Source organism: Brassica napus, chromosome C6, assembly GCF_020379485.1.
Source record: "Brassica napus cultivar Da-Ae chromosome C6, Da-Ae, whole genome shotgun sequence".
Classification (NCBI taxonomy): Eukaryota; Viridiplantae; Streptophyta; class Magnoliopsida; order Brassicales; family Brassicaceae; genus Brassica; species Brassica napus.
Window position 1 is genome coordinate 26,922,700 of NC_063449.1, and position 71,197 is coordinate 26,993,896.

The 71,197-nt window shown below is 35.2% G+C and overlaps 6 protein-coding genes, 2 long non-coding RNA genes and 2 pseudogenes across 16 annotated transcripts; 8 read left to right on the plus strand and 2 right to left on the minus strand.

Moving 5' to 3' along the window:
* Nucleotides 1–781: 781 nt before the first annotated feature.
* On the plus strand, nt 782–1,450 carry LOC125588448 (secreted RxLR effector protein 161-like). The gene has a single exon (XM_048759788.1). It carries the CDS (start codon nt 782–784, stop codon nt 1,448–1,450), a length of 669 nt encoding a protein of 222 aa, XP_048615745.1.
* A 5,712-nt stretch (nt 1,451–7,162) lies between these two features.
* LOC106410376 (protein FATTY ACID EXPORT 1, chloroplastic) lies at nt 7,163–8,820 on the plus strand. Of its 2 annotated transcripts, none has more exons than XM_013850866.3 (6): nt 7,163–7,425; nt 7,601–7,835; nt 7,906–8,088; nt 8,306–8,352; nt 8,435–8,475; nt 8,572–8,820. In XM_013850866.3, the coding sequence occupies exons 1-6, from the start codon at nt 7,324–7,326 to the stop codon at nt 8,663–8,665; spliced, it is 702 nt and encodes a 233-aa protein (XP_013706320.1). In that variant the 5' UTR covers nt 7,163–7,323; the 3' UTR covers nt 8,666–8,820. The 2 variants fall into 2 exon arrangements, with proteins under 2 accessions (XP_013706320.1, XP_013706321.1); XM_013850867.3 differs by having other exon boundaries at nt 7,172–7,425; nt 7,921–8,088.
* A 464-nt stretch (nt 8,821–9,284) lies between these two features.
* On the plus strand, nt 9,285–10,131 carry BNACNNG07480D. Its single transcript, XM_013850868.3, has 4 exons — nt 9,285–9,499; nt 9,647–9,692; nt 9,758–9,849; nt 9,928–10,131. Exons 1-4 carry the CDS (start codon nt 9,434–9,436, stop codon nt 10,030–10,032), a joined length of 309 nt encoding a protein of 102 aa, XP_013706322.1. The 5' UTR covers nt 9,285–9,433; the 3' UTR covers nt 10,033–10,131.
* A 674-nt stretch (nt 10,132–10,805) lies between these two features.
* Nucleotides 10,806–16,202, minus strand: LOC106410375 (putative calcium-transporting ATPase 11, plasma membrane-type). Of its 2 annotated transcripts, none has more exons than XM_048760876.1 (6): nt 15,841–16,202; nt 14,107–14,161; nt 11,932–14,012; nt 11,679–11,850; nt 11,305–11,603; nt 10,806–11,240 (listed from the first exon to the last, which is right to left on the minus strand). In XM_048760876.1, the coding sequence occupies exons 1-6, from the start codon at nt 16,009–16,011 to the stop codon at nt 10,941–10,943; spliced, it is 3,078 nt and encodes a 1,025-aa protein (XP_048616833.1). In that variant the 5' UTR covers nt 16,012–16,202; the 3' UTR covers nt 10,806–10,940. The 2 variants fall into 2 exon arrangements, with proteins under 2 accessions (XP_048616833.1, XP_048616834.1); XM_048760877.1 differs by lacking the exon at nt 15,841–16,202 and adding an exon at nt 14,262–15,697.
* A 5,358-nt stretch (nt 16,203–21,560) lies between these two features.
* On the minus strand, nt 21,561–24,359 carry LOC125588923 (annotated as a pseudogene).
* Nucleotides 24,360–26,647: 2,288 nt separating this feature from the next.
* On the plus strand, nt 26,648–27,245 carry LOC125588924. The gene is made up of 2 exons (XR_007325111.1): nt 26,648–26,974; nt 27,123–27,245. It is a non-coding gene; the product is annotated as an uncharacterized LOC125588924 (long non-coding RNA).
* Nucleotides 27,246–33,280: 6,035 nt separating this feature from the next.
* Nucleotides 33,281–40,637, plus strand: LOC106409394. Of its 6 annotated transcripts, none has more exons than XR_001282046.3 (11): nt 33,283–33,691; nt 34,056–34,121; nt 34,203–34,268; nt 34,366–38,904; nt 39,012–39,073; nt 39,234–39,478; nt 39,555–39,645; nt 39,766–39,849; nt 39,971–40,039; nt 40,136–40,200; nt 40,313–40,637. It is a non-coding gene; the product is annotated as an uncharacterized LOC106409394 (long non-coding RNA). The 6 variants fall into 6 exon arrangements; XR_007325113.1 differs by having other exon boundaries at nt 34,366–34,375; nt 34,672–38,904; nt 40,136–40,637; XR_001282045.3 differs by having other exon boundaries at nt 33,284–33,691; nt 40,296–40,637.
* A 5,083-nt stretch (nt 40,638–45,720) lies between these two features.
* Nucleotides 45,721–47,977, plus strand: LOC106409338 (agamous-like MADS-box protein AGL18). Of its 2 annotated transcripts, none has more exons than XM_013849981.3 (9): nt 45,721–45,819; nt 46,032–46,240; nt 46,676–46,787; nt 46,873–46,928; nt 47,012–47,111; nt 47,199–47,240; nt 47,337–47,378; nt 47,460–47,611; nt 47,721–47,977. In XM_013849981.3, exons 2-9 carry the CDS (start codon nt 46,059–46,061, stop codon nt 47,809–47,811), a joined length of 777 nt encoding a protein of 258 aa, XP_013705435.1. In that variant the 5' UTR covers nt 45,721–45,819; nt 46,032–46,058; the 3' UTR covers nt 47,812–47,977. The 2 variants fall into 2 exon arrangements, with proteins under 2 accessions (XP_013705435.1, XP_013705436.1); XM_013849982.3 differs by having other exon boundaries at nt 45,751–45,894.
* Nucleotides 47,978–57,747: 9,770 nt separating this feature from the next.
* Nucleotides 57,748–58,242, plus strand: LOC106407913. The gene has a single exon (XM_013848759.1). The coding sequence runs from the start codon at nt 57,748–57,750 to the stop codon at nt 58,240–58,242; it is 495 nt and encodes a 164-aa protein (XP_013704213.1).
* Nucleotides 58,243–64,883: 6,641 nt separating this feature from the next.
* Nucleotides 64,884–66,510, plus strand: LOC106409013 (annotated as a pseudogene).
* Nucleotides 66,511–71,197: the final 4,687 nt, after the last annotated feature.

The window sequence follows — 71,197 nt, forward strand, 5'->3', positions numbered from 1 at the left end:
ATTGATAGACCAGCCAAGGCAAAGCTAGTTGGATGCAGATGGCTCTTTAAGCTCAAGCCTGGCATCCCAGGCGTCGAAGATGAACGTCATAAGGGCAGGCTAGTTGCTAAAGGGTATTCTCAGAGAGAAGGGGTCGACTACAACGAGATCTTTTCTCCAGTTGTGAAGCATGTCTCTATCAGACTTATGCTCAGTACTGTGGTAAACCTAGACTTAGAACTAGAGCAGATGGCTGTTAAAACTGCATTCTTACATGGAAGTTTAGAAGAAAGAATCCTAATGGAACAGTCTGAGGGGTTTATAAAACCAGGGACAGAGAACAAAGTGTGCCTGTTAAGGAAGTCTCTGTATGGTTTGAAGAAATATCCAAGGAAATGGAACCACCAGTTCAACAGTTACATGAAGGATCAGTTGTTTGAGCGCTGCAGTAAGGACCTGTGTGTCTACATGAGGGATGTTCAAACCGACAAAGCCATCTATCTACTCCTATATGTTGATGACATGTTGATCGCCTCAGGAAACAAGAAGGTCATTAAGGATCTAAAGGAAAAGCTGAGTGGGAAATTTGAGATGAAAGATATGGGAAAAGCCTCCAGAATCTTAGGCATGGACATCATACGAGATCGAGAAAAAGGAACATTGATCCTATCTCAGAGGATATATTGAGAAAGTACTAAAGACCTTTGAAATGCAGGATGCCAAGGCCGTGATCACTCCCACTGCATCTCACTTCAAGCTGAGAAGTCCAACAGATGATGAGTGAAAGGAGGAGGCACCCCACATGGGAAGAGTTCCCTATGCTAGCGCCGTAGGAAGCCTAATGTATGCTATGGTGGGCTCTAGACCTGACCTAGGTTTTGCAGTAGGCTACGTCTGTCGCTTCATGAGCAAACCAGGAAGGGAACACTGGAAAGCAGTCCAGTGGGTCCTAAGGTACCTAAAGAGAGCTATGGATTCCAGTCTAACATTCAAGAAGCATTCGACTTTACTAGTACAAGGCTTTTCAGATTCAGACTACGCTAAAGACATGGACAGACGACTCTCAGTTACAGATTATGCATTCAAGTTCGGAAGCAATACAGTTTCATGGAAATCATGCCAACAATCAGTTGTGGCACTATCTACTACAGAAGCCGAGTACATGGCTATGAATGAGGCAGTTAAAGAAGCAATGTGGTTAAACGAAATATGCGCAGAGTTAGGGTTCAAGCAACAAGGTATCAGACTCTATTGTGATTCTCAAAGTGTTCTAGCCCTAGCAAGAAATCCAGCCAATCACGAGAAGACTAAGCATATAGCCACTAAATTCAATTTCATTCGAGACCTAGGGGAAGCAGGGGATATTCTCCTAAACAAGATTCACACTAATCTGAACCCTGCGGATTTTCTAACTAAAACAGTACCTGGTCAGAAGTTCCAGCTTTGCTGCGAGCTTTTGAACGTTCACTGATCGGACATAAAAAGTGTCAGGTGACTCCAATGTCATGATTCCATCCTCGCATTCCACAACCAGCAAACTCAGTTAGTGGGTATGTAAAAGAGAATCAAAGGACAACATGAAGAACCGTGAAGAAGGAAAGAAGGAGTTACCTGGAGCAGAAACATAATCGAGAAGAGATCTCGGTTCAGGTGGAGGATATGCTAACATCAAACAGTCATGGGTTTGATGCAAGCGGAGACTAGAGACATGGTTGAGTAACATCAAATGTCCGAGCAATCATATCAACATCAGACACCACAACAACAGTAAAACCTACAACAAGCGAGAAGAGATATATGTGAGTAACGATCTTGAGAACGTTATGAGGCAAAAGGGTATTTCTTACAGCTTACCAAAGATCAATGAAGTATGTGATAGCGTGCACAACTATAATCAGCTGTCATATCAAGGGAAGGTCTCGGTGTACAAGTACGAAACCAGTTGACTCGTGACAGAGTTGAATCGGCTCCTACAACATCAAAAGGAGTCAGGTCAATGAAGATTAAAAAGGCAGTGGTCTAGGAAAGGTTCTTACTTGGGCTCACGGAAGTGGTGGGGCGTGATGATAAAGCTCACAGAGGAGCTACAAGCATACTGGAGTAGGTGAAACGTTCACCGTAGAAGACATGCTACAAAGAGTAAAGGAGATTAGCGAAGCGCTAAGTTTAACATCTTCTCTTCCATGCAGATGACCCTAGTCTCTCAGAGTATAAGAGAGATTAGATGTACCTGAGGTTGTACAAGAAGGAGGAGCGACACCGTCTTGGTGAAGCTAATCAGATCTCTCGCGGTGGAGCTCGATGGAGCTTCAAGTACTCACGTAGGCAAGGGCTCGAGAGGAAACTACGGGAGAGAGAGAGACGCTAGATAGAGAGTGAGGAAGACAAAATGGTTTTCCCATTTTCGGACAAAGAGACAGCTAGGGTTGCCGACAAACAAGTCATGGGCTGGGTCTTGGGCTTCATCCAAAACGGTGGAGATTTGTTGAGTTTTGGGCTTCAGCAGATTCATATGGCCCAGCCGCAACACCTATCAGATGGGCCAAGTCTTGCGCAGGCCCACTCCAGCTCTTGTACCTCGTCACACACACAATATATATAATGTATGATTAGTGTGTTGATTAGGTTAAGCAGCAATAAGGAAACAAAGAGAACATTTACGGCAAGAAGGATCAGTTTAATCAGTCAATAAGCAAAGAGGAAGGAGACAACAATACAAGATATCTTGCTTAGGCTTAAGTCTAGTATCTAAGGACTTTGTTGTATCCTCTAGCTTGGAGCAGTTGATTATTTGTAAAAAAACTATCTAGTGCACCAATTGGTGTTGGTAGTGTCTCTTTGATCTAGTGGATTTTAGGAGCAGGAGTTCTCCCACGAGACGTACCAGTTAGAGGCTGGGAATTCGTTAAATTGATTTTGTCGTTACTTTCAGTTTAAACCTAGATCTAAGACTAACTTGAAATCTAAGTAACCTAAGCTAAATTCTTTAAGAATATATATATTGAGTAAATGCTTACAAGAGATCTTCAGCATGACGCAAGGAGTACCGTCTGGAATGGATCTGACTCAGGGTGATGCAGTCAGACGTGAATCCTCATAAAGCAGGTAAAATTGTCGGCTATAGTATCGTCTATGTAATGTTTCTCATAGTTTGTAATAGCATAATAACCAGACAAAAAAAATATTGTGGGGAAATATGCAAATATATATACCCAAATGGCATATGGATTTATACCGAAAGGAGTCCATTAAGGAAAACTGCGAGTTTGGTATCTCCTAAATCCTAATAGTTAATACAAATGGTATCAGCTATGGTCTCTAACACATAAGAGACTGTGAGGGAGACAATTGCCTCTTCATAAGTCCATTTGGTGAAACTTGCAAGTTAAGCAACAACTGGAATTTATTAGGGTTTAAGGCTGTTGAAACTGGAATTTATTTGGAAATAAGATCTCTAATTCAGAAAATGGAACTGAAACGAATAAAAGTATGCTGAAGCAGTCCAAGAGAAAAAAATCATACGTAAATGAGTTTAGTTTTTTTAACATGAGAAATACTACACCTAATCATCCTGTAACAATTGCTCAACCGATAAAAAAACATTCAAAACATGGTATCAAAAGAAAACTCTGGATTAAGCAAAAAAAAAGTCTAGATCTTATTTTGACATTATATACCAAAGAAACTAAAAAGTGAATCAAACCAGAAAAGTAAAAGACTAAAATAAAAGATAAATTTATTTGATTTTCTCTGAAGATAAATGATTTATGCTGAATTTTAATTTAGGTTGTTTTATAATAAAGTAAATACCATATAAAATATTTTAATCAATCTAATATATATTCCGTCATTCCGCAAATTTTAAATTTTTCGCAACTTAATTAATTTTTTCTGTAGCTTAATTAATTTTTCCGTGATTCCATGATTAAGTGATGTTTACCAATGGGAGCTATTGTTTTCGAGTGTGTGCATGTGGGAGTTTAAAAATGATGGACTAGAAAAGTCGAAAAGACTTGTTTTCGGTGAAGCTTGGACCGTACCGTAGTGTATTGCTGCTGTTTGTTGTTGAACATTAAAATGTGAGGAAAAGTCTTCCAGTTTTTTTGGCTCCGATAGTCACACCAATGACTGTGTGTTATGCTAAATTTCTCATTTATTTTAGTTTTATATCTAAGTTTTTATTTCATTATAACTGAAGTTCCAGATTTCAGAGCTTTTTTAAATGACTCGGAGGTTTTTAACCCGTATATTTTCACGGCGAAACATATATCTCGGGAAATTGGATTATATAATCAACAAAAATTTAATAATTTACCATCTATCTATTTTACCTAAATGGCTACACAGTGTTAATATATATAATCGCCTTTGTATCCTTAATATTCACTGATGCAACCGACACAAATTATCTTCTAATTTCAATTATATGTTGTCTTATTATAAATAGTACATCGTGATTTAAGCTTCTTCACATCTATAGGCGGAAGAGCCATCCAAAATGGCTGAAAAAAATGACAACGAATAAGACGAAGAAGGCGATGAAGTCAAAGCAACTCCAAAATCATAGAATCGCGGTCGACGAAGAGAAAAGAGACTATCGTATCAATGAAGATGAAGAGGAAACACAAGATAAGAAAGTTGTTATATTCAAATTTAGAGAGACCAACTCCTTTTGGGTGATGGGCGGTACAAAACAACGGTGCCTATGAATATGTATCGTGGTGTCGGAAAAGAGGATATGTAAGAGATTACTCGCCGTCTATACTATATTCGGCCAAAGGACATTATAGCATGTGCTTGCTAGTATAGATGTTTGTAATGGTACAATATTATTTAAGATATAGTATATATCTACTATAGTTATACTATATCCATAAAACAAAACAGTATGTGTTACCCTCAAATTCAACACTTTCTTATTCATCGTGTTAAGCTACAATGTAATATACTATTTATCATGTTTCGTTTTATTTGATGATTGAGAAATAGTATTTTTTTTTTTACCATTTTTATCCCTTCCGGCAGACCTATGGTTTTCTTAATTTATCGATCCACTATCGGTGAATGTCAGTATCTGACTTTGTGTATTCTCTTAAACAATGGTTGCACACATCGTACTACCAAATTAAATAGTTTCCAGTAGCTTCGTATCTTAATACTATTTGTTTAGAATGGAATAACCCACTTTTCTTATGTGCACATCTTATAGTTTGTAATTATGTGTACTAATCGTTATTTCATGTTTGTTAGTATTTGTGATTTGTAATGAAAGAAAGTTAAACATTATATTATATGGTTTATATTTGAATTTGGATCTAGTGATTAGGGTTTACAGTTTAGTGTTTAGGGGTTGGGTTTAGTATTTATAGGATGTCGGGGTGTGGGTGGGAGTCAATAAATGGAATATATAACAGTTTGAACCATGCTCAATTTGCAGTGGTAGACTATTATACTTTGTATATAAAAATGTAATATTAGTACTAATTTAATTTTATTAAAAAGAATAGAACAATATTTTCATATTAAAAAATAAAACAACAATTGCAACAACAACATAACTTATATAAGAATTTTTTTGGGAAAGAAATGTGTGACTTGGACTTCATTACATGATTTGATAGTAAATAGTAGTGAATCATTTTTGTCCATATGTACTATTTATTAAGAGTATATACTATTGTTTTGTACATGTAAAATAACATCGTCGGTGGCGTTTCCATCATTGTTTATTCTCCTCTGTAAATTGCGATTATATTTCATCCTTCTTGTACGCCGTCTTCTACCACAACTACCACAAAACCATATAATCAATGATCCAATACTCACTTTATCATCAAAGATATAAGTTAATTCTTTTTCTCATCCTCATGTCCTTCATCATCGATGTCATATGTTCTCTCTGTCACTGATTACCTGGAAAGTGAATGCTATAAGCAGCTCAAATGTGTGCTAAATTTTATTTAGTTAAAACATGGAAATCAGTAATATATTCTTTATTTCCCTTCCAAAATTGGTTACTCAGCTTTTAACTGGGGTTCTTAGTTTCGGTTAACAGATGGTTCTTAATTTCGGTTAAGAGATGATTCTTAGCTTTTCTTAGTTAATTAGATTTTAACTAAGAAAAGCTAAGAACTGTCTCTTAAATAAGAGATATAAGAGCTGTCTTTTAGCCGAAAAGTGTAAAACAAAATAACAAAAAAATGTCAAATCATGAGTTAAAAACTCCGGCAAAGACACTGGGGTTAATCATGCCCTCGGCAAATTAACACATTTAATTATTACTTGGAGCCCTTTCCAACGCAATTTGAACATGCGGCAATAGGTTTTTGACCTTTTGGTTTTATAACTTTAACCGCAAATAATATTGTTTTTGAAAGAAAAAAAAAAGCAAAAACAATTATTTTGGAAGTTACGATTTAAACTTGTTGGTGAGTTACAACTTTTGTTTTCCTTGTGATCTACTTGAATCTCTTGAACTCATTTCTGCTTATTGAAGCATTAGGTTTAAACAAGTAACATGTTAATGGGACTTAGTTTAATAAATTGTGTGTGTGTTTTCTTAAGCTAACTTGTGATAAATTTTTGATAGATCCAAATCATCCAATATAGACATCAAATGCTTATATTAAAATTAATAGTCCAAAGGACTAAGACGGTTACAACCGGAGAAATCTTCGACGATAGACTGATAAACAAAAATAACTAAAATATGACGAAGGAAAGATGTAGCTAAAGAGAGAAAATATCTATAGAGAAATTTCAGTTGTAGTCATAAAACCCGTGTTTAAAAGAACACAAAGAAGTTAAAGTCGACTTTGAAGAACCCAACCAATGGGTTTTGAGAATAAAATGTCTAAGATTCTCCGTAGAAAATAGCAGCTCCAATGAGAAAGTCGCAAAGGCAACTCTTCGAAGAACCGTCAATATTTGGATAGTGTAATGTGATGAAAACGTAGTGATAATAGCAAGTAGATCTAGCGAGTTCACACTTTTACACACTAGTTCTGACGAACTGAGATGCACACATTTGTAAAACAACCTCCAACGGCCCTCCATTATCATCTAACACACAAATGGGTTTGAAAACGGAATAAGCCTAACAAAGCGTTTTAGACTAATCCGACCCCACTTAAAAAACCAAACCGAAATCAAAGCCTGAGCCAACTAAAACGAATAACAATTCATATACGAGTCATTTTGACCGGTCAGATATTCAAAACCGAACGGACGGTCATCATCGTCTTCATTTTAGGAAGAGAAAAGATCCTTTAACGCCGGGCTGAATCAAAACCAAACCACTTACTCTCGTGCTGACCACGCTCCAAGAGTCTCAGATCTCGAAAGATGGCGACGAAAATCTCTCACCTTGCTTGTTTCTCCACCACCACCAATCGCCAATTCCGCTTCCAGACCCGATCGTTCCCATGCCTTAGGTATCGCCACTTGGTAAACTTCTCGAGTAACTCCTGAAAAGAACACGTAGCTTTCTTCATCTCGATTTGGTTACAGTGATGCCCCATGTCCAAAAAGTTACCAGCTTGCTTATTCCTATGTGCTTAGAATAACAGTTTGGGGGATTTTGATAGTGTCACTAGTGGCTAATTTGCTTGAAATGGTGCAGTCTTTTGTAGTTAGAAGCGTTGATGGGGATAGCTCAGAAACACCTGCTTCCCTGAGCTACACATCTGAGGTTTCTAAACCTTTTGTTGAGAAAACATCGAAGAAGCCGTATTCCTCAGTGGATGAAACTGCTACCATTAAGGAGATTATCACCGAGACAGTAGAGGAACATGTTGACACGGCACAGCCAAAAAGGGCGGCAAAGATCCACGACTTCTGTTTCGGCATTCCTTATGGTATACTTTCTCACTCTCTCTCGAAACTTAGTTTCAATAGGATTGCTGAGCTTCCTGTTGAAGTTATCAGAGGACACTTTGTCAGGTGGCCTCGTTATGAGTGGAGGGTTGCTTGGATTTGCGTTTTCACGGAACCTTACAAGTTTAAGTAATGGGGTCCTCTATGGTGGTGGCCTTCTTGCTCTTAGTACATTGAGCTTAAAGATTTGGCGTCAGGGAAAATCTAGTTTCCCTTATATACTTGGTCAAGCAGGTAACCTTTCACTTATTGTCTCCATGAACAGTTAATCAGTGTTTAGCAATCACTACTTTCATTCTGTAATGCATTAAGAAAATACTAGTATCTTACACATGAGAAGTGGATATATGAAAATCCATACAAGTATACTTTGTGATACTAAGAGGTGCTCATCTCTGAACCAGAAAATCATTATTTGCTTCCTCATTCATTTGAAACCCTAAATTTGCAGTGCTTTCAGCTGTCGTCTTCTGGAAGAACTTCACAGCTTATTCTATGGTAATTCCTCATCTTTGTGATCATGTTACTTGTTTAACTTTTGCTCGCTTGACTTGAACTGCGTAATGGTGTACTTATGCAGACTAAGAAGCTGTTTCCTGCTGGGATTTTTGCTGTCGTCAGGTGAGAATTCCTTTTGTGATCTATAACAGAGTCGGATGTATCTATCTTTTAGTGGCTTCATGTGACCTTGTGTTTATGCCTTTTTTTCCGTTGCAGTGCTGCCATGCTGTGTTTCTATTCGTATGTGGTTCTCTCTGGAGGAAACCCACCCCCAAAGAAATTGAAACCATCTACTAGCCCTTCACACTGAAGAAGCTTCACATAGGTTTAGGTTAAAAAGAATAGAGATCTCTTCTCTTTTGACGACTCTGGTGTGTTGGATTATTGGTGTAATTTTATATACGTTTGAGAGGCATTCTTTACAGTGTCGTAATTTAAAGTAATAAAAGTTTTGTTTACCGGTGACATGCTATGATTTTTATCTTAATCAAATTTGAAAAGCTCAAATGTATATCAGAAACTAATGTTGGCTTCATCACAAGTCAGAAACCTTCAAACGATTTGATTGGAAATAATCTGGTTAGAGAAACAAGAAGTATTAGTCGAAACATCACATAGAACTAACTTTTGCAAAGATGACCAAATGTGAGACATGTTATTGTAACCAAAGTAAAAGCAAGAAAACAATTGATTCCAGTGAAAAACAAAGCGAAGATTGTCAAGGGTTAAAGATAAGATTCCACAGCAAAATTGTGATTTATCTAGCTGCTAGGCCCTGTGAGTGTTCTAAAAGCTGAGTCACTAACTTGTAAGTTCGTCCTGACTCCTGATTAAGGCTTTGGTGTGGTTAATCAACTGCTCATGCCTGCATTACGTGTGAAACACGAGTTTAGATTGTAGAATGTTATGTTAATGACTTGCAATATTTCTAAGACATTTCGGTTATAGAAATGTAATCAACCACAATATTGATGTAACCAACCGCTGAACCAAGCTAAAGAAATCGAACCGAATAACCCAGGGGAAAGAAATGGTTTTAGTTTAAAAGAAAAAATGACCGGAGGAGGTGTGAGAAGTTATGGCGGCGGAGGATCAGCTACCGGAGACATTGAAACCCTTCTTTCACAGAGCCACCGAAGCTCAGGTTCTCTTTCTTTTTAAAAACCTAAAACCCTTTTATCGATTGATTAAAAGTTTTGAGTCTTTATGCTTCTCCCTTGTTCTTGGATTTGATCTCATCCAATCCTATGAGATGAACAAACAAATCCTGAACCTCAATTCCCATGTGTAGGAACGATTAGCTAGGCTTGAAGCTGCTCTTGCCTCCACCAAGACAGGTTCTTTCTTCATGCTAAGTTCTGAAATTTCAAGTGTTTGATCCGTTATTTGTTTTGTTTATCAGATGTTCCAGATGCGGAACTTGTGGAAAAGATCACTCAAATGCAGTCCAAACTCGAAGAAGCTAACAAGACGGTGAAGCAAGAAAAGGATAAGGTAAGCCATCTCTCCTCCTTACTGTTCATTACCTTGGTCCTTTCTTCTTGGAGTTTTGACTGTTGATTCTACTACTAGGTGGAGAAACTTACCTCTGAAAACGAGAAGCAACGGTACCGTATCTTGCATCTTGTCCGCGCACTCGAGCATGCTGATGAGAAGCTTGAGAAACTCTCTAAATGATTTGAACCTTTGTCTTTGATTGTAATGCGTTTCTTAAACATCTTTACCAAAGGTACTCATGATTCAATGGTATCAGAAATTATCGGTTTGGGAAATAAACTTTGGGTATATCTTGGCGTGTGTGTGTGAGAGAGAGTGTCATAAGAAACTCTGCAGTTTGATCGAAAGGAAGAGAACATAGTTAAACACTAGTGCTTACCACTCTGTAGAACCTGTTAATGAGGTTATAGCTAATGTTTCAGCCGGTTTGCTTAGCTATTTAACCAGATTCATCTTCTTCTTCTTCTTTTTTTTTTTAACTTTTCAGTGCTTTTGCATTGATTATTAAGTCAGTAGTTATCATATCATTGGGGGGTCACTGTATACCTGGCCACCATCTTGGTTGATGTTAGCGTCCACTGTCTACTTTCTACATGCATGAGTGGTGTTACTTTCTGTCTTTGGTTTATGATGAAACTGTGTTCATGCATAGGTTTCTGTTGCATCTTCTTAAATTGGAAATGGCATAGGGTTTTGCACACACATTAGATTTAACAAGGCCTTGCTTGGTTGCCTTTGGCTCCTTAAGCATCAGCTCCATGGCTAGGTAATGATAATAATGATAATCATGTTGTGACTGAGCTCCTTCAAGAAAATTATCCTCTGGCTTAAACCAAATAGGAGATGAAACTCTTCATGTCTTGCTCCTGACCTCGAATGATGATTTTAGAGCTTTACTGAATGTTACACAACAAGCTTTTCTTTTAGAAATCAAAAAGGAAAATCAATCCCAAAAAAAAAAAAAAAAAAACTTCTGGTAACGCTTGGCGTGTTAGATTTTATACATATTGAAATCAGATCACTAAAGTAGAAAACGAATCCGATATAGAGAATGGACGTAGCAATCGTACTAAGGAAGTGAGGTCAGATCAGGCAGAGTCAGATGGACCAGAAGGAAGCAGCTCATAGCCATCATGATGACTGTTGGACTCAACAGGTATGCATTTAAGACCAACGGCTAGAATCATGCTTATGGAACCAATCACAATGCAGAGAAGCCAATGTTGCCAGCTCAAAGGAACAGTGCTTGCAAATGCACCAAGCAACTCAACAATGATCAGTTGGAACCCAATTGTTGCAGTCATCACAGCAACAAACACCCAACTGCTGAACATTCCTGCAAACACGTTTATCTTCTCTATCTCTCGGCTGTTCACCTCGTTAAACACCTGTTTTGTCCAAAAGCATTTTAGTGTTGTCACTTGGTTACTACTATGGTTGAATGTTTGTTACCTGGCAAAAGACGAAGGAATTGAAGATGATGGTGTTGAGAACAGCTGTTGAATCCGGACCGTTGAGATCGAGTATTTGCTTCCCATAAGAGTTGAGAATGCCGAGGACGATTAGCTGGTAAATGCTTTGACCAATGATGTTTCTCCACATGGCTCTGGTGATGAAGCTTGCGGTTCTACCTATTGGTTGACGTTTCATTAAACCTTCGTTTGGAGGTTCGGTCGCTAGCGCCAATGCACCGAGTGTGTCCATGATCATGTTCACCCAAAGCAACTGCACCGCTGTGAGTGGTGCAGATCCTGAAAAGGGACCAAAACATTCATTGGTGGAAACTCAAACAATCATCGATGTGAGTGTGTTTTGATTTTACTTACCAGTGATGCAAGCAGATACAAAGTTGATGATCAGCGCAACGACATTAACAGTAAGCTGGAACTGAACAAACTTCTGGATGTTTATATACACAGCACGTCCCCATCTCGCCACGTTCACAATCGTTGCAAAGTTGTCGTCCATTATGATCACATCAGCATTCTCTTTCGCAACCTGTGTGGGAGTTTTAAACATAAAGACAGCATACAAACAAGTTTGTAGAACATCCAAAACAAACAAAGGCTAATAACGAACCTCAGTTCCAGCTATTCCCATGGCAAGTCCAATGTCAGACTCATGCAACGCAGGTGCATCATTGGTTCCATCTCCAGTCACCGCAACCACCTCTCCAATTTTCCTCAAATTGTTGACCAGTGTATGCTTATCCAACGGCAAAGACCGAGCCATCACCTGAATTTTGGGTAAAATGGCTCTCATTTCATGTGGAGGCAAGTTACGAAACTGTGAACCTTCTATAGCCACACCTCCTGCTGTAAGAATCCCACATTCCTTTGCAATAGCTTTAGCCGTGCTTATGTTATCACCAGTGACCATACGAACAGTGATTCCAGCGTTTTGGCAAGTTTGTACAGCTTCTCTAACACCTGGACGAACCGGATCCTTGATTCCAACAACCGCAACCAACGTGTAGCCACCATCAGGAAGATCACCACTAGGAGCTTCATCAAGATCTGTGTAAACCAAGCAGAGAGTCCTCAACGCCTCTGAAGCAAACCCCTCTATGACTTCAGAGACGACCGCAATCTTCTCTTCAGATAGAGGAACAGATTTGCCGCTTGAATCCACAACCTTTTCACACATTCTCAGGACAATCTCAGATGCACCTTTGCAGAAGGCGCGTACCTTGCCACCGGAGTGAGATGTAAGAACAGACATCTTCTTCTTGTTTGAGTTAAAAGGCTCTATCTTAAGTATCTTATGTTCTCTGCGTTGAGTCTCAACGTCACCGCCCAAAAGCAAACCAAACTCTAGTATAGCTCTTTCAGTAGGTGATCCAAGAATCTGAGTCTTTCCTTCCTTATCCTTCACAACCTCAGAACCAGTGTTCTGAAAAATGGCCTGTACAAGGATGTTCTTAACTTGTTCAGATAGGTTCAACTCAAAGTTCTCCTCCTGCCTTTCCTTGATATTTTCACATATCCAAACTTTATTGACAACCATGTGGTTAGTCGTTAACGTCCCGGTCTTATCAGTGCAAATGCAGGTAGAAGAGCCCATCGTCTCACAAGCAGCCAGATGCCTCACGAGCGCCCTGTCCTTCATCAACTGCTTCATAGCAAACGCCAGACTTAACGTCACAGCCAAAGGTAAACCTTCGGGTACAGCAACGACTATGATGGTTACAGCGATAGCAAAGTAGTCAAGCAGCGTCAATGCATCTTCAGAAGACCACTCACTGATCCCACCAGCAGCAGCTTTCCCTATCACAAACCTTACGCACAACACCACAAACGTCAGCACCGCAAACCCCAAACCAATCTTACCTATGATCGTAGCAACTCCGTTTAGCTTCACCTGAAGAGGAGTCTCATCCTCTCCACCTTCACTTAAAGTCTCCATCAACTTCCCCCACTCAGTCCTCATACCAACGGTCGTCACCAGCATCTTCGCAGACCCGTTTTGAACTTTGGTTCCTGAAAGCAAAAACGGCTTCTCTTTGTTGACATGTGATGGCTCACTCTCTCCGGATAAGCTTGACTCGTCAATCTCCAGATTGTATCCGGATATGAAAACCCCATCAGCTGGAACTCGATCACCAATAGATAGATGAACCACATCTCCAACAACCAAGTCATCGATAGAGACCTCTTGTCTATTCCCATCTCTTGTGACTTGAATATTGATTTTCTTCTTCTCTCTATCCAAATCTCTGAACTGGAGAGACTGTCTGTAGTCGCTGATAGCAGTGACCATAACCACCAAGATTATACTTAGCAAGATTCCTGTTCCATCGTACATTCCCTTTGGAAACCCCTCTGTGGCTACTCCCACTCCTATCGATACCACAGCGCAGACCATAAGGATGATGAGAGTCACGTCTTGAAGTGCTTCCCAAACGAATGTTAAGAATGATCTGGCTGGTTTCTCAGCGTATCGATTTGCTCCGTAGATTTTTTCTCTGATGTCTAGATCATTTGAACGGACACCTTCAGTGAGTGATACGGATAGTTTCTGAGCGATTCCTTCAGCTCCTCCGCTTTTAGTGAGGCTCCTTGTGTCGTGGTTTCGAACCATGGAAGCAAGTTCATCAGCTTCCACGTGAAATCCCGCTTGTCTGACCTCATCAGTGAGTTTATATTCACGACGTGTACCAGCTGAAAAAAAAATATATAAGATGAAAAGAAAAAAATGTTAAATTATAATAAACCCACCAAATTATGCAAATCTCTGTAACTCAACAAATCGTACCATCAATGAACTGAAGAGCTGCCTTTTGAACATAGAACGCAACCCGTATCTTTTCCTGTGTTATGACAAACAAGTAAAAGTGAGATAGTTGGTGGAAGAACACTACAACAACTGAATTGTTGATCACTACAAGAAAGAACAAAACAGACATCGACCTTCATGGAGGAATCAATATCTGAAGGCTAAGCATCAAAACACTCAAACCACCATAAAGATTGGTTGCTTATTTCGTTTGCATTACGCTTTCTTAGACAGAGAAAGGGTTATAATCTTTCAGCAACAGCATCTAAAGTGAGGACCGGTCCTACGCAAAACCAAATGAAACTTCCGCCTCTGTGGCCCCCAATTTTTTTTTGAAGAAAATAAAGCCATTAAATCTATAAAAAAAAAACTTTTTTATTGAAATCTCAGAGCCGGCACTTTCTAAAGTGTGGTTGTACGTCAAATTTTCAGTGATCCAACAAGATACAACCGGAGCTAACGCAACTAAAAATGTCTTTGCCACTGGATGAGTCAATTTACTTTGCTTTAATGGTTCAATTTGTCAGTTACAATAGTTAAACAGACTACTGTTTTGTTCAATGGTCGACTTAAGAAAACTTAAAAAATACGTTTCCAATTCAATAGGAAACTGAAAACGACCAAGACCGAGAAGAACAAGACAAAAAGACTCGGTTCCAAAGTTATTCGTTCTTTTTTTATCCACGCAAGTGGGACAAATAAAGATGGACGTCTGTTTCAGAACAGTATGGGATTCGCTCCTAACGAAATTTCCTACGAAACTTCCTAAAAGCTAGGGTTGGTAATTGCACATAAAGTCAAGAGAATGCAGTACCATAAAAAGTCCAGAGCTATATGAATAATATAGACCACAGAGTGGCACAGACCATATCTTAATGCAACGTCCAGAGAGTGAGTTATTATTAATTTAAAGAAACGCGTAACGATGGGGACGCTGCTTAAGATCAATTGGTTGATTAAATGTGAGACACAAAAGCATGACCTAGGTTTTATGTCATTCTCCAGTGTGTTGGCAAATTAAATCGCAGATTAACTCATCCGTTACATTTTTTATTAAAATCATAATCCCCATTTATTTTATTTTATTTTATTGAAAAAGGCTAATCCCCGTTTTATTGGGGAATGTTCATTATTATTATTTTTTTGATCAAAGTTCATTATTCCTAAACAATATCTAGTAAACAAAGGATCTATAGTGAAGTCTTTTTTTTTGATAAAAAAAAAAGAAAAGATGACTTCACTATGCAGAAAAATAAAGTAATCAACAATGCCTACAAAAACATTTTGAACGGATCATCAACTGCAAATAATTCTTCATGTAATAGCAATAAAAAGGCACAAAACCATTTTCAATTCACTTCTAAATATTTTTATAAAATAGAATAAAAAAATAAAAAGAAAAATATTCCTTGTATTTTTGAAACATTTTGTGTATGCCTTTTAAAAGCTCATTAAGATTTGATATTAACTATGCCTTCCGTTTTAGAAACCATATTTATTCTGCTATCTATTTTAATTTTGGTTGAATATTGGTTATGTGAAATGATATTCTGTTCAAAAATGTAAAAATTGTTTATAATTAATTTTCTTAAAATTTATAATTTATTGTTAACTAATAAAATGTACAAAAATATCTTTTAGACATTAATTTTCACTGAAATCACTAAACTACAATTTCCAAAATTTTCCAGAGAAGAAAGAAAACAAACCGACCTGGATCTGACATCTCTTCTTCTCATTCTCAGCGAGCTTCTCGAGATTGCTGATCATACGGAAACGACGAGCTCGATTTTTGACGATGGAGACTGATGATCTCCATCGCTGGCGAGCCTCCAACGACGGGTTCTTGGCCTCGACCTGAAAATCTTTGAGGAGATTAGACATTCTTTTCTCTATTTCTCTGCTTTTACTTTCTGAACAGAGAGAGAGCGCTGTTCAGAATTCTATACAGAGAATCCGTCAGAGGCGCGAAGGAAGGAGGTGACTGAAGCCTCCTCTCCTATTCTTTAGCTCTCTCTCTCTCTCTCTCTCTCTCTCTAGCAACGTGGGAGTTTGTTGCATTTTTATAAGTCTCCGGGTCGGGCCGCCATTTCGTATCCACTGGTTTGTTTGTTTTTATTTGACGCGATCCAACCTTTAAGAAAAAGCCTTGCGTCCTCTTTTCGTGGGCTTCGTAGTTTGTTCGTAATTGATAATCCTTCTGTACATTCTCTCTTTTGACCCCAAAAAAACACATTCTCCTTTTTTAAAATATATTAAGGGAGGGGTATTGGGAGATGAAGTTTGTAAATTTTAAGAGTTGATAAGTTTTAAAAAGTGACATAGATTGTAAAAATTTATATACATTGACTTATGAAATTTGATAACAACTTTTTAAATTAGTATAGATTTTCATGATTTTGTATTGCCTATTTTCTCTCATTTTTTTTGTAAAGTATCTGTTTCTGAATAAGTGTCACTATGACATTTTTCACACAGATTAAGAAAGTTGCTAAAATATATGTAAGTTGTTATTAATTACACCTCTTTGACCAATAGTATTTGAGATAAATAAAATTATTTATTAAATCAATGAAGTTTGCAGTTAATTTTCAGCTGGAAGTAAGTATAATCTGCATTGAAATATTAAAGTGACATTTTTTGTGTAACAAGAAAAAATGTTGGAATGACACTTATTATGAAACAGAGGTAGTATATAATTATTTTTTTTCTAAATCATATAGCATGACTATTTATTTTTTTTCTTTCAAATCTACATTATAATGAGCCAGTTTCATCACTCCTGATGCGACACGTCATCAGGTAAGTGGACTCCACTTTTAAAAAGTGTGGAAAAATATCAAGTCTGTGGCTCGAACCCGGGTTACTGTGATATTAACACCAACATTTATACCACTAAACTAAAGGATACTTTGTACATTGATTACCGAAATTAATATATATTTACGAATGTTTTCTTACAGTGGATCTCACACATAACTGTAATGTTTCAATACTCACGTGTAACTTTGATCATCGAAACCTATTTAGTAAAATCCGCATTCTGGCCCAATAAAACTTATAAGTGGGCTAAATCTCTTTTGTATGTATCTAGGATTTTTATAGTATTCTGTTTCCACCGATAAACCGAAGCGTTACCCTTTTAGCTTATTGAAACTTTTCGTCTTCACCTTTCTATATCTCCAACGATCAGTTATGGTACCGTTTCACCTCTGAAACGATCCGTCTCAGTATATATAATTCCTCAAACAAACCTTGAGACCCATATCTCTTATTAAATTACTCCTAAATTGAACTGTCGCAGCTTTTATCCAACCTTCGAAGATGTCAGCCTCCAGTGTTGTTGTTGTTTAATCGGTCGTTGTCCCCGCCACCTTTCTCCGCCTAGAACATAGTACCCATGAAAAAGTCGATGAGGAATGTGATGCAGTAGATCCTCCAGAGATTTCAGATGCTCAGAACAACCGGAAGCACTGCCGTCAGTGATTGGAAATATCTATTATATTTCTATCAGCCCTCAACGTCTTTTCTATGCATTTTTAAAAACTGCTATTATCTTTGTTTTCCATCATAAACTTTGGATATTTTTTCCCTTGCATGTTTTCTCTGTTCAGAGATTTTATTTCTATTTTGGATTATTAATGAAACGTCGACGGATTCTAACTCATACAAGATTTTTCAGTGGTGTATTTTTTTGGTTTACCTATTTCTGATATTTTTTTTGTCCACCATAAACTATTTTTAACAAAGTCGAGTAAAACTCTAAAAAAAAATAATTTTACAACCGTATAATTTTATAAATTTTTCTAGAGTTATTAATTTTTTTTAAAAAAATATTTTATTACAATTCTATATTTTTGAAATTAATTTAGGTAAAATAAGAAAATAATTTAATTTATTGTTCGATAAATTGTTTAATTTTTTGAATTCAAATTTTATATTTTGTTCCTTACGCTATTTGTATATACTAATAACTTCCTAAGTAAATACTAAACAACTTCATAAACTTTATCTTTCGAGCATGAAAGCGCTAATAACGCTAATGGTCGATCAAATCATTACGAAAATAATGCATATGAATTCGCCGGTCATTCTTATATCAACTTAATCAAACTGTGTGACTTCCAAATGTTATGTTCATCACCATTATATACAACACGGGAAAACAAAAGTGGAAAAAAATAAACGACAAAATTCCGTACACAAAACTACACAACGATCAATAACATATCCGGCTCCGCGCTTGCGCGGGGGCTATACTCCTAGTTAAAATAATAATACTATAATAGTGATACCCACAAAGCTGGGCAATTCTCTTAAATAGTTTCTTTTAAGTTGTCACAAAAGAGCATTCAAAGAAGAAAATGCCAAAAATGTTTCATTAAAAATATAAAAGACTATTTTACTCCTTGCTTTATAGATATATAAATAATAAAAAATATAATTATATTTTTTTAAGAAAATTCGAATTATATATTTTTAAATTTGAAATTTTTATAATTTTTAGTAATTTTTCAAAAACAAATTCAATTTTTTTGTCAAATTTTCTTTTTAAAATTCAAAAATGCTTTTTGACTTTTTGAAACTATTTTTTAAAAAATATTTTAAAATATTTTATAGTTATAAATATAATTATATATTCAAAACTGATAAAACAATATAAAAATAATTTGGATTTAAAGTGCAATAGATATTTGGTAAGTATAATTATTTTGTTTTCTAGTTTTTTTATCACATGGATTTTAAAAACCACATAGATACATATGATATTTTGAAAGTTGAGTCTTATAGAAATAAATAGAACTCATCTCCCAATAACACTAGTTTTAGTTAGAATTAAAAAATCAATAATAATTAAACTTTTTGAATAACAAGAGGTTTGAATAGGTTTCAAAAAATTTAAACCAATAACAATGTATTCTATTAAGATTTTTGAAATTAAAAAACCAATAACAATGGAATCTCAAAATTTTCAAAGTTCATGGAAATTGACTTACCAATAACCCTAAGTTTTATTTATCAACTCTACTCGGGAATCCAAATTTTATACATAATCGATTAACCCGTAAAACGTCTATTTCTAGATTACAAAATGCATAAGCTTAATCGACTACTAGATCTAAACAAACAGAAAAGGGAAACAGACATGGAAAAAAGACGGGGAATGTCCATTAGATCTGTGTCCAAAGCCAGCGTTCGCTCTGTCGCCAGTCAGTGGCGAAGCCAGCTCGGTTTTTTACAGGGGTCAAATGCATAATAAACATATGATATATGGGTTAATATGTTAAATTTTTAGTAATTATTAGTAAAATACAAGGAAAATTTTATTTTGATACAATTTCATATGGGCCATATGACCACCCTCACCAAGCTGTAGCTCCGCCACTGTCGCCAGTTACCATTAGATCAACCGCCCACAAAAATGTCATGTGGCCACAAACGTTGGATCTAATCGAAGACCAACACTAAAAACCTAAACATCGGGCACGCCCGGTCCGGGGCATAGACAAAGGAACCGGCCGCCTAGAACGTCCTGATTTTATACAACAATTTTAGTTGTTTGTACGTAGGACACTATAAAAAAATTCTATGAAGAATGAGAGCATAAATTTTTATTTGAGTGTATGCATTACATGTTTTAAAAAAAGTCAGATCGGCCCTGAGTCACCGAAAACTGCTCGAGACTCCACCGCCACAGCCCCTGAAATACTGCATGCAACCTCTCACTCAAGCGACGAAGAGAAGCGACTGACCAGAAAGAAGCAAACTTCTGGAAATCACCATCTCAAAAGGTAGATCCGGTGACACTATCACCCTCTTTAGCAATCGAACAAGCTTCGCCTCGATGACTAACACACAATCTCCGGTGAGCTTTCCATGTCGTCCTCGTAACAAAGAGCATCTTTTCGACTGACGAGCCACCAAAGCTAAAAGCTCTCCTAGGTAACCTCCACACCAGAGGTCACACGATCTGCAAGGAGAAGAGAAGAAGCACTTTCAATCAACATCGGCTCGCCATGGTCCACACCTCCACCCAAGCAAGCGACGATTCGGTTCTTTGGCAATGGCACGTCAGATTCAATCGCCTCTCAAAGGCTGTAAATTCGAGAGCTTATATACATTCTTTTTTATTATTATCATGTTGATTAATGTTTTACTATATACCGTAAATGATTTCATATCTATAAAAATCATTTCCATATTAATTTGTGTTCTCTTCATTTTCATGCAAATTTCACAAGAAACTTATAACATGTATAGAAAATGTAATAAATAAAACTATGAAGCTATTGGATATTGGTAGCTCAATCAATTTTTTTTCTTTTTGTTTGGCATAATGGTAGCTCAATCAATTCAACTCGAAACGTTTTGGTAGAAAGCCAAATTGTGAATTCAAAATCAAGTGGTTCAAAATAAAACTGAATATATTCTGATCTCTAATCCATGGATATTATTTTACAACCTTTTGATTAATAGTAAACACAAATACACGTAAAGTAAAGTAAATGGATTATAGCTTTGAAGGAGGTGCGTGGACATTAGAGCAGTTGCATCCAACTTGCTCTGCTTTTAAAAAAATCGTCGTCAGTTTATGAGGCTTCGCTGCTTTGGCCTGCATCTACCACCTTTTCAGTTCTTTTTTTTTACTGCTCCACCTTTTCAGTTCTTAAACCTTTAAAATTATTAAACCTTTCCGCACCAAAAATATTAAATACCTTTTGTTTCTTTGTACGAAGACCCATACAAATAAATTGACTACTTGCTACAATCAAACAAATACGAGGACTGAGAAGGCAACAAAACGTGATCCAGAGGCTTTTAATCTATTGGTTAATTTTTCGGATAGAGACTCGGAACAATCGAAAGCTTAGAATCTAGCATTCTGTAAAAATGCGTTTACACTCAAATTTGGCGCCTTTAAAGAATCCATATAAAACGACTAGATCTAACGTGAGACATGAATGAAAAGCGTAGGTCCAGTCTGAAAAACGCATTAATATTAATAATGGTAGTGCTTCATATCTGACCTCTAGCTCGCCACCCATGCAGCCATGCTTGACCCAGTTTCTCCAAACTTGCAAGACTTATTTTACAACCAAACATAATACCATAACAGTTTCAAGTCTACATTTAACCCAAAATATAGTAACAATATGTCTTTAAACTATACTTATTATATCTATCTATATATATAAAGTACCCGAAGACATGTGTCACCAGGTAATTAAATAGAAGCATCCGAAGGCGACAAATGTCACCAGGTAAATAATTTACGAGCTTTTATTCAGATAGTTTCTAACTAGGCTGAATATATGAGCTTGCTTTTAATTTTATATGGGTACCTTCGGTAGAGAAAGTCTTCCTCGTTTTTAGATTTAACTAGGTCTTTTCCCGGGCTACGCCCGGGTTCTGGACAAATATATTTGTATCTAATATATATATATATATATATATATAATGCATATATATTGCGGACATATAAATCCAAATATTATTTTATCTTATATATTATGCTTCTCATGAAAAGAAATGTTGAACAAATGATCAACCTTTGATTTTAATTTAGAGTTACTGAATTTTCTTACTAACAATCAAGTTCTTACTTAGAGTCTATATGACTTGATGCCGCTAAAAATGATGGCATGATAACTGATGTTCGTTAGAAACTCTTAGATGTATGTATTATTTTTTGGTTATAATACAGTTAAGTCTCTTCATAATTGAACGGTAAATTCGTTGTTTTAAGTTTCTCTGAAATCCGTATGATAAAGATCAAATTTATTGTACACTCATGCATAATTTCGTTGTCTTCAAACTCAACAATTTCTCTCTTGTTTCTTTTCTTTGCTACCTCATCTCTTCCGTGGACATTGCTCCTGCAAAGAGGATACAGTATATGCGTGTGTTATATTTGAAGTCATATTTTTTCTTTTATACTCCTATATTTTTGGGTTGATGTGTTTGTGTTTGCTTTGTTTTATACTTGAGTCATGTCATGAGTATTTGCTTGTAGATGTTTATATGTCTTATCTAGTTCCTCGGATTGAAAAAGCTGTGGCTGTAAGGTTCTAGTGTCAGTACTCAGTAGCAACCGTAATCCACCATAATGCATTCATTTGGTTGATTGTATATCCATCCGGTCCAAAAGCTATTCATATGCATCCATTACTTTGTATCCCACCATTGAAACCCATCTCTCTCTCTCTCTTTTGTGATTTTGTTAAGGGATATCTTCAACATGTTAATGGCAAGTAACTAAGCAAGTCTCAGCATCATTCATTCAATGTTACATTAAGAAAATAGCTTCTATACAAATATGAACATGTAACATTAGAGAAAAAAAAACACACAGCAATCTCACACAGGAATAAGCAACATTTTTGTCATCCAGAGAACTTCCATTGAGCAGAAAGGCATTTATGTCCGTATTTTCAGAAATATGTAATGATGGACAGCCTGAGCAACAATCAGATCAGCTGATATTCCCAAGTTGTTATCCCAAGATTCCTTCATGAATGGCGACCATTTACTATCTCTTAGTCCATATCCGTTCAACACAGTCCAAAGTCCTTGAACTGTATAGCTAGCGCAACTTTGGCGGAGTTTATTCTTTGACCTCTAAACAGATCCATATTGAAACCCTTTTCTTCACCAAGCATGACTCAAGATGAATCATCAGAATCTCCGCCCAGTAGGACGTGCAGGGCAACAGCTTCTGCTATTGCAGTCCCCTTCATGTGACCTTTATTGTTCTTCCATTTTATTTTGCTTCTTCTTTTTCAGCTCAGCCCAGATGGCTGCAGAAGTAGCAAGAGATTTCTCTAGATGTCTTTTTTCTTTTCTCGGCTCGTTTAACATGATCAAATTCATCTTTACCATGTTTATTATTCTCTTACCTAACGACTGGCTGAACTGGCTTGCACACCGTTTGTGCCATACTTGCTTGCTATATATTTTTGTGACTCTAACTAAAATAGCCGCACTAAAACTCTTTGCGGTCGAAAAGGATCTAAAGAACTACGACACCACTCAGGCATATAGAAACACCTCACGGGGCGGACAATACAATCTAAAAAGGAAACAACTGGGAACAACTGAAGGGATACATTGTAAGAATTTTCAGACTATCAAAATTCTGTTTGTGTTTGTTGCCTGTGTCCATTGGCATAGCACGACCATTGATCAAAATAACCAAAACATATATTCCATTGCCATAACTTAAGATTTTTCAACGGAGGCTTACGGTTTTTTATTGAAATTACGTTTAGGTTGCTGTTTAGCGATTTATAGAGTAGGATTAAGTGGAAGGTGGAAAGAAACCATAAAAAAAGAAGTAAAGAGCATAATTAATTGATCAGGAGTGGGTGAAGGTAACAGTGCTTGCAGAAAATGGAGACGTTGAAGACGAAGTAGAAGAGACGGATTGACGATTGATCGATGCATCTGAGATGAGGTTTTGGGAAGCTGGGCTTGACCAGGCCATGATTTATTTTTATGAAGATCGCACGGAAGGCATACTATTCTTTCACTGGTTGATTTTTTCATCCAAAGTGGATAGGATCTATTGAGCCTTAAATGTTAATCTACTAAACTTCCCTGGTTATTTGTGGTAGCTTGTTATTTTTTCATTCTTTTTGTAGTCGTTCGTTTTCTGTTTAGACAAAAGTTTGTCTAATTGAAGCTTCCACACATTCTTATATTTTGAGATCTATATCACTTCTGAGTATACACACATCTAATACATTGGTTCTTTGTTGTATTCTCTTATATATATGTATCTTCATTTTTTCCAAGATAAAATATTTCCTTAATTGTACTCGAATTGAAAGAAAAAAAAAACTGAATGGCCTTGTTTCTTTGATACCAAAGAAGATTCAGTTTGGTTCACAGTTTGTGTCTTGAAACCAAATTTGGATGCGGCAAATTTGCCATTGCATTGCTTTGGTGATGACACTGAGGAAGGGGTCCTGGTCTCTTGTAACTTTAGCTGTTTCTCAAACATCATCTGTACGTACTGCCCTGTTTTTCAAACTGTAATTGCAAGGACCATTGTATCTGGGGCATATAAATTAAACAACATCAGATTATAGGACTAATACTCTCTTTGGTTAGAAAGCAGACAAATGTTAATTTAAGCAGCTATGCAGGGGAAATCATTACCTCAAGATCTGCCATGGAAACGTTTTTAAGCTTCCATATGTAACATTGGATCTTATCTGATCTAAATCCTACTGGTAAAGAAAGAGTGAAAAAATAGAACATATAAGTAATACTATAACAATCAAACTCTGAACCAATACGAAAGAATAATTCCATGTTTGTTGTATAGTCAGAACAAAGAAATTTCTTACGCTTTAATGTCAATAAAATTGATATCTTTGATAGATGTCATCTTCTTCACTTAAGGTTCTCCTGTGAAAAAAAAAGAAAAAGAAATAGGTCTCTTTGTAAGCTGTTTGCCTTCGAAACTTTAGCCTTTCTAAAGAGTAAGTAACTCTCTAGAGACATGTGTGGTTTATAGCTCAGAAAAAAAAAATACAAAAGTATTATGTGAAAGTGTATACTGGTAGCCTCTGAAACACCTTGAGCATCCAGTAATCAGACTGTGCTGATGGTACGAAAAAATGGGACTGTGCCTTGTGAAGTCAAGTGGTTTGGGACGGGTGTGAAAGTATTTCTCCCATAGTTTCATGATAGCAGAAAGTAGCCCATTGTTCCTCCTTTTACAGATTAAGAAAAAAGGAAAAGAATGTTAGGAGCTGGAGGAAGAAAACCTCAAGCCAAATGCAGAAGAATCATAGCTGAGTTAATACCAAAGTAAAGAGAACAAAGATAGGTGAAAGAAACAGGCAGAAAATTTGAATACAAATATTGCAACTTGTACAAATCATGAGAACCATTTCATGATCTTATCTCTTCTCAATCTGTAAACCTACTCCCGAACTGTTTGATTTTTGTGAAACGAACTCGTCTAAGCAACTTACCTCACCCTCTCATGAATTCTTCAAGATGCTTATGCACAACTCTCCTGAAGCTTAACTATAGAGAAGAAACACAAAGTGGTGAGGAATATAGCTGAAAAAGGGGTACCGGTATGCAATTTATCAAGAATGAAATGAAATGGTAAAGCTTGATAAATGTTTCTCTAAGTAGGTAAGCTCTTCGTCACTCACCTTTCCTCACGTGTTTTGTTGGAAACGTCTAGATGGAGGTCCATATCCATCTAAATCAACGATCTTGAAAACTGAGAGACAAAAATGGTAAACAACTTGTAAACTCTGACGACATAATTAAAAAGGCCAATGCCAAAATCAGAAAACTTTATAAACCATAGTGTAGCCGCTTAACTATTGTATAGAAGAGTGGATTTCATCTTATTTGGAGAATAGTTTGAAAACCCGAAATCATATCCACATCTAACACAAAACTTGAAACTTAACTGAAATTTGATCAAATGAAACCGTAAACGACATACCAAAAGAAGTTGGATCAAAATCCTTTTTTGTCGCTGTTAATGTTGCTTCTCGTATTGTCTGCCCTCACAGAGGAATAGATTCTTCATCTCCTCCTTCTCGAAGATGGTCCTAATCGTCACTTTCTGAGCCTGTCATTTTCAATTGGAGAGAGAAACAGCTACATGAGTTTTTTCCGGTGGAGAAGGCAGACTTTCCAGTGATTTCATGGCGGTGGATGTAGTTGTTTCTACAGAGTTTCGATTAGGGTTGGAATGAAGATGAGATAGAGTGCTTTATATAGAAGGAGAAAGAGGGGGGAGGTGGAACGAAACCATTAAAGCAAAATTAAAGAGCATAATATATTGATGAAGATTTGGTTTTGGTAACGGCGGATGCTGAGAATTTGATCGTGAAAGCAAAGAGAAATAGTCGGGGAAGAACAAAACTTTACGCTTCAGACATTGAAGGCGAAATGGGCTTGTATTGGGCTGTTTAATAAATGCAAACACATCCTAAATGAAAAACTCGTTTCTGGACTGGAGCGTATGACGTGGCAAATTAACATATTATGACTGGTTGATTTTATTAAAGGACGTGGCATAGCTCAGAGGACTTCTTATTTCCCTTTTAGTATTGTGATTATGTTAAATTTTACCTAAAACTATTTAGAACTTATCAAAATGATTACTAATTTGTAAGTTATATTAAACATATATACAATTTAGTATTGAAAATTTACAAATGAAGAAAATTTAAATATGATAAATCTTATATAAAACTATTTAGAACTTAACCAAAAGATTCCTAATTCATATAGGAAACGTATCTCCAATAGTTAGATAGTATATCCAATCTTTGATAAAAAAAGACAAAAGATAGTATACCCAATCTGTCATTTATATAAGATTACTATCTTTTATATTTTGGTCAAATATTAGGTATACTATCTAACTATTGGAGATACGTTTCCTTTATGAATTAGGAATCTTTTGGATAAATTCTAACTAGTATAATATAATATATATCACAATTCATATATAAATAATACACTTACCAATGAAACAATCACTTTCTATACAAAAGAAAAATTCTCAAAGATATGGAGAACACAAAAATGGTCCTATTGGTAGCGATGATGTTAATAATTGGAAACCATCTAACTGAATCGGTGTACGCGTCTGATCCAATATCGCGTGCATTATGCTTTTTTAAATGTGATCAACTGTGTATTATTGATCCACGTAATCTTCTAAACTTTAAAAAATGTGACCTCAAATGTGCTAAGGAATGTGGTATGCCTGATTATGTAAAACAAGACACAATCAACCAAATTGACTATTTCTGCCAAGTGGGTTGTGTTAATTATCGTTGTGCTCTTACTGAAAATCAAAGTAAGTCTATCCTTACTTTTATTCTAGCTGATAATGAATTGGTTAATATATTCTTATGCGATATTATGATTATCCATTAATATTACAAAAACAATATATATATATATATATATATATATATGTTTTTGTGGTTGTGTTTTATGGACAGATATGGAGAAAGCTGCGGTCTGTGTGAATTCATGTTCAGAATTTTGTAATAAAAACAACTAAAACGATAGAATATGTTATATTATTAACAATTTAATGTTTAATGAATCAAATCAATTTAATATACAACTAGATTTTGATCCGCGCTTTCAAAACGTGGAAATATTTTTGTTAATAAAATTATTAACATGTTTGTTAATTCATAAAAGAAATAAAAAATCTATTTATTCAACCCGCTTCTACTTGATAAATATTTTGTATATTTGATAAAATAAACCGAATTTTTTTGTAAAAATGTCTACTTATTAATCATAGGTTTGTTTAGAAAAATCAATTTTATTTTAAGTTTTTAAATATTAATTTAAAGATAATTAGAAATTGTTAATTAGGATTTATGTGAAATGTTAGTTTTGTAAACACATATATTTAGGAAATTTATGTAACATCAATTTAAAATGGAAATAAATTTAATTTAAAAATATTTCAGATAAAACTTATTCTAGTATAACCACCAACGGTTAGAGTATTCGATATTTAAATTAAATAAAATATATAGATTGCATAGAAATTAGAATTATTATCATTTACAAAAATATGGAAAGATTAGTTACCATATATATAGCAAATATTCATTTGTCTATTTTAAATAAATAATATTCATAATAGAATTAAATGCAATGGCATACCATTGTAAATAAGTTGAAAATCAATGGTAGAATCCTAGTAGGGATTCTGTTTTAATAGTATAGATTGAAAGCCCGTTTTCTAAATCACGTGTTTTCTATATATGAAAATATGGCTAGTAACTCGCAGTAACTGTGCCGATTAACAAAAGTAACTTGCAAGTGTATCCCAGAACACTTGATTCTAGAATACTATGGTTTGCTAGAACTGGATATATATGATGGCTCAAGCAAATATCATCTTAGATTTCGTGTTTTTCCCTTCTCCGGATTTCTTGATGTTGTGATGCTTCCGGTTTAGATCAGATTTAAAGGGGTGTATTCAATTAAAAAATTTAGGTGATTTGTATTAAAATGATAAATTCATTATTATTCAAACATGAATTTTAAAAATCATTTAAAATCTATTGTTATTGATCTTGACATTTTATAAAATACTCTGAAATCCACTGTTATTGATAATATTTTAAGTTTTTTAAAGTTTTAAATGATTTTAGAGTGTTTGGGTGAAGTTTTTTAGTTAAAAAAAAATTAAAAATCAAATATCATGGTTCTAGAGTGGTTTAAGTAAATCACCTTAAACGTTCCAAGTCATTAAAATCATCTAAAACCTCATTAAAACTCAAATCACCTAAGCTCATGAAATCCCTAAACCTAACAAGATGAATTACTCAGACATGCAAGCAGTAGCACAAATCATAGTCTGAATAATATAATAGAAAAGAAAGAAAATATAAAACCAATGGAGTTCCAATCATTCTCTGAAGGAGAATTGATCTTCTCTCCAACCCTAAAACAAGAATAATGAAGTAAAGAAAGCGTAGCCATCAACAATGACTTAGAAATAACATAAATAGGGTTTTTGGTCATTGATGGTATTTTGGTAACTTAGTGTGGCTTCTGGGCTTCAGTCGGTCATAAAATATGCTCGGTCCGCATTCTGGCATCACCGTCGATCGATGGCAAGGATGCACCGTCGATCGACTTCCATTCGTTCCGTCGACAGCTTCGTCTCGCGAGGTAGACTGACCACTCTTCAGTAAAACATGCATAACGTCTGCTACAGGATGCTGATTAACCTCAAACCGACGACATTGGAAAGCTAACTCAAAGCTCTATCTTCTGTTAAAATATGGACTCAATCTAACGGTAGGAAAGTTTCCATCCATAGCTAAAATCTGACGCGTCTGTGTAGCTCTACACTCAAAAGGCTCCAAAAGACACCAAAATCACTATTTTCCTCCAAATCGTCCTTGAACCTGTAAACACTCTAAATAGACTTTAAATCGTAGTAAATATATCTTAAAACACCTATATACCATGGCTAATAATGGGTAAAATCCATGATATATCAACTCCCCCAGACTTACCCTTTTTGTTTGTCCTCAAGCAAAACATAGAGTAGTCATGTGAAAGAGGTTTGAAAACAGCAGGGACTCACACGATTTTAAACTTCCTACTTTTACCTCTGCAATGTTGCAAGCCACATCAGATCAGTGCCAACTTTAGAGGCACTTCATGTACTAGACCTTAGCTTAGCAACCAAACCATCCAGCCCACAGCTTAGCTGATTCTGCCTGACATATCCCTCTACTGACCTCATTTCTGCATATAAATGTGTAGGCTAAAATCTTGGGAGTATCGATCAAAGGACACATGAACTCTTACCCCAGCAGGTATCTGAGTAAACAGGTAGTCTTATTCTGGTTTCTTTTCTGCCTATATCTCTCTTCTCTGAATCATTTTATCTCAAGTCCAATGAACAATGATGTTGATGCATTCCATCTTATTCATCTTCTTTTCGATTTTTCTTTACATTTTTTTTTCTTTTCTTGGCAAAGTGTAGGCGAATAGTGGGGTCATCGGCAATGTACCTACCCCTCGCTTCTAACGATGTGTGATCATTCCATTAGAGAAGAATAATGAGGTCGCGGAGACACTCCTATCCCTCTGAACCGCATGAATTCATTTCAATCTTTTCTTTTTCTTTCTTTCTGGATACCGAAGAGAGGAGAGAAGGAAACCAAAAATTTACAGACTTACACCTTTCAGACCTGAAAGAGGAATCTGATCCGATGTATACCCAACTCCAAGACAAGCAAGTTCAGTTGATTAAGGTTGGAAGTCAGTTTCTGTTTCTTCAGACTTTCTCAGCTAGCATGGATGTTATTGGCAGGTGATCCACTTTGGTGTTTCCATTCAGCACACCATGCAGTCAATAACCTCAAAGAATGGTGCTAGAGAGCGGTTAGATAGTAAGTAAATTTTATTTGATCATAATCCCCTTCTTGACTCGATAAAACCTTTTTTAAAAGCATTTGATAAGACTCACAATAACTAGTTATCAGTAAACCTCCTCCCAGACTTAAGTTACACTGTCCCCAATGTATATCCAGTCAAAGTTTGGTGAGAACATAAACATATGTACCCAATTTTAACAAGGAAAACGATATACCTGACCGGATTAAGTGTCGATTGATGGAAAGGAGATACCATCGGTCGCTGCAGGTAATGTACTGTCGATCGACATCGACATGCTCTCATCGGTCGATATGCTGGACAATCGTCTACTCGAATCTTTTTTTTTCTAAATAGCTAACTAAACACACAATATTAGTAGAACCTCCCCTAGACTTAAACAACACTGTCACCAGTGTTACACAGTCTAAGATTGATGGGAAAATAAACCATAAGCACTAAATTGAACAAGGTTTCGCGAGTATACTTGCCATTGAGGTTAGTGTCGATCAACACAGTTAAGTGGCGATCGATACTTATGATGCTCTGTCAGGCGACAGTGATCAAGCGTCGGTCGATGCTGGTGCAGAACTCGTCTTCCTCGTATCTTTTCCTTTTACCAAATATAAATAAAACACGAACAGTCACTAATAGATACTTATTATATCTATCTATATATATAAAGTATCCGAAGACGACATGTGTCACCAGGTAATTAAATAGAAGCACCTGAAGATGACAAGTGTCACCAGGTAAATAATTTGCGAGTTTTTATTCTAATAGTTTCTAACTGGGCTGAATGTATGAGCTTACTTTTAATTTTATACTAGACCCTGACCCGCGCACCAGCGCGGATATGAATTTTCAGTTTTAAATTATTTATTTTATTAAATGATGTGTTTATAATATTCGTTCATATTATATTCATTAAGTAAATATTTTTTTTTTGCATCTTAAACTATCTATTTTTTTACGAATGTGTGATATCATATAAAAAAATATAAAAAAATGAGTATATAGAGTTAATTAGATAATTGTAAAAGCAGAAATTTTCTTTCCTGTGCGATATCATATAAATAATGATCCACCCATTTAACAAAAATCATGATTTTTTTTATGTGTAATTTTTTTATTTTGACCATTTCTTTAAAACTATATTAAATTTTACATATTTTAATTAGAATATTTTTAATATATTTACCTTTTTATTTGAAATGCAACTCAATATTTTTTAAAAAATTATAACAAAATATTTAAAAAATATTTTTAGAATTTGTTTGAAAAATATGAAAATTACATTTTAAATTAAAATTATCCTAAAATATGATAAGTTTTGATGTAAACGAAAACTTAAATTATGTCAAAAATAATTATATTCAATGATAATAACAATTTAAATTGATTATTTTTTAAAAAAATACAAATTTCAAAAATATTGTTTGAAAGAAAATTCATTTATCTTTCGAATATAAAATAAAAATATTACAATTAAATAATAAAAAATATAAATAAAAATCATAAATTTAGCAAATGACAACTGAGTTATATTATGCTAAAATTTTATTTCTAACAATTTAGCAAATGACAAATGAGTTATGAGCAAATAATACCATATAATTTTTAAAAACATAGCCATTCTTAAATATTTTTTGAATAAATAATTATTTTTAAATTCAATCAACTGAAAATAATATTCGTACAATTGTGTGAGTCAAATTCTTGTTTTATTGATGCATGTTATATATTAGTGCTGCATGTTTTAGGTAATATTTTAATGATGCACGTTTTTAAAAATCTCAATTATTAAAATTATTCACGTAAGGATAACTCATGAGTTTTTTTGGTTGATTAAATAACATTGTGTCCAAATTTATTTAAAGATATTTTATTAAGGTAACCGAAAAAGACAAACAATAAAATAAAAAGTTTAAATTCATTTAAGTATATTTCATTAATGTAACTGAAAAGACAAGTAATAAATTAGGCAGTTTTATTCGTTTTAGGATATTTCATAAATGCAACTGAAAAAGACAAATAAAAAAATAAGGAGTTTAACTAATGAAATAAGAACATTTTCAAATGTGTACTTGTCTTTTAATAATATAGACTAGACCCTGACCCGCGCGCCAGCGCGAATATGAATTTTTCAGTTTTTAATTATTTATTTTATTAAATGATGTATTTGTAATATTTGTTCATATTATATTCATTAAGTAAATATTTTTTTTGCATCTTAAACTATCTATTTTTTTACGAATGTGTGATATCATATAAAAAATATAAAAAATGAGTATAGAGTTAATTAGATAATTTTAAAAACAGAAATTTTTCTTTCGTGTGCGATATCATATAAATAATGATCCGCCCAGTTAACAAAAATGATGATTATTTTATCTGTATTTTTTTTATTTTGATAATTTCCTTAAAAGTATATTAAATTTTACATATTTTAATTAAAATATTTTTAATATATTTACCTTTTTATTTGAAATGCAACTCAATATTTTTTTAACAATTAGAACAAAATATTTAAAAAATATTTTTAGAATTTGTTTGGAAAATATGAAAATTACATTTTAAATTAAAATTATCCTAAAATATGATAAGTTTTGATGTAAACGAAAACTCAAATTATGTCAAAAATAATGATATTCAATGATAATAACAATTTTAATTGATTATTTTTTAAAAAATACATTTACAGAAATATTGTTTGAAAGAAAATTCACTTATCTTTCAAATATAAAATGAAAATATTATAATTAAATAATAAAAAATATAAATAAAAACCATAAATTTAGCAAATAACAACTGAGTTATATTATGCTAAAAAAAATTTCTAACAATTTATCAAATGACAAATGAGTTATGAGCAAATAATACCATATAATTTTTAAAAACATAACCATTCTTAAATATGTTTTGAATAAATAATTATTTTAAAATTTAATCAAGTGAAAATAATATCCGTACAATTGTGTGAGTCAAATTCTAGTTTTATTGATGCATGTTATATATTAGTGCTGCATGTTTTAGGTAACATTTTAATGATGCACGTTTTTAAAAATTTCCACTATTAAAATTATGCACGTAAGGATAACTCATGAGTTTTTTTGGTTGATTAAATGACATTATGTCCAAATTTATTTAAGGATATTTCATTAAGGTAACTGAAAAAGACAAACAATAAAATAGGAAGTTTAAATTCATTTAACCATATTTTATTAATGTAACTGAAAAGACAAGTAATAAATTAGGCAGTTTTATTCATTTTAGGATATTTCATAAATGCAAATGAAAAAGAAGAAAAAAAAGAATTTAATTAATGAAATAAGAACATTTTCAAATGGATACTTTTCTTTTAATAATATAGATTTTTAATAATATAGATGGGTGTGAACTATGACCTTCTGTAAGAAAATCTTCCTTTTGGAGACTACGCCGTCTCTGGAAACTTCTTGAACCCTAACTTCTGCTTTTGTTCATCTTTCCTACTAAAAAATTCTGAAAACATTACAGAGTTACACCGAATCGAAGTGTCGTTTTAAACGCACTCATTAATCATTGTTCTCCACTCCTCACGCAATCTATCATTGAATGCATCTACCATCCTTTCTGTGAATCTTGGAGATTCCTCAACTATAAAAATGTATGTTCTATCCCGTCAAATTCGTCGTTCAATCTTCTCAACTATAAGGTTTTTTCCTTTTTTTAGTGTTATTGTTCCTCACACAAAGAGAGATCAATTTTTTTTGTTCTTCGTTTCTTTTTATCTGTTTCTGAGTTTTTAGTTTAAAAACTAAATTAATTTGATGCCGTGTTGATCATGTGACTTTGATATTATCCAAAGTCTCAGTTGGTTTTGAACTGTCTTTTTTTTCCGAACAGAACTTTATCTTCTTCATATTTGTGTGTTTATTAGCTCTTAGCTGGTCTGTTTGATTGGTTTTGTTGTTCTTTTCAGTTTGTGAACTGTATATTTCTTTATGCCCTATGGTTCTATCTATCATCAGGAACCAAAAGAGAATAACCTCCGTCAAAAAGCTTTGACACTCAATTGTCTACGTGAGATAACAATGGTGAGTTTCACATTAACTTACACTTTTAGAAATCTCTGAACGTTTTTGATAAGCTCTCTTAATTGACAATGCTTACTACAGACTACAGTAACATATACATGAACGCAAGCGTTTAAATCACAAGCCAAGGACCCCAAAACCGAATTAGTAAGTCATTCTGTATTTCTCTGTTTTTAACCTTTAAGCATACACAAACTTCACCAAAAATACTTACTTATTGTGCAACTAACACTGATATTTGCAGCTCATTCAAGGTATCTTTTCCTATCTACACATACACTACATCGGATTTTTCAATTGATCTCCTCTTCAGTTCATCTTCACGGTCTTCTAAACATGTAACATTCAGACTATATATTAGGTTTTGCGAATGATCGATATTGGTGTACAAAATGATTTTGGAAACGATTTAAGGGAAACTTATAGTTGCTTTTGTAAATCCATCGATATACATTAATTAGTGTTGCAACGAGTTCATATTATGGTCTTTTAGCAAATGAGTAAGTGATTATTTATAAATCTCAGCATTTAAGTTTTTTTATGTTTGGAGGAATCTCTGTACCACATCTTCTACTGGCTGAGTTTCTTCCTCAAAGCAGCTCCACTGAAATCACGGGTCAAGAAGCTGGGAACACATTTATCTATATTTCAGACTGGAATCAAAAGAAGAGTAAGATGAAGAGATGACTATCAGAAAAAATCCAAGCAGATTGAAGAAAAAAATATGATAAGAGCATAAAAAACTTCAAACTTACAAAAAGACTGCATAAATCGAAAATAAACGAGTTACTTTCAACATTAAAGTCGATGAGGTAGAAGAAGAATCGAAGAGATGAGAGACTCTGAAGCGCATACAACAAAACCTTGACCAATGTTTTTTTTTTTCCTTTTACTCTTTAAACATAAATTAGTGATAAGAACATTTTATGCTTCACAAATTCTTAATTATCAAATTTCAACCACTCTAAATGACTAATTCTGAACAATATTTAAATAATAAATATTATGGCTTAACTTATAACCATGCCGCTTGAGACCATTTACTATATCGTTAAACAAAATTAAAGTAAATAAATAATTAATTGAATATATTTACGTCTATAAAATTATCAGTACATTATACCCCATATTTTTGTCAACAAAGTATAATATCTAAAAACTATGAAATCGTTGTCAAAAAAATAAAATAACTATGAAATCGTTGTCAAAAAAATAAAATAATTATTTACTCTATTTTACTAATAGGTATTATATACTAAAATATCAAGTTTCAACTATTATTTTCTTCTAATTATTCAAACTTACTTATATGTACAATAAATATTAAATTGTGGTTACCGTTAAGTTGAACTAAAAAGAGGTTTCTGTTATTAGTTATGGACAATGGAAAATAGCATTTGTTTACCTTTCGGAACTTAAGAGCATGATTAACCTGGGCTCTTAATTTGGGATTCTTAACTCATGATTTGACATTTTTTTTAACACTTTTCGAGTAGGAACCGGCTCTTATATCTCTTAAATTGTTCTTAGTTTTTTTTAGTTAAAAGTTAAGATACGATTCTTAGCCGAAGCTAAGAATCCCATCCTAAGAGCTTGAGTTAATCATGGTCTTACGTGAAACGTGTCTTCCGCGACCAGTATCTAAGAAAAACAATAAGGCAATGGATACAATCCGCCATCAGTTTTAGCATCTCCACAGTAAGCTCCGACCTGTTTGTTTTCTCTATAAATAAAAACTAGCTTCCAGGTGAAGGTTTGATCAGCCTAAATTTAAAGTGATCTTAAGGTCTTGCCTCTTCTTTGGACTGTCTTCTTTCACTTGTGTGTGAATAGAGAATTTAACATCAATTCGTTACTATATGAGTCCAAAAGATATTTAAGATATCAATAGAGCCTTTTACCATATCAACATCAGTTCCTTCGAAGCCAGATTAAACCATAATATTTGCCTTTTACCATATCAACATCAGTTCTTTCGAAACCAGATTAAACCATAAAATTTGCATACAACACAGGACACAAGTATTATTTAACAAATAGAGTAAAATATTTGCTTCTTTTTGGTCTATATAACAATCGTCCGGCATTGCAAGTTGTTCACTACATTCTTGCAAAACAAACAAATCTAACATTCTAAAATAATCAACAACTGGATGCAGCTTCTTTGAATGTTTTTTCATCACGTGTTATATAATTTACAATAATAAAAATAACAAATTTTGAATATAAACAAAAATCCAAATCTGGTAGACCAAAAAAATTAAAAGTTTCATTTTTAGAAAACTATCTAATGATTTATATTTTAATAATAAATGTATATATACATAATGTTGAAATAGTATAAAATAATTAAAATGACAGAAATAAAAATAAAAGTTACTGAGAATTCCGGGCATAGCCCGGGCCGACCCTAGTATATAATATGATACAATACAAAGACTGCCCCTGCTCAGAAATAGAACCTCTCCCCACTATTCATATCCACCTATGCGAATCTTTCATGATGTGTTTTTGTTAGTCTTTGAGTAAATTAATAATCAGTACAGACGACATTTGACACAATCAAGAAGCACAATATTGAGAATACTCTAACAATTTTATTACATTAAGAAGTAAGAATTATATTATTATGATAGTTATATATGATACCAAGAAGAACAATATCGAGAATACTCCAACGAGTCTGGAAGTCAGAGGATGCTCTCTGAACTCGTGTAGGTTGTGTAGGAGTCTTCTTATTAACAACCAGTACCAAAACTAAGTTTTTAAGAAACTATATATATACTGAAACAAGTGTTTTTAAAACCGAACAGATCCAGTGGTCAGACCAGGTTTGACCATGAACCGGTCATGTAGCCGGGTTGGATCTTATAATTGGTTTGATCATGAACCGGTCAAATAGTCATATTGGATCTCAAAGTTATTAAACTTAATGCAAATTATTAAAATTATCAAAAATCTATAAACCAACTATTTGAACAAAAAATAGCTTAGATTTATAATATTTTTTATTTAGTATTTTTTATATTTTATTTATGAATTATATTTACTAATTTTAGTTTTAAATTTCTATATCTAAAAAATGTTGAACCAGATTATTGAATCAAATTTTTCCTGGCTGAACCATATTGAACTGCGATCTAAATTAATATCCGGTTTAGTTTTATTGTCTGGTTTTAAGAACATTGACCAAAACTTTTAAGGCAGGTAGTATACTAGTGTGGTGAATATTTCCGGTCTTTCACCAGCAATTCATACTATTACATCAAAATGGGTCTAAAGGCCCAAATATGCGTTGTTCTTAGACTCAAAACAGCCAAGAGCATTGCTTGCTCTTTTCATCTTTTACCTTTTTTAACGGTGCATACAAATTAAAATTACCGAGATTCGCTGCAAAAGTGCAAATAGAGTTTAGATAGACATCAATCTTTGTTGACAAAAGAATGTACAACAAACAATACTTTATGTTTCTATCTATGAAAGATTTACTTCATATGTATATAATAATATCGTGTTATCATCGTCTTTTGTGTCCTTTTATGACTATCCTCGAGTTTTATTATTTTCTCAAAACATATTTTATCTTAAGCTTGACAAAATAAAGTAAAAGACTTTACATGTAATTTTGACAAGTGGTGATTCTATTATTTGGTAGATTACTAAAATAGTGGATATTTTAAAGAAGTAAGGATGAAAATTGAGTTTTTTTTTCTCAACTTCAACTTTATATTAACCAAAGAGTAGTACATGATTTCAACCGCAAGGATTCAACCACATTTACAAACAAAGTGATTTAATATCACCCAGGAATACATAGATGGATCCTACGCTACCCGATCTTCTACTTTGTTGTAATTCTACCCGATGAGAACAAGTTCCCTCCACGACCCGAAGAGAACTGTCTCTTAAACCCGTACAATTAGACCATACAAGTGAACGAAACATGAAACCAAGCTTAACTAAACCTTATCGGGATTAAACATTAACACCAAGCATTGGTCTCCAAAACATTAGAATGCAGCACTCGGACCAGTACGTCAACACCAAACGGTGCATCTCCCGACTCGATTCAGTATCATTGATTTCGGTTTCTCACTTCTTAGCCAGAAAAACGGCATATAACCGTACTGAAAGGCGGATTTAACGAGAGCAGGACATGGTGGGAACAGCATCTCCTAGCTTCAAATGGCGTGAAGCCCTACCACCGGACATAAACACAGAGAAGCCCTACCACCGGACATAAACACAGAGTCGCCGCCGGTGCTGGGAAATAAGGCCCCACCGTGTACTCCCGCTAGACTCCCTGGAAGAAAATTGAGTTTTTGTACCATCAGTTTTGTAATGTCATCCTTTTTGAAGTGGTATGAGTACTTTTATTTTATTTATTTAATTTAATTTTTTTGCTTGAATTTGTATTTGCAAGTATTTATATATCTATATATATAAAAGAGTGTTTTGCTCTCTCCTTGGTGAAGAGTGTTTTGCTCTTTTCTGGTGAAGCCACGTCACTTAGTCGATGGCTGTGAACGCTACACCTATCATCTTCATAAAACGCACAGTTTCATTTAAGTTAGGATACAGTTAATTTTGGGCTTTCGTGTCGGCTTATGCTTTATGAATGGTATCTAATTTTGTCTGTTCACTTTGAATTAGGGTTAGCCGTCATCTTCTATCTCTGCGATGAATGAGCTAGAGCAACAATGGAGATCAAATCAAGTCAGCCGAAACGTCCCATTAATGATACTCATCTAACACCAAGGCGGTTTTCTTTACCTATAAAAGGGTAAGTCTTCTACTCTTGAACATCATCGTAACATTTTGTGATTCTACAGAAAACAAAGAAAATTTTCAATCATGGCTAACTCATCGGTTCTTCTTGGTTATTTGAAGACTGGTGACTGCTCTTACACCGTCCATGTGCGGTTGCTCCGATTCTGGGAAGCTGATTCTTGGTGATTTGAATATTTTATTATCTCATGCTCATAGTATTTTTTTTTTCCAGCAACCACCTTCGTAAGGATGATCTATTTTATATAGATTTAGATCTTCATTGAACCTATTTTTGTTTTTTTCAATGTTGTTTGATAAAGATCTCTTTCACATTTGTTACAGTCAACCGTCATGCCAGCCACCATGAATGTTCACCGGCTAGCCACTTACAGAGACCGTCTCCAGGCTGGTTCACCGGTGCAACCAGAACTTCAGGCTTTCAGACTTGCTTCTGACAGTCCGGTACATTGATATAACCAATCTAGATGTGCTAAACGAACCAGATTCTCACATTCCTGAAGAACGTTTCTGGTTCGGTGATCACGATTCGCTTCTTGGCCCAGCCAACACCAACACACATCTTCTAGGTACAGCTTCTTAAAGGCTGTTTATGACAGACTTATCATTGAAACAGAATAAAAAAAGATGTTATTAATCTCTCAGACGTTATTACTGAGCTCACTGCTATGAGAAGTACGGTGAGTGACATTCCTCAAGTAAAAGAGCGAGTTATGGCGACTATGTAGATCGACAGGTACTCTCCTATATTTGAATCTAGTCAAAATTTCATAAATTATCTAATTTCCTTTTGCATATATGTTGACCTTTTTATGATATGCCTTCCTTTTCACACACATATCATTGTCACTTTCAGTCTGTTTGACTCACAAGCGATCTCTTTTCACAAGAAACTTGAAGGTTGTTGTTGCAAGTAGCATAAACCCAAAGATGGTAGGAGGTATATTTGTGTCTAGAGTTAAAAACACATGCATACTGTCACTTATACTAATTTTAAAGTTTAGTGCTTACGTGTGAGGATCCTAATATTCTTAAAACACACATGGAATATTTTTCTGCAGGACGTTTGTCACACGTGTTTTTCGACAAGGAAACTGATGCAGAAGCTAGACATGTCTCTTTCATTTAAAGTGAGGCACTTGCAATTCCATTTTTTCTGAGAATAATTTTGCAAGAGTTTTTTTCTTGGTGCACTGTATTAATAGGTCTTATATTTGTGGTTTTAGGATCAGTCAAAACAGAACACATTCAGATCTCGATTATTAATCTATAGTACATGAAGAAGTTTCAGGTAGATATTTATTTCCCTATGTCATCTAATCTTATTCATGTTCAAAGTATGAAGGCTGTCTCATGAACGGAGATGATGGTTGTGTCATCCTTTAGCACGTTAAACATGACAGACATGATCTTTTGAAGAGAGAAATAGATGTGTATCTGCTGCAGTTGTACGGCTACTGAGATAGGACACAAGAGGATGAATACAAAATAGAGATCTGCAGTACTTTGATGAACTAGAAGCTAGAAATGATGTGTAGCCTTCTCCCAAACTGGAAACATCAACAAACTACCTTGGTCTAAATATAAAAAGTCTTAACAGCAAGTAGGGTCTAATCATATTTACTAATATATAAGCCCATATGTAGAAAAATAATACGAGTGTACACAATGATTTGGTCTATGTGTTATTGTATATAGTATTCTAGACTACGATTCTTCTTTAATCTTCTTCTCTGAATATTCTTCTACTCAAGTCATTAGAAAATTACCAGTTACAGTACTACTTTGGAAAAAATTGTTTCAGTTAATAACACTTGGTACATCAATTGATATAGCTTGCACAGAGTAAGTTTACGGCAACTTGCGAACCACCGAGTTCGTATATTGAATCAAAAGAATTTTTCGACACTACTTCCAATGGGTTTGGATACAACAATACAATGAATTGTATCCTAAAGACTTGCCCATATCTAAGTACCGTTGGTCGAAGGTTTATATGCTTATCAAAGTCTGCATATTATGATTTTAAAGTAATTATTGTTTTGAATCTACTTTATAACTTTATATTATAGTAATAGACTATAATAGATAATTAATTTCATAATAATATACTTTTAAAAATTCCTGTTCAAAATAGCTATTCAGTGAATCAGTGTTACATGATCCAAAAATATAGCTTGCAATATATCTATTGAAAAAAATAATATTATGAAAATAAAATAACAATATTTCATAAAAAAATTACTAATAAAAAATATGGTAAATTTTTAAGGAGATGATAAACTAATTATATATATAATAAAACCAATGTACAAAAATCATATTCAAAAGGTAATCAAATAAATATAAAACAACAACCAATTATACTCTAAAACTAATAATAATATTTTTTAATAATCTTAATCAGTTTGGATGATATGGTTTAATTGAAAAAGTTTTAATAAAATATGTATATTCTTAAATAATCAATTTCAGAAACAAAATTAAAATTTTCATATTATCTACAACAGTAGGTTTAGAAATGTATAAAAAGAAAAAAGGTAAAATAATTACATTAATGAAATTTTTTTATTAATTTATAAATTCTTTTATTTTTAATAAAAAAACAAAAACAAATAGTAAAGATTAACATTATTTTAGTTTAAAGCAAACCAAATATTCTCACACGTATATTAAAATATAATCTACTTTTTAGTTATTTTTCATTTGCTTACCCGTTAGTAGGACGGGTTTAACCCTACTATTATATAAAATAAATCAACTCTAGAGTACTATAATTTCCCATGAAACACATCAAATTCCTTCTCCAGTTATTAAAAAGTCATTTAAAAGCAATACAAATTAATACTAAAGGTTAACATTTATTTCTTATTGGATTCTTAAATGTCAAAAAAAAATGGTATGGATAAAAAAATTGAACAAATAGAAACATATGCAAATTTCTTAAAAAACATCCTTATAAATTTACTATTAAGTAGGAGTACCACTACAAGAAAACAGCGGCATACTGAGGGAAAAAATCGTCGGTATGTCGTCGGAATAACGCTATTCCGACGACATACCGACGAAAAAAGTCCTCGGAAATAACTCCTCGGAAATTCATCTTTCCTCGGAAATCCCTCGGAAATTTCCGACGGAATTCCGAGGAAATGAATTTCCTCGGAATATTCCGAGGACTTTTTTCGTCGGAAATTCCTCGGAATATTCCGAGAAATATGTCGTCGGAATATTTCGAGGGATACACTTCCTCGGAATATTTCCAAAATTCAAAAAAAAAATTATAAATTTATTTTTTTAAATTGAAATTCAAAAATATAAAATTAAAATTGAAATAGAAAACATATTTAAAATACAAAAAATAATAAAATAGTTTTTATAAATAAAAAAATGTTATATAAATACAAAATTAGTTTTAATAAATATAAATATTTTTATAAATATGAAATCATCTTTTTATAAATACAAAATAGTTTTTATAAATACAAAAAATAATAAAATAGTGTTTATAAATAAAAAAATGTTTTATAAATACAAAATTAGTTTTAATAAATACAAATATTTTTATAGATATGAAATCATCTTTTTATAAATACAAAATAGTATTTATAAATACAAAAAATAATAAAATAGTGTTTATAAATCAAAAAATGTTTTATAAATACAAAATTAATTTTAAAATATGAAATCATCTTTTATAAATCCAAAAAACGAATTTATATACAAAGAACATTTTGTATATTTAAAAATAGTTTTTATAAATACAAAAATAAAAAAATAGTGTTTATAAATCAAAAAAATGTTTTATAAATACAAAATTAGTTTTAATAAATATAAATATTTTTATAAATATGAAATCATCTGTTATAAATCCAAAAATCGAATTTATATACAAAAACGTTTTGTAAAATCGAATTTATATAAACGTTTTGTAAATACAAAAATAATAAACAATTTATAAAAAAAGTTCTAAATCAATTCAACACAACCAAATCACAATTCTAAACCTATTACACAACAAATCACAATCCTACCCAATCACCCTAACAAAAATCTATCAAAAAACTTCTAAAATCATCAAATCTACTTAAAAACCTAACAAATAGGACTTAATAGAGTGGGATAAGCTCCTTACATGATTTGTAAAGGAATGGAAAGGATTCGCCGGAGAGATCGTCGCGAGAGAAGGTGGAGAACGCCGGAAGGAGAGAGAGATCGCCGGAGAGGAAGAAGAGAGAAATGGGGAAGAAGAGAGAAATGGGGAAGAAGATGCGGTTCGAGTTTATAAAACCTTGGGTCTGACGGATATTTTCCGTCGGAATTCCCTCAGTATTTTCAATTTCAATTTTCGCGAAATATTTGGCGGCTTGTTTGCCCGGTTAAATGAAAATATTCCGAGGAAATTCCGACGGCCACTTAAATATCCGTCGGAATTTCCTCGGAATATTTTCATTAATTCGAGAAAAAAGAATATCCTGTGCATGTATTTCTATTAATTTGTATTGTTCCTCGGAATTTCCTCGGAATATTCCGAGGAAATACTGAGGAACTAGTGTTTGGGGTTTCAAAACATCAATTTTTTTTGCCGTATTTCATTTCTTATACAATTGTAATGCATACTATTGAAGATTCTTTGTATAGATGAGCATAAACCATGAAATAACAAATTTCAAAACGAATTGTAAGTATTCCCTTTACCGTTCATTAAAGTGTATAAGTGTTTCTCTTATGTTGTGGGGATTTCGTTCATACAATCGAAAAATTGTCTATTATAGGGTAATGAACAAATTTTTGACTTCATAATGAACGTAAGACACTTAATAAGGGTTATATAGGTGTTATTCAAACCGCAAAACGTTGTTTTCGGTTTAAAAACCCTATTTCCTCGGAATTTCCTCGGAATATTACGAGGAAATTCCGAGGAAACCCTTTTCTTCCTCAGAATTCCGTCGAAATATTCCGAGGAAATTCCGAGGAACTAGTGTTTGGGGTTTCAAAACGTCAATTTTTTTTTTTAAACTGATCGATCGATGGATATATGTCCAAAAACGCATCGATCGATCACTAAGATGGACCAAAGCGTAACAATGTGATTGATCGATGAGATTATCCCATCGATCGATCGAGGATATCAAGTGTTCCTCGGAATTTCCTCGGAATATTCCGAGGAAATTCTGAGGAACTAGTGTTTGGGGTTTCAAAATCTCGAATGTTTTTTTTATAAACGGATCGATCGATGTATTTATGTCCAAAAACACATCGATCGATCACTAAGATGGACCAAAGCGTAACAATGTGATCGATCGATGAGATTATCCCATCGATCGATCAAGGATATCAAGTGTTCCTCGGAATTTCCTCGGAATATTCCGAGGAAATTATGAGGAACTAGTGTTTGGGGTTTCAAAATCTCGAATGTTTTTTTTATAAACGGATCGATCGATGTATTTATGTCCAAAAACGCATCGATCGATCACTAAGATGGACCAAAGCGTAACAATGTATCGATCGATGGGTATATGTCCAAAAACGCATCGATCGATCACTAGTTCGTCGGAATTTCCTCGGAATATTCCGACGGATTGATGTTTCCTCGGAATTCCGTCGGTATATTCCGAGGAAATTCCTCGGGAAATTCCGAGGATTTTATTTTCCGTCGGAATGTCCGTCAGAATACCGATGTTTTCTTGTAGTGTACGCTGCACTAAAATTATATAAAACTCACTGATTGCTTGGTCGATAAAATATTACTAAACCGAGACTAAGATAACAAAATCAAAAATAAATTGTTCTTACAACATATTCGACTACTTAAAAGCGTTACATACTTTAATTCGCCAAGCACATACAAAGCCACATTAACAAACGTGATAGCCCAATATCTCTAGCAGTCCTATAAAATACAGCTCACATACGTTTGAACTTGCATATCTAACGACGAAAAGTCCACCATTTCTTTTAAATATCTCATAATGTAAAACAATCAATACAACATGAAACTAAAGAATACCTAACAAAACAATGCTTTTACGATTCGGTTCAAAGGAAAATGACACATAATCCAAATCCCGCGCGTATCACGGACCGACCCTAGTATGAATAAATAAACTGTTATTTCTTGTTATTATATTTAAATTTAGTTTTAAATAGTGTTATTTACAAAATCTAACCAGCCAGCGATTTATTATTTGCCAATATTAGTGCTTTCCTAATATTTGGATAATTCCGAAATACAACGTTCGTTATTCTCTATATATATTTTCCGTTAGGATGGTAAGTCATCTTAAAAGGGAAATCTTATTTTCCTGCAAATATAACAAATTCTGTTTGGGTGGGGGTAGTAATTCCTCTTTCTGAGATTTTACTATCTATTAAGCCACATCTATTGAATTAAAAATTCAATAAAAACAATCTTATGAATTTTGAATACCATTTTAAATTAGATAAGGGTAAAGGATGAATTATTATTATTACCTAATATTTCTTATTATATTTGGCATAGAAAACATCTAAATCTAATACGAGTGTTGAATATAAATTAAATATGTTGCCAAAATAAATAAATAAATTTTTGAACTTCAATAAAAAATTATTCGTACGCTGTATTGAATTTTCAGTTGATCAAATATTTTTAAAAATATACACATTATTTTGTATTAAATTATACCGTGATACACGGTCAACTTTTTTCGAAAATAGAAATTACTTTCTTTGTAAACCTATAAATTTTTAATATTTTTTTTGGTAGATTAAGTTTTAGAACCGTCATTAAAGCATGAAGTAAAGCAGATCAGAAAAGAAAACCCTAGATATTAGATTTCTATATATATATAACCAAAAAGAAAGAAAAGAGAGAGCAATTTACAGTAGGAGAAGAGAAGACAAACGAAACGAAGGCGTTATAAAAGGGAAAGTAAGTTCCTAAAAGAAGAAAACAGCCACTCACACGAAAGCAAAGCAAACCAAATATGGAAAATTGCTACTTATAGTAACTCCCATCTTTTTATGCAGTACCCTAATTCTAGCCTCCTCCTTTCCTAAAGAAAACCCATTCCTATATATACACAAAATCTATAAATATATATATAGATATACAAAGCCTTACTACTTCTTCCTCTGTTTTAGATTTTACAGAGCAGACCAGATTGAAAGATGGGGAGAGGAAGGATTGAGATTAAGAAGATTGAGAATGTGAACAGTCGTCAAGTCACTTTCTCCAAAAGACGTAACGGGTTGATGAAGAAGGCCAAAGAGCTTTCGATCCTCTGCGACGCGGAGGTTGCTCTTATCATCTTCTCCAGCACCGGCAAGGTTTACGATTTCTCCAGCGGCTGGTAAAAAACAATGATTCTTTTTGTTCTGGGTTCATTTGAGATTAGCAAAGTATGTTACTTTCTATGTTTTGAGATTGAAAACAGAGCAACGTGTTTGTCCTCGAAAACAGAGCAAGCTACTTGTTCTGTCTTCTGGTTTAAAGACATACATCCTTGTAGAAATCGAGACTTGTGTCTCTGTAATTTGGATGGTTGTTAGTTATAAACCCTAACTGTTGAAAAAAATGCAATCTTGGTACTGATCTATAACTCTAAGATTATAGTAGACCATAGTTGATTTGTTTCCTAAGAGGTGTGTTTATCTCTTCTTTAGTGAAGAGATTGAGAATGCAGAAGAAATTTTCTAAGTCTTTTGGTTGTTTTGATGTTATGGTAAAGCCTACTAATGGATTAAGCTAATGAAGAGCGTGTGTTTTTCTTTCAAATGTGTTGAAGCATGGAGCAAACTCTTTCTAGATATGGAAACAATGCTGAAACGGCTGATCATAAACAAAGAGAACAACAACAGCTTTTACTTTGTTCTTATTCACATCAAAATGGTGTTGTGGTATGTGTGTCTATCTCTATAAGCAGTGATCCTCTCTATTGCAAACTTTTGTATCCCTTTTGTTACATGGATACCGTTGTTGCAGTTCCAAAAAGATGAGTCTACGAAGAGCGAGCTTGTGAGACTACAGCTTGCTATTGAGTATGTGTAGCATCTCCCTTAGGAAATTGTGAAGTTTTGGTTGTTTAATTTGGTTCATCTTTTGTATTTGTTCCTGAGAGCAGGAGACTGAAGGGTAAGAAGCTTGAGGGTATGAGTTTCTCGGATCTTATTTCTCTTGAAAACCAGTTGAATGATAGTTTGCATAGTGTCAAGAATCAAAAGGTGAAGACAATAGAACAATTTTTATTCAAAAAATTGAAATCCATCTGTGTATCATCTCTTGACTTACAAAGTTTTGTTTTGATTTAGACACAACTCTTGCTTAGCCAGGTAGAAAGATCCAGGTTACAGGTAAGAACAAGGCTTACTCAAACTGTTATCATTGATTCTTTACACAATGTTAAAACCTCACCATCTTTTTTTGTTTATTTTGGTTGTAATCATTAGGAGAGAAGAGCATTGGAAGAGAACCAACTCTTGCGCAAACAGGTAAACATTTGTTATACCCTTACATTAGCTTACTCTAGTCTTTACCATGTATACCACATTCAAATATAATTTTACCCTCAGGTAGAGATGTTGGGGAGAGGTTCATCAGGACCAAAAGGGTTGAGTGAAATACCTCAATTCTCTAGCCCACAAGCGGAGCACGAGAGCTCTTCATCAGATGATGACGATAATGACAATGAGGACCACCATTCTGACACTTCCTTGCAGCTGGGGTAAGTTACTAACAAAAGCCTTACCTTCTCTGTTTCAAGCTTTTTCTGGTTAGTTGACATCTCTGAGAAGTGAGAACTAAAAAAAACCATGTGGTTTTGTCTTTCTTAGGTTGTCATGGTCGGGGTATTGTAGAAAGATAAAGAAGCCAAAGATCGAATCACCCTGCGATAACTCTGGAAGTCAAGTGGCTTCTGGTTGATGGAATCAATGATTGTTCTCTTAAGTATGGTGTTTAGTAGAGTGGCTTTTGGTTTTACCTGGTATCAAAAATTAGAGTTTGGTTTATGTTTTAGGTGAACCATTTTACCTTGAATCAAAAAGGGTTTAACACTTTGACTGATCAAATAACTTTAGTTTTTAGTTCCCAACACGTACAGCACTACACACCATACATGTCATAAATTTACATTTTCTAAAATAATTTTAAGATTCCGAACACATCAATATCTCGATTTAAAGATGGACAGTTAATCAGCAGAACAACAATTCAAAACATCTTAATCCAAGTCTTTGCTCTGGCTTAATTAATCACCAATGAAATATAAAAGAAGAAAGCCCAATCTGATGTCATATGAAGCCTTTTAGCCCGTCTTGCCTTTTTTAAAGCCCACCCCAATATCCTTGGGCTATATTATATAAATTGGATTCAAGGTTCTAAAAATCGGCATACGCGATTCCTAGGCGGTTCCATTCGAAACGATTTTTTTTTTAAAATTAAAATCCAATTTATGCGATTCAGTTCGATTTAAACTGATTTTAACCGAATTAGTCTAAATATGTTAAATTAAACAATAATATTAGTATAAATCCACAAATTTGTTTAATATCATTTGTTTTATATATCTAATTTTGATGAGTCATAATAATTTTATAACTAAACTCAAAAACTAAACTATTTTATTTAAATGTAAAATATATATAAAATAAATCACTAATTCGTTAACAGCTAGACTCCGAATAATCCGTATAGTCGCTAGTTTTTAATAGAGCGCCTAGTTACCGCTTAGCTATTTCTTGAACACTGTATATTTAAGTTTAAATGCGTCATGACCACCGACAAATCGAAGGCGTCGCCGACGGCTGGTTTGATGGTTTAGAAACAGTTCTGGACAGGCTGCTCAATCATACACATGCAATAAATAAAATTATAGAAAATTCTGATTGATATTTTCACCAGAGACTTTGACAAAGCGGCAAAAAGTACAGGTTGCTTTTATCCTGTCAGTAAGTACAAGTCGTGATCACCAGTTTTTTCTCTTCATAGACAATAAAAATTTGTTTACATGAAAGCGGTAGTTCAGGTTTTTCATAAATCTTCTCAGTCACATACTTCTTACGTTCCATATAGATTAAACTTTTGTAGTTTTAGTAGCTAATCTCTATGAAAGTTATTGATAGAGACTGCTTTGTTTTATTGAACTACAATTGGACTCGGAGCTGTTATGACTATAATACTTTGTTTTGGCTCGTTTGATTGAATAATTGTTAGTTTGTTTCGTAGTGAATCCAAAGATTATACAAACATTTTCGAAATTGAAATGGTAATGACTAGTCGACACAAAATCTGGTAATGAGTCCGAATGTCGAAATATATTTCCTTTATAATAAAGCACATGTCCCGACCTAAATCGGGAAATCTGCATAAGAAGAGAAGCCACGTGTGAAGGAGCTTCATCATTCAATAGAGATCCATCGTCAACATTCAACACACACACTTATTCTCACGGGCTCCCAAACAAAACTCATACTACCACATTTGAACTTTTTTATACAGTTAGCCCCAGTTATATTCATTACGACCCTTCCCCCATGTCTCTACCGTCCGATCACGGATTCTAGCTGTAATCAAGGGGGGCAGATTTAATGAACTGGGCCTTTGACTAGTGGACTAAACTGCCTTTCATCATGTAGCTGACATTTTCTTCTAGTATTTTGGCACTGTTGGCCTTTAAAAGAATGATTATAATTCATAATAACAGTTTTACAATTCATTGGCCTAGTTTGTTTTGATCTTACGAGGAAGATGGAGATGGTAGATTGAACTTTGCTTAGAGTTCAATCGGTTTTCATTACTTCACTAGTCACTATTCAACAGTTGCCTTCAACTAAGTTTTTGGCTTCAATTTCTAAATGCATTATAAGTTTAGAACTGTCTAATTTTCAAATTAAACAATTTTCCTTTCGTCTCGTAAAAATGCATATTTAAGAAAAATATTTCAAAAAAAAATATATTTTTATATTTTTAGTGCAATCAACTAATAATATAATCTTATTATATAAAGCTTGGTTCTTCAAAATTGCTAATTAACATGATTGTGACACATGCCAATTATATATTTTAAGATTGTGACATGTGTTACTCTATCTCATAATTAAAAATATAAGTATTAAGATATTAAAAATGAATTTTATTAAAAAATAATTATAAATATTATGTAATAGTAATTTTTCTTTTTTAATATCCTAATAAAAAGATAATTGTCAAGTATTATTTGATAATAATTTTCCTTCTAATATTGTGACATGTGTTTAAATATATAATTATTAAAATATATATAACAAGATAATAAAAACGAATTTTGAAAAAAAACTACCTTTAGAAATTATTTAATAGTAAATTTTTTTAAAAAAATATTTAGTAGTAATGTTTTTAGAAATTTTCCTTTTTCAAAATCCTAAAAAATATATTTGAAAACATTTATTTAATACAATTTTCCTTTTCTAAAATTTTAATGAAAATATAATTATAAAATATTATATTGAGCTTGGTTCTTCAAAATATCTAATTAAGATGTTGTGACACATGTCAGTTATATATTTAAAAATGTGATATGTTTTAAACTATCTCATAATCAAAAATATATATACTAAAATAATAAAAATAATTTTTCTTACAAATTAATTATAAATATTATTTAATAGTATTATTATTATTATTATTATTTTAAATATACTAAAGATAGAGAATTATAAAAAATAAATATTAAATTTTAATAAATTGTTTTTAAACAAAAACGAATTGTAAAATCGTACAAATACAATAAATTATTTAATAAAAAACATGACCAAAAAATAACTTTTAAATAAATAATATTAATTTTTTAAAGCCTAATAAAAAGAAAATTATAAAAATACTTTTCTTATAAGTAACTACAAATATTTCACATCTATATTTAGGTTTAAGCTTCAACATATTACTTCCACATATTCCACATATTTACATGAAAAGTATTACATGATTATTTTCTTTTAATTTGTTGATAAAACTCAACTTTTTATTATCATTATTATATCTTATGATGCTAACATAATTTTTAATTTTGATGTTGTTGTCGTACATGAGTATGTGTGAATATGATGAAAATATGTTTGTATGTATAAGACAAAATATAAATGATAAACATAATTTTTTCTGTTAAAAATAAAATAGTTGAATAAAATCTAAACAAAAAAAATAATTATAAAATAATTATAAAAAACTAATTATAAAATAATTTCTTATAATTAACTAACTTTACTTTTTAATGATTTTGTGTTAAAAAATATAAACCAAAATTAACTTCAAATATTTCACATGATATGATGGTGACTGTGTCAATTAAAAAAATTATATTGTGAATGTTTCAATAAAGACTCCCATTATATGAAAATAACTTTTTATTTTCCTAAAATCCTAAATAAAAGAGATTTCTAAAAAACATTTCTTTTCTAATCTTAACCAATTAAGATTTTTTTTTAAAAAATAAATCCTAACCAGAAAGAATTGTAAAATTGTATTTAATAGTAATTTCTACATTAAAAAATTAAAGATAAACATGATAGTAAAAATTATTTAATAAGCAAGAAAATTTATAAGAATATAAGTGATATTGAAAAAAAACGAATTTTGAAAATGGCAACTTTTAAAAATAGTTAATATTAACTTGAAATAATTATTTGATTGAAATTTATATTTCTAAATCCTAGACAAAATATAATTTTAAAATATTATGTAATATTAATTTATTTTTCTAAAATCCTAAAAAACTGTAAAAGAATATTTGATAGTTGTTTTCCTTTTTGTCAAAAAATTCCTAAACAAAAGAAATTTGTATCATTATTTTAAATCCTAACCAAAAGAGAATTGTAAGAATTTATTTGATATATTTTTAAGAGAATATTTGGATATGAACATGATACTAAAAATTATTTAATTAAAAAAGAAGTGTAAATTTAGTATTGAAACGAATTGTAAAAATAGTAATTTTAAATTTTTTTATTAATAACTAAAAATAATTATTTGATAGCAATTTATTTTTTTATGAAATTCTACAAAGAAGATAATTGTAATAGGTTATATGACAGTAATTTTTCTTTTTCAAAATCTTAAAAAAAATTGTAAAAGAGTATTTAATTTTTTTTTTAATTGTAAATAAAAAGTAGATTTATAAAATATAATTTTTTCTTCTAAAAAAATCCTAACAAAATAAAAATTTAAGAACTTATTTAATAAAATATTAAATTAATACATAAGAACATGTATAATGCTGTCATTGACTCGATTAGTGTATTTGATTTTCATTTCTTTTTACTTTTCTTTCAATTTCTTAATTCGGGTTGTGTTCAGTTTAAACGTTTAGGTATAGTATTTTCTCTAATCCTAAGTACAAAGTTTATAACAATTCATCTATGCACCATGATTATAAAAAATACAAATATTTACTTGAACTTATGTGCAAAAATGAGTTTTAATTATAAAATAAATCTCAAACATCATATGTAAAAAAACAATCATAAAACTATAATAAACACTCCCTTTGTTTCTTTTTGTAAGATGCTTTAGTTTTTTTTTTTTACAGCAAACAACATTCACAGACTCATGTAGACTCTGTAAACCAAGGTGGTAACTCTAAATCCATGTGTACGACGAAAGACGGTTGTTGCCGAGCACAACGTGCCAAACTATCCGCCCTAGTGTTCTCCGTCCTAGGTACATGAACAATATCTGAGTTGACGAAACTTCTTCTCAAAAGCTTAATATTTTCCAGGTAGCTTTCAAATGCTGGTCATTCCTCTGGTTCTGAAACCATCTTCACCAATTGAGAACAATCCGTTGCAAACGTAACCTGAAACTGTCTTAAATTTCTCATGTATTCCATTGCCCAAATCAATACCTCCATCTCCGAATGGAGCGGTGAAAGACATGCTCTTACATTTCTTGCCCCTAGTAAACCATCACACCCTGGTAATGTACTGAGCCAACCTTGCCCTGAAAATAGATCATTATCTTTCCATGAACCATCTGTGAAGCACCATCTTCATGTGGTTCCTAAGTTAGGCATGACTTGTACTTCCTGAGCACACCTGTTGTTACTAATCTGTGCCTCAGCCCAAAGTGTGGATTCAACTTCTGTTAGTCGTAGTGTTTCTCTGGGATCAATATCAAGATTACTGAATACTTTATTATTCCGACCCTTCCAAATGTACTATAATATCCATGCAAACGGATGATCCTCCATCTTTGGATTAACTCTCTAAAATAGATGGTCCATATTAGCAAAAAGAGAGCCAATAGGGAAAAAGTTCGGGTTTGATGGGATTTTAGATAGTGCCCAGACTTGACGAGCTGGGGGGCATTCAAAAAACACATGGTTTATTGATTCCTCTGTATCGCCACACCGTGCACAGCAAGTATCTCCTTGTATTCCTCTTGCCCTTAGATTTTTCGTTACCACTATACAACCTGATATCAATTGCCATAAAAATGCTTTAATTTTGAAGGACACTTCACTTTCCAACAAAAATCTTTGAGTATATCAACATTGGGCCCATAGAATTCTGGTGGTTGTTCCTTGTCAGGATAAATCCTTTCCACTTGATACTCTGATTGTACCGTGTATTTCCCATTCTTGGTGAAATGCCATTCATTCCTATCCTCCATCCGATTTCTACTCAATGGTATACTTTCAATTATTTTTGCATCGTGTGGATCCACCAAGTCCCTAATTGCCTATAAATTCCATGTTCGGGATTCCAGATTAATGAGAGAATCCACTGTGAGTTCCGGGTAACTATTATGAAGATTTTTGTTAGCTGGTCTCGGGCGAGTGGATGTGAGCCAGGGATCATTCCATACTGAAATAGATGATCATGTTCCAACCCTTTTAATTAGTCCTTTACAAACCAGAGATCTAGCAGAAGTAATACTCTTCCAGCCATATGACGGGGAATATGAGCAAATCGGATCCAGGGGTGAAGCATTCCTGTAATACCGTCCTTTAAAAACTCGAGAAAAAGGAGAATTTGGCATCTCGGTCAGCCGCCACAATTGCTTCTCAAGCATTGCCGTATTAAAATCAGTCAAATCCTTAAAACCTAACCCACCATTATCCTTATGGACACACACTTTATCCCATGATTTCCAAAGCATACCTCTTATACTGCCTCCAGGACTTCACCAAATTGCGCAACAGCACCTGTTTGCTTCTTCACAGTCGTTTTCGGTAACTGATACACATACATCACATGGTTTGGCAGAGCCGTAACCACCGATTTAATAATCACCTCCTTGCCACCCTTAGTAAAAAATCTAAAAGTTCATCCATTAATCCTATTATTTAACCGATCTTGTACGTAGCCAAACACTTGTACCTTAGAACCTCCTAGGCTTTCTGGCAGGCCTAAATAAGATCTCATTCCACCTAAATTCTGAGTTCCCAAAAGATCCTTCAATTCTTGACGACTATCTTCATCGATCTTGTGTCTAAATTGAATTGAGGATTTCTGGAAATTAATCTGTTGTCCAGGGACAGTCTCATATTCCTTTAGAATCCTAAGAGCACCTGCAACGGAGGTACACGACAGGTCCTTAGCGTTTAATCATAGGTTAGGAGGAATAGAATAATAATTATTTGGTTAATATAAGTAAGGATTGGTACGTTAATAAGGATTTTTAGGACTTGATCCTTAGGGTACGTGGCGTTTTCTGAATGGATGGAAGGGTTTACGGTTTGGTAATGAGAAAAATATTGGTCATTCTCGACCGAAGCAGAGAAAAAAAAATTGTCCCGACGAAGAAAGGTGATTCCTCTCTCGACGAAACGGAGGCGATTCCCGCGACGAAAGACGGCGATTCCCACGACGAAAGACGGTGATTTGTCTCTGTCGGCGGAACAAGGTAAATCGCACCCTTCTTTTGTAGATTAATCGATATAGATAAGTTTGCATCTTGAATCGATCTCGTTTGAAATTAGGGTTCGAACACAATTTGGGGATTTGTTGCGTTTGTACTTATTATCGGTTTGAAAATGATACTGTTTTCATCGATTTGGGTTCTTCTCGTTTGAAATTAGGGTTTCAAAAGGATTTGGGGCTTTTTGTTTTTTGTACTTATCGGTTTGAAAACGATACTACTATCATCGATTTGGGGTTCTTCTCGTTTGAAATTAGGGTTTCAAAAGGATTTGGGGCTTTTTGAGTTTGTATTTCTTGCACAGGTTTGCTAGCTACTACTCGATTATCTGTTTGCTAGCTACTACTCGACTATCCGTTTGAGATTTTTAGAAGCATGTGTTTGCATTTCTACATGATAGTTTGAGTGTTTTGAGTTTGAGTGTATTGAGTTTGTGTGTTTGTTGTTTAAGGATTACAATGCCAGTTATCTGTGCGACATAAAAAAAAAGCTTCCTAATTTGTTCTGTCGGATGAGCTGCAAGTTTATGATCATGTGTGTGTGTGTTGTTTGGATTGAATTGATAGATGATGTTCATTGATTAGCATGTGAGCTTATGTTTACCTCTGTTCTTACTTTATTATTTCTTGCAGGTTAACGAATATGGGACAAGATTATTCATACATCCAGCCTTCCTCATCATCAGACTCGATTGACATTACCTCCCTTCTTCAAGCAGAAGCTGAGTTGTATGCGGATGAAGGTCAGAGTATCTACCATAATCCAGAACCGGTTCAGTACCCACCTCAACCAGAGGCAGATGATGGAATCCCGATGATATGCTACTGTGGTGGTGAGCCTGTTGTTGCAACATCCTCCACTCATAAAGATCCCGGCAAGAGGTACTTCACGTGCGAGAATGTGGATGATGGAGACTGCCACATCTAGAAATGGTGGGATGTCGCGGTCATGGAGGAGATGAGCGACTTGCATAGACAACTTAGGCTGCTTAAGTATCAAGGCAATGCGAGTGAGCAGAAGCTGATGCTGCTAGAGAAGAGTGTGTTTGAGTTATCAAACCAGAAATCAGGAGTTAAGCTAATGAGAGTGAGCAGTAGACGGTGCTGTCTATTAGTTTTAATAGGTTTCGTGTTCTTGTTTCTGCATGGTGAGTATATATCCTTGTGCTTTTATCTCATTTACCAATATTCTGCGTGGTGAGTTCGTTGACTATTTTATCTCATTCTTTTCAAGATTAGCTTTAAACGAGAGTGTCTCAAAGAATCAATGTCATTACTAACAAGGTACGCACACTAGAATTAAAGCAATTAGTCATTTAATGAAGGTGAATTGATTTCTACCGTCGTAACTCCTCGGATTTGATCGGTTATAAATGTTAGCGCGTTTAGAAATAGTGAAATGAAGACTCTAGCTTGCTAGGATTGTACTAATTAGTCGGATTTGATTGGTGATAAATGCTAGTTCTTTGCTTCCTATCTTCCTAACTGCTCGGATTTTAATTGCTTTAATTGAAAAAAAAATGTAGATGGCTTACTTAAGGCTCTGTGTTTCTAATAGAGCGACACAACCATTCTCTAACCATGGATAACACCACTGGTTTTGTCGAGTCGGGTTCGAAGGAGAGGAGGAAATGGTCACTGAAAGAGGATCAAATCCTCATTGGGGCTTGGTTTAACACAAGTAAAGATTATGTGGTCAGCAATGAGCAAAAAACTGGTGCTTTTTGGAAGAGGATTGTACAATACTACAACGCAAGCCCTTATCTGGCTGGGACTATACCTAGAGACCTTGGGCAGTGCAAGCAGAGGTGGGCTAGGATAAATGAGCAAGTCTGCAAGTTTGTTGGGTGCTATGACGCGGCTCTTAGGGCACAGAGAAGTGGTCAAAACGATGATGATGTGATGAGAGCTGCCCAAGAGTACTTCTTCAACGATCACTCCGTCAAGTTCATCATGGAACATGCCTGGAGGGAGCTGAGGCATGACCAGAAATGGTGCTCCACCTATGTGACTAAGGACGGTGGGAGTCAAAAGCGCAAACCAGTCCAGGCGGAGGTTGATAGACAAGCGGAAGTGGGAGAACCAGAGGAAAGACCAGTCGGGTCAAGGCAGCTAAAGGTGTTACCAAGAAGAAGAAGAGTGGTAGAGAAGAAGAGTTGTCACAGTTACAGGGCGTGTTGGAAGTGAAAGAAAAACTCGCTAGGCATAAAATGCTTGATCGTTTACTCGGGAAAAAAGAGCCTCTATCTGCGATGGAGATATCTCTTAAACTCAAACTAATGCCTGAGATGTTATGATGTTAACTGTATGTTAAGTTGTTACTGTTGTTTTGTGTACTTGTACATTATTAAACTTTGCTCACTCTTTTCTTTTGTGTTGTTTCAGGGTTCAGCAGTAGGTCATGTGAACGAAGTCACGGGTGCATTTGGCGTTGTGTAAGTCTTTTGTTGTTTACCTCAAGTGAATCAAGTCACGGGATTCTATCTATGTACTATAAGTAGTTGTCATGCGCATGTCTTTAGCTATGTATCTCCTTCGCTTTGCGTCCTCTTGATCAAAACTTGTTTCCTCTTGTTTCAGTTCATGTTCAAGTTCTTATTATGTTTTCCCGGAGATGTAGAATATACCTACCATGATCAAGTACCGATTGTCTTTAACTACAACTACAATCTCTTTAGGTAACACTGGATCTTCTCTTTTATATACCGAGATTGTGTAGTATATACTTAGTAAACTTGTGTAGTATATACTTAACTTGAGAAGTATATAATTCATTTGAGAAGCTTTGAAGTAAATCTGATTAGTAAACTTGTGAAGTATATAATAATAACTAAAATTTGGAACAAAACTTTGGAACTAAAATATAGAACTTAAATCCAAAAAAATTTTAAAAGCAAAAAACCTTAACAAAATTAAATAACTAAAATTCTTTACCAATTTTTTTTGAAGGAGGAATCCCTAAAAAATGTCATCCTCTTCATCTGATGAAGTCGAAGAAAGACTGGAGGAATTATTCGACGAAATCCTCGAAGATACATACAACGACATAATGGAGGCCCAAACCTATAAGCAAAGGAAACGTGCTTACATAGAACGAAACGGTGAAGCCGGACACAACCGTTTATGGAATGACTATTTCAGGGAAGATGCGACATTCTCGACACATTTATTCAGACGTCGTTTCCGCATGAATATGGAATTATTCATGCGTATTGTCCATGCCCTCTCAGAGAACGTTCCTTTCTTTCGACAAAGAATAGATGCAACCGGGAGGTTTGGTCTGTCTCCACTACAAAAATGTACGGCAGCTGTTCGTCTGCTTGCTTTTGGTTCTGCGGCTGACACGGTAGACGAATATCTCCGACTTGGTGAAAGCACGGCACTTTCGTGTTTACGCCATTTCACTGAAGGAATAATACTGTTATTTGGAGATGAGTATCTACGAAGACCCACACCATAGGATCTTCAACGACTCCTCAATATTGGATAGAAGCGCGGGTTTCCCGGGATGGTAGGAAGCATTGACTGTATGCATTGGGAGTGAAAGAATTGCCCAACCGCTTGGAAAGGGCAGTACGCACGTGGATCAGGAAACCCGACAATTGTCTTAGAGGCTGTGGCTTCACAAGATCTTTGGATATGGCACGCTTTTTTTGGTCCTCCAGGTACCTTAAACGATATTAATGTCCTCGATCGGTCTCCTGTTTTTGATGACATTTTCCAAGGCCGAGCTCCCAGGTTAGAGTACGTGGTCAACGGACACGTGTATAAGTTGGCGTACTACCTCAAAGACGGTATATATCCCAAATGGTCAACATTTATCCAATCTATATCGCACCCTCAAGGTCCTAAAGCAGATTTATTTGCTAGAATTCAAGAAGCAATCCGAAAAGATGTGGAACGGGCGTTTGGAGTATTACAAGCTCGATTTGCGATTGTGAAAAACCCGGCTCTTTCAATGGACAAAGAAAAGATAGGAAAGATTATGAGAGAATGTATAATACTACACAATATGATAGTCGAAAATGAACAAGATGGATACATTCAGTTTGATATATCTGAATTTGAAGAAGGAGACGTCACTAGAAGTTCACGGGTGGATACCAACAGACCTACAAATATCGCTAATATGCTCGGCATTCGGGATGATGTTCGCGATAAGCGTTTACACCAACGTTTGAAAAATGATTTAATTGAAAATATTTGGAACAAATTTGGTGATTGTTGATTAATAAATGTTGTATCTTTATCTTTAATAATGCAATAAATAAAAAATTTAATTTCACTTTTTTTTTAAAAAATATTATTTTTTATTCCTAAAAACTCCAAATTGGAGAACACTATTCAAGAAAAAAAAATAGTTAATTAATCCTAAGGACTCCATTTGCAGTCTCACCATTGCGGGTGCTCTAAGTATAGTTTGACACTTTTCCTTGTTTGCCCTACAGAAGAACAAGCTATCATCTGCGAATAGCAAATGAGAGATTGCAGGGCAAGCTCTTGCCACTTTCATACCAGTTAATTGTTTCATCCGCTCCGCCTTTTTGATATTTGAAATTAACGCCTCCGTACACATGATAAATAAATAAGGTGACAAAAGATCCCCTTGACATAATCCCCGCTGGGGAATAATAAGACCTCGTGGCTGCCTATTGAGGAGAACTCTATATAGAACCGAAGAGACACACTCTCGCATTAATTTGATCCAATGAGGATCAAAACCCATTTTGTGAAGGAGAGCCTCAATAAAATTTCACTCTATCCGATCATATGCCTTACTAATATCTGTTTTTACTGCCATAAACTTATTTTGACAAGACTTATTAGCTCTCAAACCATGAAACATTTCATGCGCGATAAGAATATTATCCGAAATTAACCTTCCTGCCACAAAAGCCGATTGTGTCTATGAAATTAGTCTGGGAAGACAACCTTTCAGCCTTTGACACAAAACCTTCGAAATTATTTTATAGCCCACATTACAAAGACTTATCTGTCTCAGTTTCGTCATCCTTGTCGGTCTCTCTACTTTTGGTATCATACAAATATTAGTTATATTCAGCCTTGGTTCCAATTCGCCTGTTACAAAAAAAATTATTCACTAGCTCAACCACATCCTTTTTAATGACATGCCAGGAATGCTGAAAAGAAGAGTTGTCATTCCGTCCGGTCCTGGCGCTTTCTCTGGATGCATCATAAATAATGTTTGGCTCACCTTTTCCTCCGTAGCTACCCTCAATAGCTTTTGATTCATCTGAGGAGAAATTGATGATCCTATCTCCTCGAGGAAACTATCAAATTCCGTAGGATTAGTAGAATTAAACAAACCATGAAAATAATCTACCGCCCACTATTTTATTTCTAATCAGCCTTTGCTTTGTTAGAGCATGATAAAACTTGGTCTTCAGATCCCCGGATGAGTACCACATATTTCGGCTCTTTTGATGCCAATACTCCTCCTCATCCTTATAGGCCTCCTGTAATTTCCTGGAAATCTCAAGAATATCCTCTTGGGTTATATTGTTATATGTTTGTACATCTTCCAAAGCTTGTTGAAGATTCCGTATATTTTCCTTCCCATAAGGTTGATTGTCTTTCCGCCATGAAGATATTTCATGTCGACAGTTATTAATTTTGGTAATGAAATCCCCTGATTGGCCCTCCTGATTTTCTGTCCACCCCGACACAATTGATTCCATAAGCCCCTCCTGACCTATCCATCGCTTATCAAACATGAACTGTCTTCTCTTTTTCCTTAATAATTTATCTACCAGAAAAGCAATCACCGGTCGATGATCTGATCCCACCATCCTCAAATACTCTGTATAAGAAAATGGGAAGAGTGTATGCCATTCCTCATTAGCCAAGGCTCTATCCAGTCTACATCTGACCGTTACAGCTCCTTTCCCTTTACGTCTACGTCCTTGCCAGGACATTTTATTACCACGAGCCAGAAATTTTAATAGTCCACTATTCCTTATCATATTGTTGAAAGGAATAAAGGAAGTCACACATCTTAGAGATCCCCCATCCTTTTCATGATTCCCAGTAATCTCATTTAGATCTCCTATAACAAACCAGGGCTCCGATCTAGCTAAACCATATCAGGTTAACCTTTCCCATACATGGTCTCTTAAGCTTTGATCCGGCTCTCCATATACAAAAGTAAGGAATACTTGTTTCCCATTGGCCACCGCCTCGACATCTATCATTCTATTGCTAGAATATAAAATTTTAACTTGGTCCCTTGTACAAATCCAAAATTCTGTTTCGTTTCTGATAAAAGCAAAAATTCTGGTTTATGTTTATGCCATGTTTCCCGAAGATAACTTATTGTCCAATGACTTCCAAGACCTCTGCAATTCCAACTTAATATTTTCATATATAAATCTGCTTGTATTGCTCTTCCGAGCCGGAAGATTGGGGTTTAATGATACCCAACAATCTTAGAGTCTCAAGGTTCCGAAAACCAGTAAAATCACAACCAATCTTGTGAGATACACGATCCATCCCATTAGGAGCGTCATTACACCAATGATATCCATTATATCTTATTTCAATCGTCAGAATACGTACATATAAAAAGCCTATTAAACTATAATACGTACAATTTTTAACCCCAAGCTTGCGGTACACATATAGCTCCTTTGCAGAGAGCCATTATCTTGAGAATATGATTCATTAAGCCCATTTAATCCAGAACCAAAAACTTGCCAATTGTTTCCCCAGCATCATATCGAATAATCAAAAGGATAAAGTAAAATTATAAAACACTTGTGCTTTAGAAAAATTTGTGCCACCAATAAACATAACTCACCATTCGTATCAAATGCTATATAGTATTCTTTATATTGATCTGATAAACCATATGTAATCCCCAAAGCAAAGAGACCAAATGCATTTACTATATTCCGGACTATACCTTTCAATTCCCATCTCCTTAATCGCAAAGGCCATACGTGCATCAGCTTTCCACACCAATGCAGAGTCAGTACAGGGAAGAAAATGCCAGTAATAGGCCACCACACACAACCATGATTCCAAACCAAAAAAGCCAAGCCCTCTCCGCAATGTAAAACGGTTACATATACATCAAGAGACCACCATAAACTCAAGAAACCAGTATTATTCCAAGTCTTATTAAGAACCAAAAGAAACATAACAACTCCAACTTCCCTCACTCTCTTAAAACCAACTAAGTCACCAATAGTAAAGCCAAGTATTAAAAGAAATAAAAGACCACCCCCCTAAACCAATTCCGTCTCGCGTAGACTCTCTGTAAATAAACCTTGATTCATATTCTTAGAACTTAAAAAGCACCGGTTTTGGGTTTGAAGGACCCTTGCTCTCCGGTGGTTTGCCACTATCACCATGACGAGTTCCCACCTTGGCTGCTACTCTTTTACGTGGGGAGACCAGCACACTTGTCATCCTCATCTTGTTGCTTCCCGCCATGCTTATAGTAGGCTTAACAAACCTCTTACGGTTACTCTGCCTTGTCGCCACCGACCCTGCCGTCGTATCTTTCTCAGCATTAGCATCTCCACTCCCCAGCTCTTCTTCCTCCTGTGTATGTACATGCTTTTGCTGAACCTCAGAAGCTAACTCAGCTTCTTCCTCCGAAAGAGTCTGAAACTCCTCTTCTGCCTCCGACTCCACACCACTCTCCAATATGGTAGCGTTAATAGCCTCCAGTTCCATATCAATATCCTCTGCCATATAATCATGCTTCTCCATCATTCCCTGAAGCGCAATTAAGCCCTTCTCCGCCTCACTAGCCTCCATAATCACCTCTGATCCCTCCGCCTGCGTCTCAGCTAACTCAAGTTGAAACCCCTCATACGGTAATATCGCAACATCATCTCCATTGCTCTTAATCTCTCCTTCTTCCCATGCTTCCGGACCTGGAACCCTCTGACGTTGATCATCCGTTGACTGTTCTGAAGAGGGTCTAATACGTGGCTCCTGATCGCCAACTCCCCACCTGTAACTCCATTTCTTCCATCATCTCTCCGCGTATTTTTGTGCCTCGAGCTCTCGCCATCACCTCTGTACCCATGATGAGTTGGAGGCTTCCTAGATCCCCGCTCAGCTGCCTTGACCCACTTTGAGTCTGCTGCATCAACCATTTTACCCTTGCCCTTCCCATAGTATTCTCGACTATCTCTCCCTTTGTGCTGTTGACCCGTGTGTCCGTTAATGACAACACCCTTGTAACTACGAGCTTGCTCCTCATGCTTTGTACCATCAAACCATCCCCCAGTGCCTTCTCTTGTTTCCCTCCTTCGCGCTGGACTCGACTTTGCATTCTTCTCCTTCAGTGGACACAGTTCCTCTTTATGACAAAGACTCCCGCAGAGCTTGCAATAACCAAATAGTTTTTCATATCGCAGAGACATCGCCGCTTCCTCCCCGTCATAAAATTCTCCTCCTTTGAAATCCACCGTCGTCTCAAAACACAGCTCTTTGAAGGCGTCAACTAACTACTTGGACCCTGTTGAGCGTCACATCAACCGCAACCACTCTCCCCAAAGCTCCACCAATACTCTCGAACGTTGGGACCGTCCTGAACTCCAGCGGGATTCCAAAGAACATGATCTCCGAAGGAAAAGACCTGGACTGTTTTGGTTGCCACCTTGCCTGGGAAAGCATCCAGTAGTCGAAATGAAAAGGCTGTTGCTTCAACACCTCTTCAAGTTTCTCCTCCATCTTGAAGTCAAAACGGAATTTTCCAAAACCCAAGTCACTACCCGTTACCATGTCCTCCAATTTCCAAATATTTGGAAGATTTGTAAACAACGCCTTCATTTCATTGAAGAAGTACTTTGGAAGATACATCTCCCTATCAACGTCTTGGAGTAGGTCTTGATCAATGCAGAGTTGTCAAAATGTGCCACCGAGATCTTCAGTCTCTTACGCATGCCCTCACCATTCTTCTGCTCCTCACCGTGGTTCAGCAGTTGACTCTGCGTCATGATCACAAAGAATTTCAACTTTTGAAAATTAATAAGCCAAAATAATAAGACAATGATACACCAAAGAGACGCATCTATCATTCTCTTATATTGATCCCAATTTTCCATAGAGCCCTTCCCAAAATCTTCCTCTATTAAACCGTATCTCCGTGAATTGATATTGTCCGATCTCAAGCCCCAAAGAAACCATAATATCCAAGTCCCAAAAAAGTCAACCCCTTGATACTTGAGATCAATCTCGAAGATGTATAAGGATGAAAATAAGGAATCGCAATCGAAAATACAACCTGTAAAGATCCATAGTGCCGTCTTGATTATCTCCAGATTCCATCGCCATTGAATACAGATCCGAGATTTCCTTAATCTCCCGCAGATCCCCTTTTTGATTCCCGAAATGATCCCCAATCGAGTCGAGTAAATGCCTTGATTCCCATAATCCGTATTATGATCCTGGTAGATCATCATAAACACCCCATCACCTTCTCCAATTCCCGGATCCCATCGTTGTGAAATCATCAAACCCTAAATCGTCATTTTTGTCGCCGTCTGTTTTTTGTAAGTAGTAAATTACTAATATTTTAACCTGCTTTAGTATAAACACATAAATTAAAAAAAAATTACTTTTAATAAAATTACTTGATTACAACAAAAAATAAATAAAAATAGTTAATCATTGTTATTCTGAACAAATAAGACAAAAACTACCGATTATAATATTTTAATTAATTATTTTAATAACTCTGCATAAAAAATTTTAAGACATCATATAAATTGAAATAAAAATATATCTAAAAAATAATATAAAAAGAAACAGAGAGAATATATAACGTGGTCAGTGTCTGATTATTATTATTATTATTATTTTTTATCAAATGTCTGATTATTTATTACCTAAATATTAAATTTAAAATTCTGGGTCCAAGTAGAGGTAATTAATTAACATCTCCTGATTATCCTACCCACATTTTTGTTTGTTTCAGAAACAAGTATCTGGCCCGGTATGACCCGACTCGACCATCCCGTTTCTTTCTGCCAACAAAATCATAAATTAAAGAGAAATACGATAGGATAACATTAGAAAATGATTAATAGGACCAAAATATTTCGAAATAAATATACACCATCTTAGAATTTAGAGTAAAATGATAGGGGTTTGGAATTAAAGTTTAAAATTTTATAAAATAAAAAATAAATATTAAAATTTGAAAAATAAAAATTTGAGAAGAAAGCGAGTGCTCTTCTCAGCCTCAGCCTCTTGTCACCACTAACTCCGAGAGAGAGAGAGAGAGAGAATGGGTTTGATATCATCAGCGAAAGAGACGAAGAACAGTGGAAGAGGAATGGGTTTCCTCTTAGTTTTCTTCCCTGACCACAACGACGTCTCTCCTTCTTCATCTCCGGCAACGACGACGACTCTTTTCCGCACCAGATACTCCCATCTCCTCCTCTCCAAAGCCCAATCCACAATCTCAATCTGCATCCTCCTCCTCTTCCTCACCCTCTTCCTCTTCACTCTCTCCACCTTCGAACCTTCCTCCGTCTTCCCCGCCGTTTCTCCCCGTTCACACCGTCGCTTTCTCCTCGCTCGCACCGTCTCCGTCGCTAAAACTCGACCTCTCGCTCTACAGAGGATGGGTACTCTGTTTCTGAGAGGAACCACGTGCATGCACGATTTGGTCGTCGCTCATGTCGCTTCCGACACCACGGTGGAAGATCTCCGTCTCTTTATGCGCTTGCTTCACCGTTCCGGAGTCACTTTCCGATCCGACGTCGTTTTACTCTTCAACTCCCCTTCTTCCGTTACGAGACTCACCAATATGATAGAGGAAGAGAACGTCTCGTTCTTGAAACTCGTCGACGTTCACCGAAACTCAAACTCCGCTAACAAAAACGACTCCGTTTTGGGATTCAATCTCACCCGTTTCATGAAGAAGCAATCCAAGAAGGCGGTGTCTGAGCCTATCTGGGGAAAGAAAAAGCACCGAGTCAACGATTCCGCACTGAACGAGACGACCGAGTCAACCGAGTTGACTCACGGCTCTGTGGTGGGCTTCGACGTGGCCGAGTTGGACCCGGAGAACTCGCTATCTGGGTTTATTGAGCACGTGCCGATTAGCTTGAGGAGATGGGCGTGTTACCCAATGCTGCTCGGACGAGTCAGACGCAACTTCAAGCACGTGATGCTCGTTGACGCAAAGACCTCACTGTTCGTCGGTGACCCGTTTACCCGGATACGTAACCGGAGCCCCGAGTCAGTCCTCTTCTTCTCCAAACACAGTAACAAGAAATCTTCCGACATTAACCCGGCGGTTTTGATCGGTGGAGCGAAGGGTATCAGGAGGTTATCGAGCGCAATGCACACTGAGATCGTGAGAGCGGCAATGCAGCAGCAGCAACACACGAGAAAGAGCTTTGTGTCGGAATCTGTCGTGCTGAGTCAACTCGTTGGGAATGTTCATATGACGAAGAGCATTGAAGTCCATTGGTCCGACTGAGTCGATAGTGGAAGCGAGTTCGGTGGCTGAGTTAAGGACAAGAAACTCGGCGGCTGCGTCGATAAAGAGTCATGATATAGTACAACGTGGTAATAGTAATCATCTTGATATTATGGCGATTATTATGAACGTATTTGTTCCAATGAGTTAGATTCTTCTGTCTATAGTCACTGTTAGCATTGTTGTTATTTTTGGAAACAAAAAGAGGAAAAATATACAAATAAAATTAGGGAATATTTTCCTTTTTTTTTGTTTTTATATAGTTTTTTGTACACATTTGACATTTGTTATGTTCTTAGATTTTTGGGAGAATTGCCAAGTGTGACTCAAAACTTGGAGTCAAACCCAAAACAATACTCCAACTTGGATCAAAGGCAAAAGTAACCTAAAAGGCTATTGAAATTACAAATATCTCCTTGTGACCAAACAAAAAAACGGATTTTTTTTACGTTTCTACCCCTCGCAAGTCGTCTGTTTAGACGACTTGAAAATAAGTCGTCCAGACGACTTAACTGAAAGTCGTCTGTTTAGACGACTTGAAAATAAGTCGTCCAGACGACTTAACTGAAAGTCGTCTGGACAGTTAGTCTTAAACATAATTTAAAATTTTTGTAAAAAATATTTTGATAAGTGAAAAATGGGAATTATGTAATTAACATATGTCTTAGGAGGTATAAATTAAGATATAACAAATTTCAATTGTTTTCAGCATAGATGAGTGAAAGTAGTGAGTCATGATATTCTTTAGTTTATGTTTCATCAACATATGTTGTAGTATTGTATGTGTTCTTAGGGTTAGATTTTGGAAAGCATTAAAACCGTTTTTGAAAATTTTTAAAATTACTTATGCGTGTTCATTTCTGTGTATAGTAAACACTATTTAAGTATAATTTGATTTTATAACGTGGTTAGTTAGTTAATCTAGTCATTTTAGTTTAGGGGTTCATTTTAGGGTCTAGGACGACTTAATATTTTGTCGTCTGAAAACAGACGACTAAATATTAAGTCGTCTGTTGTACATTATCAGCCAGAATAAGTCGTCTAAACCGGACCAAACCTTAAAGTTTACCAATGTACTTTTAAAGCTAACCGGATTATTTACCCAATATATAAGGTGATTTTTTTTTTTCATTTTTCACGAAATTCAGAAACCCTAACAGTTCTCTCTCAAAGGCGATTTCGAATTCCCACGATTTCCGAACAAACCATCGTTCTCAACGTCGGCTATCTATCTCACTTCATTCTCACCGTTGTCGCCGCAGCTTCTTCTAACCCTAGCGCCGCCGATTCCTCTAAACCCTAGCGCCGCCGATTCCTCTAAACCCTAGCGCCGCCGCTTCCACTATTTCCGAACAAACCGTCGCCCTCGCCACCGTGGTCACCAACGTTCTCACCGCCGCTTCCTCTAAACACTAGCGCCGCCGCTTCTTCTAAACCCTAGCGCCGCCGCTTCTTCTCTGTAAACCTTAGCGCCGTTTCTCTGTAAACCCTAACGCCGCTAAGTCATCAATCTCGAGGAAAAGATGAACATAAAACGTTGTCTCTATCAATTTACTCATTCTCACCGTTTCACGTTTATTTTTTCAGATCTATAACCGCAATGACGAGTACTCCAACTCCTTCTGCGACTGGAAGACTTGTAAGTAATTTAAGTCGTCCGGCTTTGTCTTCCAACTGGACGACTTAGTAGATGACTTAAATATAAGTCGTCCATTTGGAAGACTTTCCAGACGACTTAATTATAAGTCGTCTACTAAGTCGTCTGGACTTATATTGTTGTCTTTGATTATTTTGCAGACAAAAAGGATGGATATTCCAGAACTCCCCCGTAGGTTATACACATCAGGGGAAGAGCCAGAAGCCCACAATAGCATTTCGTATCATACGGATAACAGCAAGTTGCATACTGCTCTTAGGAAAGCTCTTACTGATGACGAATTTGAAGAGCTCAAGGAGTCGAGTTTGGGAGTTTTCATCAAGTTCAAGGAGCAGGGATTTGGTTGGGCTTCAAGGCTGGTTCACTACATGCTCAGTTTCAAGCTGGACATTAAGAAGAAGTATGAGATGTGGTCTCTCGTTGGTCCAGAACCTTTGAGGTTTTCACTGTTAGAGTTTGAAAACCTCACTGGTCTAAACTGCGAGTACATCGAGGACCTTGAGACACCAAAATGTGACGTTACCCCAGAGATGGTTTCTTTCTGGGGGATGCTGGGAGTTCATCTGGAAGCTGGGCCAACTACTGATCAGATAATAGCAGCACTGAAGAGATGCGGGGATTGGTCCAGGGAAGATCGCAAGCGGCTCGCGTACCTCTCCATCTTCACTGGATTCATTGAAGGGAGAAAGTTTTCAACCGCTACACGATCTACTCTGGCAAGGCTAGTGATGGATTTAGAACGGTTTGAGAATTATCCATGGGGGAGAGTCGCGTTTAAGGTGCTGATGGACTCTTTGTGGAACAAAGAAATTGCTGGCTGTTACACCGTGGATGGGTTTATACAAGTTCTTCAAGTCTGGACGTACACAGCTATGCCGGAATTGGGTGCTAGTATTGGTGGTCCCAGAGCAGACAGTCCGTCTCCACCGATACTGGCTTACGAGGGCAGCAGAGGCCGCAGATCAATGAAAGCTGCTATCTTGAGTCAGGTATTTACTTCAATCCAAAAGACTGCGCAGACGACTTATTATAAGTCGTTGGAAGGTCGTCCAGCTTGACGACTTATCGGACGACTTATAATAAGTCGTCTGGAAAGTCTTCCCAGCTGGACGACTTAATTAAGTCGTCTGAAAAGTCTTCCATCTGGACGACTTATTAGACGACTTATAATAAGGTGTCTGGAAAGTCTTCCCAGCTGGACGACTTATCGGACGACTTAATTAAGTCGTCTGGAAAGTCTTCCATCTGGACGACTTATTAGACGACTTATTATAAGTCGTCTGGAAGGTCTTCCATCTGGACGACTTATTAGACGACTTATAATAAGGCGTCTGGAAAGTCTTTCCAGCTGGACGACTTATCGGACGACTTAATTAAGTCGTCTAGAAAGTCTTCCATCTGGACGACTTATTAGACGACTTATTATAAGTCGTCTGGAAGGTCTTCCAGCTGGACGACTTAGTAGACGACTTATAATTAAGTCGTCTATTTAGTATTTTTTTTCAAATATCTAACTCGATTCTTCTATTTACTGCAGACCCGCGTGATCAACTTTGTTGAGAAGGACATTAGTGAAATGTGGCCAAAATGGGACTCTGAGGTTGAGGACCTGCCCGCGGAGAACATCATTAAAGTCATGTATGAGCGGAGACCGTGGAAGTGGACCATGGATTGCTGGGAAGTCACTGGTACTAAGGTCAATACAAAACCTAAGGTTGTGACTCCATCGAAGAAGGCCAAAGAGATGGTTGTGTTGGAGGAGGAGGAGGAGGAGGAAGACAATCCAAGACCTCGGAAGAAAGCTCGTAAAGAGGCTCCTGAAGAGGCTAGAGAAGAGGCTAGAGAAGAGGCTAGAGGGGTGACCAGAGAGGAGTTGGAAATTATGTTCAAGGGCGTAGCTGAGGCTATGAAAAAAGGGTTTAATAAGTGCATGAGGGAGTTTAGGAAGTTGTCTGATAGATTGGAAGCTGTGGAGAAGAAGGTTGGTGTCACCAATCAGGCTACCCCTCCACCTCTAACCAATCAGGCTACCCCTCAAGATAAACAGCCTACCCCTCTTGCCAAAGAAACCGGGGGTAGAAACAAACAGGCTACCCCTCATGCCAATGAAACCGTGGTTAGTAACCAGCCTCCTCCTCATCAAACCAAACAGCAGCCTCCTCCTCCTCAAAAGAAACAGCAGCAGCCTCCTCCTCTTCAAAAGAAACAGCCTCCTCCTCAAAAGAAACAGCCTCCTCAAATCAAAGATGTTAGTATCAAATCCAGGGTTAACTAGTTGTCCAGACGACTGTAAAAGTTGTCTGGACGACTAGTTGACCCTGGACGACTTAAACGTAAGTTGTCTGGACGACTAGTTGACCACGGAAGACTTAATTTTAAGTCGTCCAGGGTCAACTAGTCGTCCAGACAACTTTTATTTAAGTCGTCCAGGGTCAACTAGTCGTCCAGACAACTTTTATTTAAGTCGTCCAGGGTTAACTTGTGTGCAACTTTTATTGCAGAGATGGTTGCCGGAGGATACAGCAACCGAGGCGAACTCGGTAAATAAAGCAGATGGTGTCACCTCCAAAGAGATTGTTGCTGTCACTTCCACCGATCACCAACCGAGCCTCGCTTCCACAGATCAACAACCGAGCCTCGCTTCCACCGAGCCAAGCGATCCAGTTTCACAACCGAGCCTGGTTGTATTGGACAAGCGTGCAAAGAGTAAACGAGCGAAGAAACCTGCTCCTACTGTGAGATCTCCTTATATGGCAGAGAAAAAAAAAGATAAAGTGGCAGCCTATAATCCATTTCCGCCAGTAAACAAAGAAAAGTTGAAGGAACTCGCTGATTGGTTGAAAACTGATCCGTAAGTGATTGCTTTACCCATAATAGCTTGATTTAGTCGTCCAAAACTGATTGCTTTTTTGTTTGCAGTCATTATTTAACTAAGATCGAGGACAAACCACGTACATCACCAACAAGGTGGTACCACTTCCTCCGGACAGCCAGAGGATGGCTGGAAGACTGCGTAAGTCTTCTGCACACGATTTAAGTCGTCTACAAAGTCGTCCAAGTAGACTACTTTCCAGACGACTTAAAGATAAATCGTCTGGAAAGTCGTCTACTTGGACGACCACGTAGACGACTTAAATATAAGTCGTCTTCGTCTGGTAACTTCTAACTTGTTATATTTAATATGCAGCATATAGATGCTTGGATTAATGTGCTAAGGCAGAGGTATCAGGAGAACCCACAAGCTTTCAGGAGCGAGCGAATGTGCTTCCTGGATCACAACTTTTCTCA

Coding starts and splice junctions, on each gene's coding strand:
- LOC125588448 (XM_048759788.1), top strand. CDS start 782: ATGGGAAGAGTTCCCTATGCTAGCGCCGTAGGAAGCCTAATGTATGCT.
- LOC106410376 (XM_013850866.3), top strand. CDS start 7,324: ATGGCGACGAAAATCTCTCACCTTGCTTGTTTCTCCACCACCACCAAT. Junction 7,426..7,600: donor GCCTTAGGTATCGCCACTTG/GTAAACTTCTCG, acceptor GAAATGGTGCAG/TCTTTTGTAGTTAGAAGCGT. Junction 8,476..8,571: donor GGGATTTTTGCTGTCGTCAG/GTGAGAATTCCT, acceptor TTTCCGTTGCAG/TGCTGCCATGCTGTGTTTCT.
- BNACNNG07480D (XM_013850868.3), top strand. CDS start 9,434: ATGGCGGCGGAGGATCAGCTACCGGAGACATTGAAACCCTTCTTTCAC. Junction 9,500..9,646: donor ACAGAGCCACCGAAGCTCAG/GTTCTCTTTCTT, acceptor TCCCATGTGTAG/GAACGATTAGCTAGGCTTGA. Junction 9,693..9,757: donor TCTTGCCTCCACCAAGACAG/GTTCTTTCTTCA, acceptor TTTGTTTATCAG/ATGTTCCAGATGCGGAACTT.
- LOC106410375 (XM_048760876.1), bottom strand. CDS start 16,011: ATGTCTAATCTCCTCAAAGATTTTCAGGTCGAGGCCAAGAACCCGTCG. Junction 11,604..11,678: donor TGTATCTGCTTGCATCACTG/GTAAGTAAAATC, acceptor GTCCCTTTTCAG/GATCTGCACCACTCACAGCG. Junction 11,241..11,304: donor ATTCCTTCGTCTTTTGCCAG/GTAACAAACATT, acceptor TGGACAAAACAG/GTGTTTAACGAGGTGAACAG.
- LOC106409338 (XM_013849981.3), top strand. CDS start 46,059: ATGGGGAGAGGAAGGATTGAGATTAAGAAGATTGAGAATGTGAACAGT. Junction 47,112..47,198: donor ATAGTGTCAAGAATCAAAAG/GTGAAGACAATA, acceptor GTTTTGATTTAG/ACACAACTCTTGCTTAGCCA. Junction 47,241..47,336: donor TAGAAAGATCCAGGTTACAG/GTAAGAACAAGG, acceptor TGTAATCATTAG/GAGAGAAGAGCATTGGAAGA.
- LOC106407913 (XM_013848759.1), top strand. CDS start 57,748: ATGTCATCCTCTTCATCTGATGAAGTCGAAGAAAGACTGGAGGAATTA.